Source organism: Anabrus simplex, chromosome 2 (assembly GCF_040414725.1).
Source record: "Anabrus simplex isolate iqAnaSimp1 chromosome 2, ASM4041472v1, whole genome shotgun sequence".
NCBI lineage: Eukaryota > Metazoa > Arthropoda > Insecta > Orthoptera > Tettigoniidae > Anabrus > Anabrus simplex.
In genome coordinates, this window is record NC_090266.1 from 763,328,263 (window position 1) to 763,400,351 (window position 72,089).

Sequence of the window (72,089 nt, forward strand, 5' to 3'; positions counted from 1 at the left end):
TGGCGTTCGTAGATGTAGAAAAGGCATTCGATAATGTTGATTGGACCAAGTTGTTTGAGATTCTGAAGGTGATCGGAATCAGATACGGAGAAAGGAGAATTATCTACAATCTATACAACAATCAGTCTGCAGCGATAAGAATCAAGGCCTTTGAAAAAGTGGCAGCAATACAGAAAGGTGTGAGGCATGGCTGCAGTTTGTCCCCTCTCCTTTGAAATGTTTACAAAGAACAGGCGATAAAGGAAATCAAATAGGAATTTGGAAATTGTATCAAAGTTCACGGGGAGGAAATCAAAATTCTGAGATTTGCCGATGATATAGTTATTTTATCTGACTCTGCAAAACATCTGGAGAAATTGCTTTATGGTATGGATGGAGTCTTGAGGGAGGAATACAAGATGAAAATATATAAGTGCAAAACAAACGTAATGGAGTGCGGTCGAACAAAGTCCGGTGATGCAAGAAATATTAGATTAGGAAATGAAGTCCTAAAGGAAGTAGATATCTATTGTTACTTGGGTAGTAAAATAACTATTGACGGTAGAAGTAAGGAGGACATAAAATACAGACTAGCACAAGCAAGGAATGCCTTTCTTTAGAACAGAAATTTGTTCACTCGAACATTGGTATAGGAATTATAAAGATGTTTTTGAAGACTTTCGTCTGGAGCGTGGTATTGTATGGAAGTGAGACATGGACGACAACTAGCTCAGAAGAAAGACAAGAGAAGCTTTTGAAATGTTGTGTTACAGAAGAATTCTGAAGGTGAGATGGGTAGATCGAATCACGAATGAAGGTATACTGAAACGAATTGGTGAGCGGAGATCGATTTGGCTCAATTTGACGAGACCAAGGGATAGAATCATAGGACACATCTTAAGACACCCAGGACTTGTACGGTTGGTTTTCTAGGTAAGCATAGGCGGTATGAACGGTAGGGGTAGCCCAAGGTATGCTTATGACAAGCAGATTAGAACAGATGTAGGATGTGGTACTTATGCAGAAATGGAAAGCTTAGCACAGGATAGGGTGGCATGGAGAACTTTATCAAACCAGTCTGTGGACTGATGACTCAAACAAAAACAACGGTTCACTAAATGACAATCTTTATAGAAATTTCACTATTAAATCTCTATAATGTGTCCTTCTGGCCAATCACGTACACTATGACAATTGCATTAATCCTGACACGGATTTTCTGCATGTAATATTGTGAAATTTTTGGATATAACGATTCTACGCATATGTCTCATGTACGTAGATTTCACTAATGGAGCTCAAATCCGTAAATCTGGTATTTATTTAGAAATGAAATACCATACAAATTTAGGGTCTCACTTCGATTGTACCGTTACGAAAATGATTCCTTTGTTTATCGGAATTCCTACATCGTATTTAGAGTATGTTGATGCATGTTAATTAAGTTATGAATTTTGTATGTCGTTGTTCTAAGGTGCTACTTATCTTTATTAGTCCGATAATTAGGTAACACATTCCATTTTTAACCCATTAATATTTATTGGAGTTTCGGAAAATGCATCGGTGAACAGTGTTCTAGTCTTTGTCTGGCTAATATAGTACAAGAGACATTTTTAGGATGCACACGATGTAATAATGAAGTGATGTATTAATCGCTTACTGTGACGGTGGGATAGGAAAACCCTAGGAGTGGGAAGGAAGCGTCCGTGGCCTTAATTAAGGTACATCTCCAGCATTTGCCTAGTGTGATAATGGGAAACATGGAATATCATCTTTAGGGCTGCCGACAGTGTAGTTCGAGCCCACTATCTCCTGGATGCAAGCTAACATCTGCGCGCCCATGACGGCACGGCCAACTCGCGCGGCCCTTATAATGTCATACCGGTATTCAGCTGAAGTTGAACCGTGGAAAGTCATTTCAAAGAAGCTAAATTCAACCCACCTTCATTCATAATTACTATTCCTAGACTGAGCGCACTCTATCCCCTCTATCCCCAAAATCAGTCTACAATTAATGAAAGAGCCAGGTGTCGAGCCAGGATTATTTTGGAAGGAATTTCATATTCTAATCTCTACTCCTTGTTGAAGACTAGCTGAAGTATTCTCGCTAGAAAATTGTTCTCAGACAGCAAGATAATTAAAAATTAATATCAGATATTGAATACAAATTAACAGAATGGAAGGCGGGGTAGGCACAGCTACATCTAGTAAATGATTAGGTACGGTGTTATTTTCCTAGTTATTAAATAAAGCCACTGAAGCAATAGATTCTCATATCTCGCAGTTACGACAGGGAATGTATGTAATTAATCAAGAAATAGTGCTATTATGAGCTCTGTGTTAACGAACATATTCAGGTGATGTTAAAGCTCAGATGTGACAGTTATACAAAGGGATTATAATGGCAGATGATTATCGAACATGAATAATGACCTAACAGATATGTTTCAATAGTTACGGCATATTACAGCGTGTAATAATCGCGTGACTTATTGCTCAACCTCAAAAGGTTTTTATGTATTGTAAATAAACCAGCAGAAATTTCATTTAAGCAAAAAAAGTTCAGTGAAATATATTTATATCTCTAATGCGCATTTCGTGAAACCATAAATTCCCATTATTACCTTACTAAAAGTACGGATATACGTGCATACAGAACTAATGACAATTACATGCCCTCTGTAATGCATATAGAGGACTGTATGCACATTTTTCATTCTCTTGGTAACAACTAATTTCGCAAAAATTACCTCGTTACGTGGGTTTCGTAGAAACATGTGTTCCATGAATGTAGTTATTATATAATACGAGTGTAGAGAGCCATAATTTTATTATTTTTCTCTTTTTTTAAACCATATCGGAATTAATTTTAAGTTGTTAAAACATTACTGAAACCTCCAGTCTATTATTGCATATTCAACTGAAATCTGCACAGAGAGCGGTGGTTAAATGGCCGAGAAGGAAAGCTTATAACTCCCGTTCCGAAGATTATTGACGAAGGCGTACATAGAGTGAGACAATACGGACTCCATGGCATCCTTTGTACAAGTAGGAAACAGCGGGTGTAGCTTTTAAGTACTCCATAATTTCTGTAACTTAGGAAGATCAACAGAAAAAAGTGAACAGTAACAACAATTGGATATGTTTTCTTCCACTTCATTCTAAAATACATTTTTCAGTGTTTGAATATAAATGCTCTATGCATAAGAATTATTGACTAAGTTCGGTATAAAATTGAATTTTTATACACGCAACGATACGTTGTACCTGTAAATTATTCAATAAATCACGAAATATGTACCGTATTATATACGGAAATATACAGTTAATATCTGTCTGAGAAACGTACTTGGCTGTGTGATAGCTTCTTCTTCTACGCGAATGGGTCACTTAGTATCACGCGGAAACAATATTTGTTGAGCTTTCCTCCTTTCCCTATAGTTCTTCATTTTCATCCATTGTTGTGATTTCGGTTCCACCGACCAAGTACGTCGTGTTGGTTTTTACTCGTCTTCCTCAAATCACCTTGTGTGAACAATTTTCCTGATTATATTCCTGTCTTGCAGATTTCGTGATTCCAATTCAGTGAGGTCTTTCTCTACTTGCTTATACCATTTTGATCTCGTACGTTTGATTTCAAAAATTTGTTTCTTCGATAAATAAGTCTGTTGTTATTCATTCTTTCCAAATGGTTTAAAAATTGAATTTGACGCGGTCTCATTGTATTAGTAAGTTTAAATATTTTGAAACATATTTTCGTGTTGGGATTGGAGTAATGTTTTCCATTTTTAATTCTAGGCCCAAAGATATCTCAGGATTTTGCTTTCTTTAACTCCAATTGTTCCTTTACATTTTTATGATGTAAATTGAGTGTTTCTGAAGCAAAAAGAGCTTCAGTTTTTGATCGCTGTTAAGTAATGACGAATTTTACAGTATGAGAGCTTATTCTTTGGTAGAAGGATATAAGACAATGGAACTTGAGGGACTAGAACAGAATGTGCTAAGTCTCCCTTAATAAAACGAGTCTAAGCTTTTCACTCCCAGTAAACTTTGAAATGGATTTCCGTGATTTTCCCCTTTCATCTACAGATGAATACCTGCATAACAGCTAATTTTTTGATCATGGCCACATTACATTGGACCAATGCCTCGTTCTTTAAATCCTTCGATAAACACATGTAATGCTACAACAAGTTGGTTAAGTTTCTATGCAGACATAACCTTCCACTTTTATAGGCCAAAATAATCAAATAATGTACACTGGTACACCTGATATTTTTTGTTACAAATGTGTTCACTAATCAAATGTCTGTAGCATTTTCTTAGCAGAAATATGCCAGGGGTACTAAAATTATAACCACGGTCAGTACCTTCCCAGTATTTGACCTCTCCTGTCACTGAGTCACTGAGACCATTTCATGGATATCATGAAATTACAAAGCTGCAAGAAAAATGTAAAAAAAAGGAAATGAGAAAGAGTTCGCTTCCGCATATTTTTCATATTATTTCCTGGATTTAAGAGCCACATATTGAAATGAATCTTAAAATGGGATAACTTTTACAAAGTAAAAATAGTCTATCATTAACGTACTGCTACAGTGTTCTGTCAATGGCTTCAAATGAAGCCATTGCGTGGTTTAACCTTCAGCACCTACCAATAAGTAGCATACCTATTGGGATCTACTCAGACTTAAAGGTAGATACGATGCAGGATGCTCCATATTTCCATCACGTTGAGTTGCATTACAATGGTTTCCAATGTGTTATTGATCAATTTTAATTAGGATATCGTTATAATAGTAGGAGTTCCTCTTTCCATAACGGTTAAACCGACAATTTATTACAGGCAGAGAGAATAATTTTGTGTGATGAACGCCGAATATGGACACCAGATTTTTATTTGCATGCCAATATAAACGATACGGTGAACTGCGCATTCCCTGTCTTCAAACATCAGCCGTTCTGTATTAGGATCAAACTCCCCCATCTTGGGTACGGAGCAGCTTACTCACTAACTTCCCCACCAGTGCTGCCGACTGTAAAGAGGTGAATATTATCAACGCTTGTAATTTAACTCACAAATTCCCACGCTCATGGGAAATATACTTCTCGACTGGTACGATTGAGGTGGATTTAGTCATCTTGCGTTGCACCTTAGACATGGCAATTCTTAAAATATTAAGTTCACAAGCTGATGTTTGCATTCTTCGTGGTATCAAGCAAACAATTAAATACGATAAGTGAGATATAGGGTGATTGGCTGAAGTACTGATTGAGTAACTAGGTGAAATATTGATTGAATGATTGACATTCCAATCTTAAGTGCGAAAAGAAAATGAGCTACAAATTCTGGAGTTGAGATGATTATGGGTGCAGGAAATATAATTTCATGAATCTCAGAAGGTAAACGGAAGTCGCGTTAGTGTTCATAAAGGGTACAATGTTATGGCAAGAAGAAATCAGGAATTGCGCAAGGGACGTCTCCTTCGGGAGACGGAAAGTATCAATACTGTGTTAGTAAATAGAATCTCCGCTAGAAGTATGTCGGGTCTTACCAGTTAACGTGATAGTGAAAATTCACAGCCTGTTTCCAGTCATTCGACCGGGTCAGGAATGGACGAATGAAGCCCCCATTTAGCGGCAAGGTATTAATTGTGCCGTCTTCCGAAGCCTGTCGCATTTCTACAGGGCAATGCTTAATGACTGACAGATGAAATTAAATGATATTAGAGACTGTTGCTGGAATGAAAGATGAGAGGAAAAACCGCAGTACCCGGAGAAAAATCTGTCCCGCCTCCGCATTTTTAGCACAAATCACACATAGAGTGACCGGAATTTGAACCATGGAACCAAGCGATCAGATGACGGCGAGCTGCTGCCTGAGCCACGGAGGCTCTACCCAGTCAATGTACCATTTCAGTATTAGATATTAATGTTTGTTCCTTCACTTTAAGTGTTTCAGACTTCGTGGTGTACAGTTCCTTCAATTCAGCGCGTGTATCATTTATAAAAATGGACTGTATGACTTCTTCTTATTTTTCTTCTTCTTCTTCTTTTTCTACTACTTCCTGATACGTCTCTGCTTATGCAGATGTTGATCCTAATAAAAATATATATCCTATACTGTTCATCTATATGAACTACAACTGGGAAGAAATTGATCCGGTACGTGGCGTTGAAGTAAGCAACAGCTAAAAAAAGAAGTCTTCCTTGACAGGGCTGAGATTTCACCTGTGATCAATAGGGTAAAGGGCTACCGCGCTTACACATATATCGCAATTTTTTTAAATTTCGTGTGGCTATTTCTAGCCGAGTGCAGCCCTTGTAAGACAGGCCCTCCGATGAGGGTGGGCGGCATCTGCCATGCGTACGTAACTGCGTGTTATAGTGGTGGAGGATAGTGTTATGTGTGGTGTGTGATTTGCAGGGATGTTGGGGACAGCACAAACACCCAGCCCCCGGGCCACTGGAATTAACCAACGAAGGTTAAAATCCCCGACCCGGCCGGGAATCGAACCCGGGACCCTCTGAACCGAAGGCCAGTACGCTGACCATTCGGCCAACGAGTCGGACACTTTCTCAGATAAGACAGTAACATTCAAGCAGGAATTCAAAAACTAGAAATAGGAACCCAAATAACGTGGACTGTTCCACTGCCAACCAATTCAACTTGACGAGTTGAATTATCTATCATGAAAAGCGTTAGTTTAGAACCAAGCTAGACTGCCAAGTGACGCCGATTTCCAACATAACCCCGTTAAGCGTTAGTATGAAAACTGTTACCGGAACAGCGCCTGAAGCTATCTACCTGCACAACCTCCACAAACTTCTCCAAGCAGACTACCTCTACAGCAGTGTGCATGTGCATTTGTTGTTTACTTATAGCGCGTTAAAGTACATAGAGTTCTCGGTTCGTTTCCCAATTAGATTCTTTAATATATCCTAGTTTGAGGTTGGAAGCAGTTTTCGCATCCTCTTATGACCTGCTGCCAAGCAGAGAGTTAGACTTTAATAATGGGTCCCTACTGAAAGAAGAACTGAGATTCGATCCTGATTTCATACTCGTTCAAGAGCTGTTTACAATTTTCACGCATAAAATTCGGAGTTCCCGAGCTGAATGCAGTGTTGTTTATATGCTATAATATTTGTATATGTAGAGAAAAAGTTTGTATGCCAGCTTCCTCCTAATGAGCAGGTCAGCTGAAGCTGTCGTACAGCGTGTTAACGAATTGCTACTGCTGTGTATGAGGGACCATTAATTCGATTTCGATAGCTTGTGTAGTAATAATGGGGTGCTCGTCAAATGGATGGCCTAGCGGTTCGACACAACAACAACAACAACGACGACGAAAACAACAACAACAAAAACTATAATAATAATAATAATAATATTAATAATAATAATAATAATAATAATAATAATAATAATATGTGCTCAACGTCCAAATACTGACTGTTAGAAACACACAGATGTGACGGAATTTACTCAGAAATATTGGGTTATCAGATTGAATTATTTTTATATGCTGCTCTACTACACTGGGATTCGATACCAGATAACCTGAGGTACTTTGTTGTTTATGGTAGTGAAGGCAGTTTTCTTATTATCGATTTGCAGCAATGTTAGGACAGTAGGATCACACAGATTTGTCATTTAAGTATTTTGACCCGACAAGAACCGAACCCAATGTCCCGAAGACCGAACATAAACAGGCATCATTATTGCAATATAACTATGGTGTTAGTTTCATGACGCACTAATTACGTTTATGCTTTCGGGATGCTGAAGTACCGAAAAATTATTCTTCAGATGTGCCGGTAATTCCATCAACACGAGACTGACTCGTAGGGGAACGACATACAACAACATAACGCAAAATACAGAATATTAAAGAAATAGAGGCGTGAAGGGATTCTGAAATTTATAATAATAATAATAATAATAATAATAATAATAATAATAATAATAATAATAATAATTATTATTATTATTATTATTATTATTATTATTATTTCGTGTGGCTATTTCTAACCGAGTGCAGCCCTTGTAAGGCTGACCCTCCGATGAGGGTGGGCGGCATCTGCCATTTGTAGGTAACTGCGTGTTATTGTGGTGGATAGTGTTATGTGTGGTGTGTGAGTTGCAGGGATGTTGGGGACAGCACAAACACCCAGCCTCCGGGCCATTGGAATTAACCAATGCAGATTAAAATCCCCGACCCGGCCGGGAATCGAGCCCTGGGCCCTCTGAACCGAAGGCCAGTACGCTGACCATTCAGCCAACGAGTCGGACATAATAATAATAATAATAATAATAATAATAATAATAATAATAATAATAATATAGGCTTTACTTCCCACTAACCACTCTTTTACACTTTTCGGAGACACGACCAACGTGCCGGAGTCTTGTCCCGCAGGAGTTCTTATACGTACCAATAAATCTACCGAAGAGAGGCTGACGTATTTGAGCACATTCAAATAACGCCGAACAGAGCCAAGATCGAATCTGCCTTGGTGGAGCCAGAAGGCCAGCGCCTCAACCGTCTGACCGGCTCAGCCGGGCGATTAAGAAGAGTAAGGGAGGTAGTTGAAGAATATATTAGAGCAATAAACACTGTTTATTAATAGCGGGGGAAGTACGGCACATGCGAAATACAGGAATGATTGAAAATGTACATTAAGATGAGATTCAACAATCAGTCAAACTCCATAAATCTAAAGCAATACAACATTAGCAGAAGTAAGCTTGGAGATGTCGTGACCAACGTGTAACAAGGATTAGGCGACAGTACTTAGAAAATAACATTGCTGAGTGAGAGCAAACGTAAAAATAGAATACCGGAAAGTACTAAGAAGCCAGAAGAGCGTAAAATACTAATTATTACAGAACCTAGATAGGAATAGAATATTCTAACGACGCAGGGGCTAATCCCAAATTAACGGAGCAATAAATAAAGGAAGAACGTACACTGTATAATGTTATTAAGGTGAAGAAAATTTAGCTCCTTGAAAAGATAATGATAAGAGAATTACGGATGAACTTTACATTTAACTCCATGAAATTGTCTTAAAATCGAAAACTGTATTTCCTTTAAATCAAAATTTGGAATGCATATAAAATACATATCATCTGATTATGTTGCTTAATACTGTATATATTCTAGATGCTTCTCTGACGCTATCCTTCGAGCTTTCCTGAGTAGATGAGCAATGCACATTCTCAAACAATGGGTGCAGTCAGCTTTTTCCCACGAGGTCATTGATCCCTAGTTGAGTAGTAAGGCTATGTCTATTCTGAAGCAAGGTCATTGACCCTAGTTGAATAGTAAGGCGATGTATGTTTTAGACCTTTGAACGCGGAGTAAGGTCATAAACTTGCGTACGAGAGCAATCCTAACTTCACAGACTCATTTCGAGGGACCTAACTGGTCAGGAAAAGATCCGGGGTACTTTTGACCACCCTAGGCGAGGCTATGGCGTAATATGTACGAGGGCAATGCTAACATCACTGACCAACCTTGAGTGTTTTGACCGCTAGGTGAGGTTATGACGTCATTCCCTTGCATGCGAGCCAATTTGGAGAGCCAAATCCGACGGCCCCATGGAGGAGCCGATTCGGAAGCGTCATGGACCACTTTGGAGGAGCTGAATAGATCGGGCGTCCAGGGTCGAGCCGCAAATCGGTTAGGTGTCCTGAAAATGAGGTTAAGACGTCATTATGACGTGTTTACCTAACCTTGCACACGAACGCTAAACTAACCTCATACACAGGCTCCCATTGGAGGAGCCCAATCGGTTATGTGAATGGTAGTTGAGGTTATGACGCGTTAACCTAGCCTTGCTACAAGGAACGCCAACCTAACATCAGACGGGTTCCCTTGGAGGAGCCGAACTAGTGAAGTGACTTGTAGGTGTGGTTAACACGTGTGGTAAACCAACCTTGGCCACGAACGTCAACCTAAACTCACACACGCTCTTTGTCGCCTACCCCTTGGAGTAGTGACGGGGCTGTGACGTAATAAGCGTGGGCGATTTAAAATTCATGATTATCTTTACATAACCGAACGCGCAGGTCTTCTCCTGACAGAGCTGTGACGTCAACGCGTGGGAAATGACTATCAGATCCCGCGGCGACTTCGTGAGTTACTGTGATCAAAATATTATCAGATCCCGCTAGAGACATAACAGTGCATTCTCGTCGCAGCTCCGTGAGTTACTCTAAACAAATGACTATTATATCCCACTAGAGACAAAAACAGGGGAGGAATAGCTAGTGCGCATGTACATCAGCTTGGGGTACACTCTGATGGCGAGTTTGGAAGTTCATGTGTAACGGATTGCGCACGCAATCGCAGGCTCTTTGCCCGTCTCCGCGTTGGTGCCGTGACGGAGCTGTTACGTAATAAGCGCGGGCGATTTAAAGATGCATGGTTATGTTTATGTAACCGAACGCGCAGGCCTTCTGGTGACAGAGATGTGACGTCTCAGCCTTGGTGATTTGAAATGCGGGCTGCTGGTAAGGGTGCATGACGTTATAACCTAACGTGTGTCCATTCCTTGTCCCGTTTCTCTACGGTGTCACGTTTGTGGTGAGATGAATATTTTAAGATGGATTTTTATAACTTGTCAGGATCGATATTTTATAACCGTATGCCCTTCCTGACGTCAAATTCATCAGGGAATATAGTAATATGAAGTAAATGACAAGATATATGTTAGTAGTAAGAAGAGAAGGTAAAACCCAGTAGTGGCACATAGCCTTCTCCTGTCGAATAGCATCGAGATGTCCACTCACGGCTTACGTCTCCTTCCGACGGGCAGATAAACATAAACACTCCTCCTCGTCATCCTCTCTCTCCTCCTCCTCCTAAAAGGTAAAGGTAAGTGTTATTCTGCCCGAAGGCAGGTCCGAACCTCCGCAGAGGTGTTCCTGAGCCGGAGTTTACGTGCGGTAGGGTGGCCAGTTCCTTTCCGCTCCTCCATTTCCTTACCCCCCACCAACAGCGCGTGGTAAACCATCCAACTCCTGACCACGCCCAATGTTGCTTAACTTCGCAGATCTCACGGGATCCGGTGTTTCAATACGGCTACGGCCGTGGGCCTAACAATTCGAAAAATATTTTAATAAATACAGTGTTTCAGTGAATCACATCTGAAACAACAAATGGAAATAAAATTGACCATATATATTCCATTCTTTTGCGTCATATTATCATCACATTCGAGGAAATCACGACTACTTATCACAATGAATGAAATCGCAACATCTGACAGTAAGAGTGCTCGTTCACCTGTAATGGCTTACCCATCCATGATCAGGATCTTCTCTAATTGATATCTGCGCACAATTAAGCAATGAGAAAGCCAGTAGTACTGTTTTAAACAACACAATAAATCATTTCACGTAAGTTAAATTAACCATTACATGAGTAGAAATTCTGCAGCAATTATTTGCCTCTGTGGATCAGCGGTAGAGTGTCGGCCTCCGAATTCCAAGATAGCGGGTTCAAAACCGGCAGAGGTAGTCGGATTTTTGAAGGGCGGAAAAAAGTCCATTCGACAATCCATGTCGTACGATGTTGGCATGTAAAAGATCTCTGGTGACACATTTGGTGTTTACCCGACAAAATTCATTAAATCTCAGCCACAGAATTGCAAGAGAGTTTCGGTTTACTCGGTCTGCCATCTAGTGGGCCTAGAGTAAAACGGAACGTCAAAATTGACGAGCAGACAGCCAGATGGCGTCAAATTGAAATGTCTGCACACGGTAGCTGAGGCCATACGATTATTATTATTATTATTTATTAGTAATTATTTATTGTACAATTGACACACATAATTTGAGCCTTTGAACCTTAAGTTTCTTTGTAGGGAGTTAGAGGAAGGTGGCTTATCAGCCATCGAACAATGGTTACGGTTACAGCCTGATATATATCAGTGCAACGCATGCACAAGTAAACAAATAAATAAATAAATACGTACAAGTATAGTCATATGTATTACTTTTCTATTATGTAAACACAAGGTTATTAGGATTGTGATGAATGTATGGAATATTTTCCCTTGACAGAGGTTTTTCTTCTTTTTTGCTAGTTGCTTTGCGTCGCACCGACACAGATAGGTCTTATGGCGACGATGGGATAGGAAAGGGCTAGGAGTGGGAAGGAAGCGGCCGTGGCCTTAACTAAGGTACATCCCCAGCATTTGCCTGGTGTGAAAATGGGAAACCACGGAAAACCATTTTCAGGGCTGCCGATAGTGGGGTTTGAACCTACTATCTCCCGAATACTGGATACTGGTCGCATTTAAGCGACTGCAGCTATCGAGCTCGGTGACAGAGGTTTAGATCAGTGTCTAATATCGATAAGTTTTTGTTCAAATGTACCAGCGAACTATTCTTGCCATACATATCACTGGGAGAGTACAATGTTAAATTGCGGCATCCGGAGAGGAGAAAGTGTTCTGTCTTTTGAAAATTATGTCGACGGGCCGCCCTTGACCAGTCTATTAAAATCGTAAGACTCCAATGGAGAACGAATTGACATAAAGAGACACAAAATTAGAAATTAATTCGTAAGTAGTACAGACATTTCATGGCTACTGGTTATATGTGCAAGAGGAAATTCAGAAATCGACCGTCAGAAATGAAGGAGACGACAGATTAGGTCATTGAAAGTTTTCAAGGAAGCCTACAGCAGTCAAGAACTCGACAAATAAACAGCTTCAGTTTTCAAATGCAAATGTCTAGATAATCTACCGAAAGCGTGTACAGGTGAAGCCATACAACATGGAGTATTTGCATGCGCTGACTCCCGGCGATCACATTCCGCTGGATTGTATTTCACTGTGATTTCAAGAAACGAATGGAACAAGAAGACTTTATAAACAAGCAAGTGTTTAGTGACGAGTGTGCCGTTTACCTCATTGTTCCAGTCAATCTATTTAACGTTAGAATTTTGGGCACCAAAATTCTCGAAGAAGTACGTGACTCGACGGAGTTAAACTTATTCTTTACAGTCTCATATGCTAAGTTGAGTGGTCCCATCTTCTTCATAGAAGCTCAGTTAGACCCATCGCGTATTGGTTCGTAACTTAGTTACAGGACGACAGCAATGACTCATTTGTCAGTAGGAAGGAACACCTTCTCGCTGCCATTACCCATTCTGAGCGTTTCTCAGCGAAATCCTCCCGCTGAGTATAGTCGGGCACATTAAGAAGTATAATGTGCTGATGGCATGGCCTCTCATATCTCCAGACTTATCGCCCCGTAATTTCCTTAGTGGGGCTATGTGAAAGATTACGTCTACGTGACGTCTTCACCACCCACGTTGAATTTTGATGACAGTTCGATCATTTATCATTGATAATCGATGGATTGTATCTTAATGTAGGTTTATCAGTAGAAAATACCGTTGTCATATGAATCTAGAGCGTTGTTCTTCAATCAAAAGTGTTAAATATTTGTATAAATACGTATAAAAAAGGACATGACTGCGCAGCATTACGATTGCGTACAGATTCTCAAGGTCAACAACAACTCACCGTTGACGAACTGAAAATTTATTTGAACTGTGTTCTTACTGTCGTGATGTAAGCCCACCAGAGGCTATATGGCGATTACTTGAACGCCGACTTTTCCAACTATCACGTACAGTCGAGCGACTCCCTGTCCACTTACCGGGAGAACAAATGGTGTACTTTCAGGCTGGATACGCTTTTTTTTTTTGCTAGTTGCTTTACGTCGCTCCGACACATATAGGTCTTATGGCGACGATGGGACAGGAAATGGCTAGGAGTGGGAAGGAAGCAGCCGTGGACGTTATTAAGGTACAGCCCCAGCATTTGCCTGGTGTGAAAATGGGAAACCACGGAAAACCATTTTCACGGCTGCCGACAGTGGGGTTCGAACCTGCTATCTCCGAATACTGGATACTGGCCGCACTTAAGCGACTGCAGCTATCGAGCTCGGTGGCTGGATACGAAGGTAATGCTAACCTTGATAGGGACTCCAAACTCATGTCATTTTTTTAAATTGTGCAATGAGAATATTTCTGCCCGCAGGTACCTTTACCACGAACTTGAAGAATTTTTTTTTTTTTTTTTTTTTTTTGCAAGTTGCTTTACTTCGCACCGACACAGAAAGGTCTTATGGCGACGATGCGACAGGAAGGAGCTAGGAGTGGAAAGGAAGCGGCCGTGGCCTTAATTAGGTACAGCCCCAGCATTTGCCTGGTGTGAAAATGGGAAACCACGGAAAACCATCTTCAGGGCTGCCGACAGTGGGGCTCGAACCCACTATCTCCCGAATACTGGATACTGGCCGCAATTAAGCGACTGCAGCTATCGAGCTCGGTCAAGAATATTTTGTGCGGTCAAAATGACAATGGAATATTCGTAAAAAAATAATAAAAAGCTTTGGACGGATCTACACTGTCAATCCGGCCGACATCGAAAGATACTACCTCCGGGTACTACTGCTACACGTAAAAGGACCACAGTCGTTTGAGGATCTATGTACAGTTGATGGAATACTGTGCAACATATTTCAACAAGCTGCAGATAGATTACAATTAGTCATTAACTATGCCGAATGGAAGGAATGTTCTAGGAAGTTGCCAGACACAAAATGCCAACGCAGTTGAGATGGCTTTTCGCTATCATCTGCATATTCTGTTCTCCTGTCAATATACGTGAGTTGTGGGCGACAATTCAGGGTTCACTTGAAGATTTTCAGAGACAGTACACACTACCTGAAGCCTACAACCTCACACTGCTAGAATTGGAGAATTATTTTAAAAATCGTGGAAAATCTTGCCAAAAATTCGAACTACCAACCCTTGTTGTGACCATCGCACAACATACAACAGAAGCCTACAGTATAGAAGAAGAACGTATGAACGGCAAGACAGCTTATGTAATGCTAAACATAGAACAGAAGGTAATAGCTGAGAAAGTCTTACATGCAGTAAGAAATACAATTCCCAATTGTTACTTCATGGACGGACCGGTGGGGGACTCCGGTAAAACATTTCTCTACCAAACATTGAGCCACATCTTCCGAGGGGAAAACAAGATAGTTTAACCAGTTGCATTTACAGGTATTGCCGCCAATCTCAAACCAGGAGACGCACATCACGTTCGATTTTCAAACTACCTGTACCCATCTTGAATACATCGGCCTCATCGACTCGCTCTCACACCAGGGATGCACAACTTCTTCGTGACTCAGACCTCGTCATTTGGGACGAGATTTCAATGGTTAAGAAAGACGCGCTAAACGTTGTCGATCGACTTTTAAAGAACATCATGAATAATAATCTCCCTTATGGAGGCAAAATGCTTCTGTTTGGTGGAGATTTCAGTCAGATGTTACCCATTGTTAGAGGTGCCAGCAGAACAGGCATCGTTGGAAATACACTTAAAGGTTCGCCCTTTATTTCTCATGCTACAATTCAAAAGCTGACTCAAAATATGAGGCCAAATAACGATCCCGTCTTCACTGAATGGTTACCTAAACTGGGTAACGGTGATTTAGAAGTTCCAACAGATTACTACAATGAAGCGATCAAAATTCCGAAACATTGTTTTTGTCATTAAAATTTTGTAAATAAAAGTTGTGCATCCACCATATTCAATGCTACAGAAACAAATGACCAAAATGTCCCGCGATTCAATTCAACGGCAATCTCACGTCCAAAAAACGACGATTATACAGCAGTTAAAGAATACATCATTTCCAAATTGTTACCTGGAGAGGAAAACTTTTACCTCAGTTCTGATTCTTTCCAACATAAAGAAGTAAATAACGTTCAATTGTGCCCAATGAAATTCTTGAGCTCTTTAAATCCGTCCGGTTTACCACCACATCAGTTGCTTTCAAATATAAATGCTATTGGTACGTTAATTAGAAAACCCAACGCAAATCAGGAACTAGTTAATGGTGCAAGAATAGTGGTGACTCACTTAGGGGAGTACATCATCACTGGTAAATGCATTCACTCCGATGAAACTGTGCTCATACTCCTCATTAACCTCACACCGTCTGATCCAAACGCGCCTTTCCAAATGATAGGAAAACAGTTCCCAATAAAGTAGCCTTCGACTTCGCTATGTCCATTAATAAATCACAAGGTCAGACTCTTCCAAAAGTAAATGGATTTTATTTACCAGAACCTGTTTTATTCAGGAGGACTGTTACACGTGGCTTTTTCGCGAGTTTGTAGAGTTTGATATTTATGTTCTTATTACAGACACATGCGGCATGAATGTAAACGATGATCACATTACAACTGCTAACATTGTTTTTGAGAAAATTGTTTAAAGTAAGGAACTTTGAAAACAAAATTCACATATTACAAAGAGAATTTATGTTTATAACGTATATTTTCTAAATGTTTTGCAATTTAACATATATATATATAATTATAACGAATTTTTACAATGAGACTGATATTTATTAATACATTTCAAAATAAAATACCTGTCATTAATAAATACTTGCATTTAATTATTTCCATATATTACCATTCGGTGATTGATCACGATTCTCCGCTAAATATTCGTACGGATCAGCTAATAATAATAATAATAATAATAATAATAATAATAATAATAATAATAATAATAATATTTTTACTATAGTTATTATTATAAATCACAATTAGACATGCAATCCTAGTTTCACGAATTTTCGGCATCCTTCTAAACGAAATAACTTCACAGCATACCTAAATGACCGAGTATTCAATTCATAAGGCGTGGCTGTGTTGAATATTTTTATTATGGTCAATTTACACCAAGAAGAACTTTCATGAATACAACCTCTGCACTTCCATGTTGACACAAGTGTTCTACCTTAATTTATGACTGAACAATTAAATATTCAGGCATTATTTATTCACGTTAGAACTTCAAAATTGGGCCGATGAGCTTAGATGTTAGGCCGCTTTAAACAACAAGCACAAGCAAAACTTCAAAACGCTAAGGAAAGGAAATAAACCTGCCTCTGTCTTTGTAAATTATCCCTCTAATCTCAAATTTGACTTGACATTCCATGAATCACAAGATTGTTGAGACATTGCCTAAATAATGCACTTGGATATTCTCTATACGATTTTAATTGAGCATTCTCAAACGCTGTTCCTATATTCTGCTCCTCCTATGAGTTCACAGCATTACATTGGCGCTAAACAAATCTTCACTTCACAAATATTCAGGGATACTAAAATGTCTGAAACAAGACACCATTAAAAACTCTGACGGAGAATTAACTTTAAACGAACATCGGACATCACTGCCGTGTTCCAAAACGTCCCTAAAAATATATACGTCATCAACTTATGATACCACGTCTTAACTTCACCTAATTCTCACAGTGAAAGACACAAATCGGTTATCCGTCCTCAGATTTATTACCCTGTCAAAGCATAATCCGGTGCTATATAGTTTCACAAACGAGAAGGGACAACATATCACTTCGTAAATATTTCTCAAAATCTGCCGGATTATATTCTACCGTGCTGTCTCGGAAATGTAGTTAATGGCTCCTAAATCAAATGATTTTATTATATTGAGATGAGTCAGCTATAATGTAATTGACAACAAATGTTATTGCCTTTGTATGTAACTGCATTCATTGTATGCTGATAAACTGACGTTTATCTGATAACTTTTGCGTACGTGATGTCTACATTTCAAAATTAACAGGAGCTACGACTGAGAAGTAAAACAAGAATTTTCACTCACTTCGAATTCGGATAATTTGTTACCAGTGTCTACATGAAATTTAGTCCCTCAAACTATTCTTAAAATTGGTGGATGAGCAGAAATTGAACACGGGCCCCGAAGGTGGGGAGATGCTATGCTAATTTACTGTGGCGGAATGCACAAACATTTTCAATCCCAAATATTTGAAAGCAATGTTTGTGGTTGTTGTTATTGTAGTTGCAGATGAGAGTCACGTCCTAGTGTGTAATAAATACGCAGGGCAAAATTTAACGATTGCATTCCTGAAATTGGTAAGAATGATAAGTTGTCTAAACATGGATTCCGAAATTCCTGTTTTCCGAGCTTTTTGGCCTTCACATAAGGTGTTAATATATGGTAATTCTCTTAGATTATGATTCGTCCTCTTAAAGTTCCTTAAACTGAATATTTAGTAAGTCTACTCCTTCACTGTATAGTTGTACCATACTTAGGAGTAGGAACCCTCTAGGACGATGCCTCCATTTCCTGAATAAACATCCGTCTAACCTCAAGTGGGCAGAGAGTTGGTTAGGGTGTCGCGGGTAGTCTAAAAGTCGAAGTTTAAAATTTATCTCCAAGTATCATCGCAGGAAGAATGGAGGTTTATATCGAATGAGAAATACTGATATGGGGAGAGATAGGTTTATTGCACAAATAATCCGAACCATGCAATATGCAGAAAGCAAAAATTAAATTATAAAGAGCCTCAAACCGGCACCGAAACGACATTAAATCCAACAAATGATTAGTCTATATTAAAATACAGAACAAACAATAAACGGAAAACAATATAAAAATATGTGAATGTAAATTCAAATTACAAAATTAATTACCGAAAAGTTTCATTAAGAATCAAAGTGATAATCCAAAGTTCCTGTTTACATGGAGTAACATCGTCTTAAAATCACAAATTATCGGATTTATAGAATTTGGGATAGTTCGTAGTGTGGGTTACTGTAGTCACGTCCTAGTTCGTGAACCATGGGCAACGGCTGAGTTTCCTAGTAAGTGGTCCTGAGAGTCGGTATACCAGTTGCTATGGAATGGGCGTGAGCATCTCGGACATATTCTGAGTCATGTCCTTGTGCTCAGGTGGGTAGGACTATACAATTCACCGGTGGTCCATAACCCGTTAGAGGAGAGATCCTCACTTGGACTATGCGCAAGTAGGGTAGCATCCTGCTTCATGAATTTACCGAGCTCAGAACATTTTAAGTAAGCCTCGGTATGGGAGTAACGGAGTCCCACTCCCATTTGACAGGTGAGGGATTCCTTGGAAACAACTTGGCGAACGAAATGGAATTCGATGGGGAGCTATCATTATTAATGGGGTTTATGGAAGGAAGGAAGAAAGTAGAACTGGCTGAGTCAGCAAAGATGATGCATCTGGATGTGCTAGGAGTAAGTCATATTCGGGTAAGGGGAGATAACGAGGAAGAGACAGGGGATTATAAAGTGTACTTGACGGGTGTTAGAAAGAGAAGGGCAGAGTCTGGGGTAGGGCTATTTATCAGGAATACCATTTACGCAACATAGTTTCTGTTAGGCACGTAAATGAGCGAAATATGTGGGTAGGTTTGTCAGTTGGAGGAATTAGGACTAGAATTGTCTCCGTGTATTCACCATGTGAGGATGCAGATGGGGATGAAGTTGACAAGTTCTATGAAGCATTGAGTGGCATCGTGGTCAGGGTCAACAGCAAGGATAGAATAGTGCTAATGGGCGATTTCAATGCCAGAGTTGGGAATAGAACTGAAGGATACGAAAGGGTGATTGGTAAATGAGGGGAAGGTATGGAAGCTAATGGGAATGGGAAGCGATTGCTGGACTACTGTGCTAGTATGGGTTTAACAGTTACGAATATATTCTTCAAGCATAAGGCTATTCATCGCCACACATGGGAGGCTAGGGGTACCAGATCCATAATAGGCTATATCTTAACAGACTTTGAATTCAGAAAATCTGTTAGGAATGTACGAGGTTTTCGCGGATTTTTCGATGATACAGACCACTATCTGATCTGTAGTGAACTAAGTATCTCTAGGCCTAGGGTAGAGAAAGTGAAATCTGTCTGCAAACGAATAAGGGTAGAAAATCTCCAGGACGCGGAAATTAGACAGAAGTACATGCATATGATTAGTGAGAATTTCGAACAGTAGACAGTAAGCAGATTCAGGATATAGAAAGTGAATGGGTGGCATACAGGGTTACTGTAGTAGAAACAGCAAGGGAATGCCTAGAATCAACTGTGCGTAAAGATGGGAAAAGGCCAACATCTTTGGTGGAATCATGAAGTAAGAGCAGCCTGTGAACTTAAAAAGAAGGCTAATCACAAATGGCTCCAAACAAGGGCCGAGGCAGACAGGGATTTGTACGTAAATAAAAGAAACAGAGCGAAACATATAGTTGTTGAATCCAAAAAGAAGTCATGGAAAGATTTTGGTAATAACCTGGGAAGGCTAGGTCAAGCAGCAGGGAAACTTTTCTGGACAGTAATTAAGAATCTTAGGAAGGGAGGGAAAGAGGACATGACCAGTGTTTTGAGTAATTCAGGTGAACTCATAAGAGATCCCAGGGAATCACGGGAGAGGTGGAGGGAATATTTTGAATATCTTCTCAATGTAAAAGGAAATCATCCTGGTGGTGTTGCAAACAACCAAGCTCATGGGGAGGAGGAAAATGATGTTGGTGAAATTATGCTTAAGGAAGTGGAAAGATTGGTAAATAAACTCCATTGTCATAAGGCAGCAGGAATAGATGAAATTAGACCTGAAATGTTGAAGTATAGTGGGAAGGCAGGGATGAAATGGCTTCATACAGTGGTAAAATTAGCGTGGTGTGTTGGTAAGGTACCTTCAGATTGGACAAAAGCAGTAATTGCACCTATCTCTCAGCAAGGGAACGGGAAGGATTGCAACAACTATCGAGGTATCTCATTGATAAGCATCCCAGGCAAAGTATTCACTGGCATCTTGGAAGGGAGGGTGCTATCTGTCTTTGAGAGGATGTTGGATGAAAACCAGTGTGGTTTCAGACCACAGAGAGGCTGTCAGGATCAGACTTTCTGTATGCGCCAGGTAATTGAAAAATGCTACGAGAGGAATAGGCAGTTGTGTTTACGATTCGTAGATCTAGAGAAAGCATATGACAGGGTACAGAGGAAAAGGATGTTCGCTATACTGAGGGACTATGGAATTAAGTGTAGATTGTTAAAATCAATCAAAGGCATTTATGTTGACAATTGGGCTTCAGTGAGAATCGATGGTAGAATGCGTTCTTGGTTCAGGGTACTTACAGGGGTTAGACAAGGCTGTAATATTTCACCTTTGCTGTTCGTAGTTTACATGGATCATCTGCTGAAAGGTATAAAATGGCAGGGAGGATTTCAATTAGGTGGAAATGTAGTAAGCAGTCTGGCCTATGCTGACGACTTGGTCTTAATGGCAGACTGGGCCGAAAGCCTGCAGTCTAATATCTTGCAACTTGAAAATAGGTTCAATGAGTATGGTATGAAAATTAGCTTCTCGAAAACTAAATTGATGTAAGTAGGATAAGAAATTCAACAGAATTGAATGTCAGATTGATGATACAAATCTAGAACTGGCCGATAATTTCAAGTATTTAGGTTGTGTGTTCTCCCAAGATGGTAATATAGTAAGTGAGATTGAATCAAGGTGTAGTAAAGCTAATGCAGTGAACTCGCAGTTGCGATCAGCAGTATTCTGTAAGAAGGAAGTCAGCTCCCAGACGAAACTATCTTTACATCGGTCTGTTTTCAGACCAACATTGCTTTACGGGAGTGAAAGCTGGGTGGACTCAGTATATCTTACTCATAAGTTAGAAGTAACAGACATGAAAGTAGCAAGAATGATTGCTGGTACAAACAGGTGGGAACAATGGCAGGAGGGTACTAGGAATTAAGAGATAAAGGCTAATTTAGGAGTGAACGCGATGGATGAAGCTGTACGCATAAACCGGCTTCGTAGATGGGGTCATGTGAGGCGAATGGAGGAGGGTAGGTTAGCTAGGAGAATAATGGACTCTGTTATGGAAGGTAAGAGAAGTAGAAGTAGACCAAGACGACGATGGTTAGACACAGTTTTCAACTATTTAAAGATAAGATGTATAGAACTAAATGAGGCCACAACACTAGTTACAAATAGAGGATTGTGGCTTCGTTTAGTAAATTTACAGAAGCTTGCAGACTGAACGCTGAAAGGCATAACAGTCTATATTGATAATGTATGCATGTATAGAATTTGGGAGCGTTACCTAGATTAGTGCATCCACACGTGTTCTGATTTCGTAAGTAATGTGACATGACTTTACGATACACGGTTAAATACTAGTGGCATCTTCCTACTCTATATTTACAACAGTCAATCAAGTATTTACACTGGATCATTTATTTTGCAAGTTGGTTTACGTCGCACAGACACAGATAGGTCTTATGGAGACGATGGGACAGGAAAGGGCTAGGAGTGGGAAGGAAGCGACCGTGGTCTTAATTAAGGTACAGCCCCAGCTTTTGCCGGGTGTGAAAATGGGAAATCACGGAAAACCATCTTCAGGGCTGCCGACAGTGGGGTTCGAACCCACTGTCTCTCAAATAGTGGATACTGGCAGCACTTAAGCGACTCTAGCTATGGAACTCGGTAATTACATTGGATCAGGTGGGTGGGAAACTTACATACTACACTGACTCGACGTATGAAATGCGGTTCACCAAAGATCTAGTCGGAACTAGAATTACCTTCATCATCAACTCAGCATTCGGGCTGTTCCCCCTTAACAAGACATCACTCAAAAATCACAATGAAACACACAAATACACGATCCTTTAAAAGAAACAAACAACATAATTCAGTATACACAAGGAAAGCAACGGGCAACACTCCCGTTCACCTTACTGCATCAGAGCCCAGGCTAGCGTCCTTCGTCAACTCTAGATTTCCTGCTAGGCAGTCAGCTGTAAAGAATATTAAAACACAAGACTAATCTCGGAACGTGGTAACTGTTTTGACAAGGTTAGATTGCGGAAGCTACTCTTCGCTTCACAACAAGACAATAATTCTGGCTGGTAACCTGACCTACATAGCGAGCTAATATTTCAACAACCTCTCGTAAACTCGCATTCAGACGTACACACTGCCGTTATGCTACCACATTTCCCAGCACAAAAGTAATAATCTCTTGGGCTGACATTCCCTTCGCGGCGTCTCAAATTCTCAAAAATATAAATCCATAACAAAATCACAGACCGATTCTCACTTCACATATTTCTCATAATAATTCCAGGCATGCACACTACCCGCACCATTGACTTCGCATGCACAAAATTCACATCTATATCCTGTGTTTTCATCAGCCCTTCTCATTATAAATCAGGGTTCGATTCCCTGCCTAACCGTTGTCCGGAACAGTTTCCAATCCATTTTGAAAGATGCTTTTGTAATTCAACGGTGTCCACACGTCTTACAACAGCTGAAATTCACGCACGCAAGCAGCCTATCTATCGCTGATCTCTCTATAAAAATTTAAATAAAACTTTAGTCTCGTCGCTGCGATTGTGTGACTCTGGATGTTGATGATTTCAGCTTTCTAATCCTTCTAACTATACCAAAAACACAGAAATAGCCTTAAAATAAGTAACATGCATAATTCACACAAAAAAATCAAAATGAAACCTGTCTTCTCCCTCGGATTACCATCTAGCTAATTATAAAGTAATAGAAAGAAACAGAAAATATGCCACCCAGTCCTGACAATATTTACAATAACACACATATATAACATGAACACATGCCCTCTGACTGAAATTAAAACTAAAGAAAATTCCTAATCTAATCCTCACTAGTATTTATCGTACGGTATTTCACAAAGCATGCCACTTAAATATTAACTTGGCAACTCCCGGTACATCTTTAGCGAGTTACATCTTCGCTGGCATGGCTAGCACACTTTGCACACGATGGTCCAATCTTCTCTCTTCAATGGATGATACAATCTTCCTGAAGCTGGTTCCTGTACAACAGCAACACATAAATATCTGGTCAGGCTCTCTTCAGCGCTATTTGTGATCGTTGCACCGGAATAAACCGACTATCCACTGTAATGGAAGGCCAACGTGAATAAATTTGTACACACAACCTATTCACCATCGAAAGTAAGTGTTAGGGGTTCAGTCACTGTCTTTAGGAGCAGCTCGAATAGTCTCTAGCAAAACGCGACCGGCCCGATGGTAATGTACGGAAAGGCGTCTCTCGCCCAATTACCAGACTGCGGCAGAAATTGCAGTTTGTCTCATTAATGCACGAGTTTGTGCCATAGCGCACTTGACTAAATATCATACACAGCTTAAATAACATTGTTCACAATAAAAATTGCACTGTCTTTGGTCGGTACGGCCGTACAAAGTTAAACTTCTGCGGACTTGGCAACAACTACGCGTGCCGCGTACACTGAAGTATCACACTGATGCTCACTTCTCAACAATACACAACCAAAGGAGGTGCTCACTGCTCAACGACACACAGACAATGGAGGTAGGCTCCACCATGTGGTGCGCTTAAGTATCTTTGCAGACGCCGTTATGGCTAGGGGATTCCCTGAAGATTCAAACGCTCAGGCAATTAGAGCAATTGTTACTCACAATGTCTCTGTAATTCACTGAGATTAATATCAAACGCGCTCCTAATAAACAGATTACGGCTCAGACAACTTTTCTAATTTATTCCTGTATTCGGGAGATATTAGGTTCGAACCCCACTATCGGCAGCCCTGAAAATGGTTTTCCGTGGTTTCCCATTTTCACACCAGCAAATGCTGGGGCTCTCCCTTAATTAAGGCCACGGCCTCTTCCTTCCCACTCCTAGCCCTTTCCAGTCCCATCGTCGCCATAAGACCTATCTGTGTCGGTGCGACGTAAAGCAACTAGCAAAAAAAAAAAAAAAAAACATTTATTCCTGAATATTTCTTGTCCTCAGACCTGTGGAAAAGCCTCAAATAACAGAACTTACCACTCTCTCTTGCTTAACACACCACACGTAGAACAATGTTGTTCATCCTGAAGTTTCAACTCTGCGTGGTCCAGTATTAAAAGTCGCCACGCCCGTACTTTCTAATTGGCTCAGCTCACCTCGCGGCTTAACGTACTCTGCACTTGCGCTCTATGCTGACTATGAATAAAATTGGAAGCTCCTCACGGTCACTGGAAAGGCTCAAGCAAGTGTCCCACGACATTATGTCTCTTAGACTTTCGGTCACAACCATAATCTACCTCTCTTGTAATGTCCAACTGCAGTCCACGTTTATAATACGATTTAATGTGCCAAATAGTATAATTTAATATTCCACATGAGCCGTCATGATTCGACGCATAATGAACTCATATTCCTGACTAATGAAGTTATGTAAACGCCCCAATATTCATACAATAGTACATAATTTCTGAAAGGCTTCTCAAATTCACAAGCTCATTTGCTGCAAGTATTGTCCAGTTCTCAAAGGACAAATAGACGTTATAGCGTATTAGTGTCTCGCATTTCATTGGTGAACTCTGAGATCATATTTGACAGGCTGAAAATTCAGACATTAAGCGTTTCCTGGCAAATATTGATATACAGTAACTTGCTTTGCATATCTACGTACTAGTATGTGAGGAATCCATTCTTAAAAATGTTTCCCTCCACTTTTATTAAATTCTGTATATATTGCAGTGTGAAAAATATTCATAAAATACATTTTTTGTGAAATATGATCAAAACATCTGCTCGATAAAAATTATGCAGACACTTTTCGTTAATTTAAGAGATGAAAGGCCAGAATGTAATCAACTACCAGGCGACTGTAAATTGTAATACGTGCGTTGGTTTACAACATTCCTCTTTGAGGGTAACATATCCATCCGTTGCTCAGTGTCGCACCTAGGGGTTAAAGTAAATATTTTTGTAAACTAATCTGTAATTTGTTTGATTAAATTTAACTTTAATATTCGCGGCTTGTTTCTCGAGAAGTAATTCCAGAGTTAGGCGTTTATCAACAGATCTGATGGAATGACTTTCTGCTCTCCTCTTTGAAGTTGTAGAGCATCCGTCTGAGCCTCATATTAGACACGGAATACTTGCTCAGTAAAGATAACTCCTTCTCCTCACCCACATACAGGTTTCATGAAACGAGACAAGTTATTAAAGAGGTATTATCGAAAATCTTGCCGGTCGGTACTGTTGATATTGCCCGGCATACTTTGAGCTAGCGTTATTCTTACATGGCATTAACGCACTTTTAATCTCACGGGTGGGAAGTTCGAGTTTCGCATGTATTTTAATTAAAACATCTGATATTATTATTATTATTATTAATATTATTATTATTATTATTATTATTATTATTATTATTATTATTATTATTATTATTAAGGAATTAACACATGAAATACCTCATTATGTGTTTTATGAAGCGTCCTAGGCACTGACATCCAACTTGTGGTTATATATCATGTCACTTTCTCCATCGTATTCATATTACATAACTTCATACGAGTCATCAACTCACTTAAATATCCTACCCTACTGAAATAAAGTAAATTAACCAAAATTGAACGCATAGATACATATTTGCTTGACTTGAGGTATTAATAATGATCGATAATATTATTGGTTTTACGTAACTATGTTTACGGCTTCCGGTGACCCCGTGGGGCTGAAATGTTTTCATTCACGTTTACATGCCAAGTTCCCTGACACTAAGCTGGCCTATCTGAGAACCTTCAATTGCCATCGAATTGAGCCGGAATTAAACCCGCCAAACTGAACCCTGAACGCCAGCGCTTCTACCGTCTGAACCACTCGGCCCTAGATTTTACATATTCAATAGTTTCATACACTAATGAACATGAGTTTCTGAAAACATCAAAATACCTGCAAATATTCGAGAGATTATCCTGAAATATAACAATTACATAACTTATTAGTAAGTGTTGTGAACGGTGTGAGGGAAGTTTGATTATGTGAGAACAGTTGTTTGCAATTGATATGTATTCCACGACCAAGGCACAGTTTACTTTTGAATTATTGATACTCCTACAAGTCGTGGATAAATCATAAGAAAATAGGCAAATTAAACACGCACTATTGCAACAAACTCACATTTCGTAATTCAATTTTCACACCCGGAAAATCAACCTTAATCAAGGCCACGGTCGATTCCCTCCCACTCCTAGCGCTTTCCTATCCATTGTTGCCATAAAACCTATTTGTGTCAGTATGACGTTCTCAGGTATTTTACGAATTTTTGTAATTCCCATATTACGTATATTTTTTTAAAATCACAATAGGCCTATCCCTTAAAGTAAAGCAATGTGGGCAAGTTTGCACACCTCCGAAAGCAACGTTTCATTTCTTAGAACATGCATACATAGGTATTCAATATAGGCCGTCATAACCTTCAGCGTTCAGTCTGCAAGCTTCTGTGAATTTACTATACATCGCCACAATCCCCTATTTGCAACTAGTGCTGTGGGCTCATTTATTTCTATACCTCTTATCTTTATATAATTAGAAAGTGAGTCTAACCATCGTCGTTTTGGCCTCCCTCTATTTCTCTTGCCCACCATAACAGAGTCCATTATCCTCCTATGTAACCTATCCTCCTCCATTCATTTCACATGACCCCACCACCGAAGCCGGTTTATGCGTACAGCTTCATCCATCGAGGTAATTCCTAACTTAGCCTTTATCACCTCATTCCGCGTACCTCCCTGCCATTGTTCCCAATGGTTTCTACCAGCAATCATTCTCGCTATTCTAATGGCTGTTAGTTCTCACTTATGAATAGATATACTGAGTCCATCCAGACTTCGCTCCCTTAAAGCAAAAGTTTTTCTGAAACAGACCGATGAAAAGATAGTCTCGTCCGGGTGCTGACTTCCTTCTTACAGAACACGGTTGATCACAACTGCGAGCTCACTGCATTAGCTTTACTGCACCTTGGTTCAATCTCACTTACTATGTTATCATCCTGAGAGAACACACAACCTAAATACTTAAAATTGTCTACGTTTTTCAGCTTTGTATCATCAATCTGACATTCAATTCTTTTGAATTTCTTACCTACTGACATCAATTTAGTCTTCAAAAGGCTAATTTTCATACCATAGTAATTGCACCTATTTTCATGTTCCAAAATATTAGACTGCAGGCTTTTGGCACTATCTGCCATTAACAACAAGTCGTCAGCTTAGACCAGACTGTTTACTATACTTCCATTCAACTGAATCCTCCAAGACACTTTATAACTTTCAGCAGATGATCAATGAGAACTACGAACAACAAAGGTGTCTAACCCTTGTAAGTAACCTCATCCAGGAACTCATTCTACCATCAATTATCACTGCAGCCCAATTGTCAACATAAAATGCTTTGATTGACTTTAATAGTCTACACTTAATTCCATAGCCCCCCAGTATGGCAAACATCCTTTCCCTCGGTACCCTGTCATATGCTTTCTCTAGATATGCGAAACATAAACACAGTTGCCTATTCCTCTCGTAGCATTTTTTAGTTACCTAGCGCATACTGAAAATCTGATTTTGACAGTACCTCTATGGCCTGAAACCACACTGATTTTCATCCAACTTCCTATCAACCACTGATCGCACACTCCCTTCCAAGACGCCAATGAATACTTTGCCTGGTATACTATCCAATGAGATATCTCGAAAGTTGTTGCAATCCTTCCTGTTCCTTGCTCATAGATAGGTGCAATTACTGCTTTTTTCCAATGTGAAGGTACCTTACCAAAACTCCATGTTAATCTTTCTACTCCATGAAGCCATACATCCCTGCCTTCCCACTATACTTCAACATTTCAGGTCTAATCTCATCTATTCCTGCTGCTTTATGATAATGTAGTTTATTAATCAATCAATGAATATTCAAGATAAACTTAAATATTATAATTAAGCGGTCCGCCTATTCAATACAATATCTAATTTATTAATATCTAGGATGCACTCTTACCTCGGTAGAAGTAAGTCCTTCTCCGCACATCGGGGGCCAATAATAAGGAATAAAATTATATCCATTACCACACAGAACTTTACCATCACGGCCCCGATCTGACTTTAAATTCTGAAGCATTTAAATTTTAGTATACCATCTAAGGAATGCTTATTAAGTTTCAACAAATCTTTCACCAAGGAATACAAATCAAGTGTGCTATTTACAACAAATGATATTTTAAGATTTTATAAGCAAAACTGGTATTTTCTAAGAACATAAACAAGAGAAATATGGACAATTTAACTGTTTTACCTGTCTTATGACTTACAATTTTAACAACATTTGAAGATCTTATTTTAAATTGTCAAAAATTTTAATGTGTCTTTCCAATTTTAATATTTATTTCTGATATATTTAATATTAATTTATTATCAGCTGACGATGTCCCTTAGGGGACGAAACATGTCCTAGATATTAATAAATTATGTATTGTATTGAATAGGTGGACCGCTTAATTATAATATTTAAGTTTATCTTGAATATTCATTGTATGATTATAGTCAATACGGGATTAGTATTACTTGAAATGAAGCTGTTAAAGCTTATCACTTGTCATGTAGTTTATTTACCATCCTTTCCACTTCTTCAAGCGTAATTTCACCAACACAATTTTTCTCCTCCCCATGAGCTAGGTTGTTCGCGACACCACCAGCAATATATCCTTTTACGTTGCGAAGATCTTCTGTATAATCCCTCCACTAGTCCAGTGATTCCCTGGGATCTATTATGAGTTCACCTGAATTACCCAAAACACTCTTAATTTCTTTAATCCCCTCCCTTCCTAAGATTCTTTATTACTGTCCAGAAAGGTTTCCCTCCTGCTTGACCTAGCCTTTCCAGATTATTACCACATCTTCCAAGGAATTCTTTTTGGATTCAACAACTATTTGTTCCGCTCTGTTTCTTTCATCTACATAAATTTCCCTGCTATATCGGCCCTTGTTTGGAGCCATTTCTGATAAGCCTTCCTATTACGTTTACATGGTTCTCTCACATCATAATTCCACCAAGATGTTTGCTCTTTCCCATCTTTACACACAATTGCTCCTAGTCATTCCCTACCTCTTTCTACCAAGGCAAATCTGTACGCCACCCATTCTCTTTCTATATCCAGAAACTGTTTAATGTTCACTCTTCGAAACTTCTCACTAATCATATCCATGTACCCCTGTCTAATTTCCTCCTCCTGGAGATTTTCTACCCTTATTCGTTTGCAGACAGATATCACTTCCTCTATCCTAGGCCTAGGGGTTCACTATAGATCAGATAGTTGCCTTTATCATATAAAAATCCCGGAGAAACCCGTACATTCCTGACAGACTTCCTGAATTCGAAGTCGGTTGAGATATAGTCTATTATGGATGTGGTACCCCTAGCCTCGCATATATAGCGGTGAATACTGTTATGATTGAAGAATGTATTCGTAAATTCTAAACTCATACTAGCACAAATGCCCAGCAAACTGTTCCCACTACTATTAGATTCCTTGTCTTCCGCACATTTATCAATCATCCTTTCGTATCCTTCAGTTCTATTTTCAACTCTCGCATTGAAGTCGCCCATTAGCACTATCCTATACTTGATGTTGACCCTGACTACTATGCCACTCTATGCTTCATAAAACTTGTCAACTTCATCCCCATCTGCACTCTCACATGGTGAATACACTGAGGCAATTCTCGTCCAAATTCTCCCAACTGCCAAATCTGTAGATCATTCGCTCATTTATGTGCCTAGCAGAAACCATGTTTTGTGTAATAAGATTCTTGATAAACAGCCCTACCCCACACTCTGCCCTTCCCTTTTTAACACCCGTCAAGTGCACTATATAATCTCTTATCTCTTCTTCATTATCTCCCTTTACCCGAAAATAACTTACTCCTAGCACATCCAGATACATCCTTTTTGCTGACATCCAGTTCTACATTCTTTCTTCCATAAGCCCCATTAATATTGATAGCTCCCCATCGAATTACACTTCGTTTGCCAAGTTGTTTCTAAGGAGTCCCTCGCCTGTCAAATGGAAGTTCGACTCCGTTACTCCCATAGGTCCGAGGCTTGCTTCAATTGTTCTGAGCTTGGTAAATTCATGAAGCAGGATGCTACCGTATTTACTACATAGTCCAAATGAGGATCTCTCCTCTAACGAGTTATGGATCGCCGGTGGATTGTATAGTCCTAGCCACCTGAGCACAATGAAAGCCATGACTCAGAAAATGTCCGAGATGGCCACTCCCATTCCATAGCAACTGGTGTCCGACTCTTAGGACCACTTATTAGACCACTCAGCCGTTGCCCATGGTTCACAAAATGGGACGTGACTATAGTAACCCACACCATGAACCAGCCTTTCTTAGAAGATGAGTAAATTTTAAATTTCAATTAATAAACATTTCTAAATTTCAATGTTTTGTTCTGGTCGCTTTTCACTTATAAGCTCTTAAGGTTTTAGTTAAATGAGGGATTCTTTGTTCTTGTTGGAACATAAATTCGTTTAAAGAACTCTTCAAATTTTTAAATGATTTATCCAATTGAATTATGAAATATGAGTTTGTTTAAATACGTGCATTTTTAATTTGCATATTTTTAATGATATATACATGACTTATAATGGTATCAATAATTCTAAAGTAAACAACTTCTATGTCATGGAAGACATATAATTTCCGTATTCACCGTTTTGCCTCTACATTAATCACCTGCCGGTAACTACTTTGTCCAAGCATATGGCTGCGCGGTTATCATCACGTAGCTATCAGCTTTCATTCGGGAGATTGTGAGTTCGAACCCCACTGCCCGCACCTCTCAAGATGTTTCTTCGTGGTTTCACGTTTTCACACCCGGAAAATCAAACTTAATCATGGTCACGGTCGATTCCTTCCCATTCCTAGTGCTTTCCTATACTATCATCACCATGAAATATATCTGTGACGATGCGACGTAAAAGTACTGTAAATTGTTCTTAGTAACCAAGTTACTCCTTGTCATCAAATTAGGCAATATTGTACTCTATTGAATGGACGTGGGTGGAGAACAATTAAGAAATAAAAACAACACAACAAATGACAATAATGCATTGAACATTTTTTAAGAAATTAACAAATAAGATGGTCTCTATCAATATATCTGGCATGAAATCTAATAACTCTTCCTCGTGGAGAAGTTATAGTAAGTTCAGATTCTTGCAGTTTATTTTCCTGCCTCCAGAAGGAACTACGATGAGTTTGCACAGGTGCTGGCACTGAGGTCGAAACAGTTTCTTCATCTGCTAGGTGATATGCAGGCTTGAGTCTGTCGATAGAGACATATTTATCTTAGATACTGATAGTGCAATCACTCTCTGCCACTCAAAATGTTCCCTCGTATGGGACCTCCAGGAACCTTTTTGCTCTGAATTTCCTTAGAAATACATGTCAGGAGGAATAGAGGTCTTTGTGGATCAACACAGGTCTTAAAGTTGGTTCCCGGGTGGTCCCAGGTTTCATCTGTTCCATTTTCTTTCGTAGTTGAGACACGTTACTATCCTCTTTTATTTGCGCTGTTGTTCATTGGTCAAATAATTTGCAGGAAGTCTGACGGGCTTCCCATATACCATCTCAGAGACTAAACACATGGAGTCTTCTTGCAGAGTTGCTCGCAGGCCTAGTAGTATTGTCTGCAGAGTGTCAGATCATTTCGCGTTGTGGTGAGCTCTCATCGCTATCGTGAGAGTTCAGCATAATAGCTCTATTTTCCCGTTTGGCTGTGGATGATAAGGAATGGTATGTTGAAAATTACCACCACAAAGTTTTGCCAAACTACTGAATAATTTAGATTCAAATTGTTTTCATTGATCTGTTATGACTGAAAGTTGTGTTCCTAGTTTAGCAGTATAACTACAGAATTGTATAAATTTCTTGCTACTGTTTCAGCTGTTATATTGGCTATAGGTATTACTTCCATCTAGCCACTACAACAGTCCATGCAGGTAAGAAAATTACAATTTATCGTATGGCTTTTATTGCCGAGAATGTCCGAGGACATGTTCGGCTCGCCTGGTGCAGCCTTTGTAAGGCAGACCCTCTAAGGAGAGTGGGAGGCATCTGGCGTATATGGGAACAGTGTGCTTCCGTAGTGGAATATATTGTAGTGTGTGCTGTGTGAGTTGCAAAAATGTTAGGAAAAGCGAAAACTCAGTCCCCGAGTCGTGTGAAATCACCGACGGGGCCGGAATTCAAATCCGGACCACTCTGAACTAAAGGCGACTACACCTCCTTTCAGCCTACTAGCCGACAGGTAAGACAATAAATTTTAACATCTGATGGTAACAATGGTTCAATTATATCAACATGCAAGTAGTAGGTCTATGTGCGTCCCATACCACCTCGTCAGCATGTCTTTTTTCTGAATCAGCACCCGAGGTCATTGACCCCTAGTAGTATACCTACGAGGGTTCCGACCCCGAGGTCATTGGCCCCTAGTGTAGTAGAAGGGCTAGGCCGATTTTTGGATTTTGCGTAAGAGAGCGAGCCTAACCTCACAGTCGTCATCTTGAGGGGCGTAACCTAACTTTAACGGCTAGTTGTCCTTCCCGACGCCAAAGAGAGCACGCCTAACCTTACATCCGTAATTTTGAAGGGAGTTTTACGGCAAGATGTCCTTCTATACGCCAATTGCACAAGATGGCGGCTGTACATTGGCTATTATGGAACTGCTTAAGGGCGCTTGCGCAAGTAGGCTGCTATACATAGGCTCTTATGAGACCCCTAGTGGTGCTTGCGCAAGATGGTGGCTATTTAATTGTACAAGTTGGCGGCTATACACGGTCTCTTATGGAACTGCTTAACGGTGCTTGCGCAAGATGGCTGCTATACATAGGTTCTTATGGAGAAAGCTAGCTTAGAGGCCACTGCGCGAGATGGTGACATGTTTATTATGAGGCGGTTTAAGGGCGCTTGCCCAAGATAGCGGCTGCTAAAGCTGGCTGTGAGGGTTACTGCACAAAATGGTGGCTATACACATGCTCTTATGAAAAAAACTAGCTTAGAGGATACTGCACAAGATAGCGGGTATACATTACCCCTTCCTCCTCCTCCTCCTAGAGGCTACTGCACAAGATTGCGGCTATACCTAGGCTGTTATAACCTCCTCCTCCTTCTATCGAACAAGTTTTAACAAGCATCGCGAAGGCAAGAGTGTGCACCTGTTGCAGCGATGACATCATCAGAGATGTGCATGTTTAGACTTGCAGCTGTCAGTCGCTATCTTTAACTACATGCACATGGCTTACTGCTACCTTGACGGAAGTAAACTTTATAGCGCGGAATTTAAATTGATCTTAACGGGACTTAGCCACGCCGCAAGATAAAACAAGAAAGCATCGTGCTGCTATTATGACGGGGCTAAATCCTCATGGGTGCTACCTTAGGCACGTGGTGGCGGGCAATTTGAAATTATACGTGCTCTTGTTTGCAAACAAAGCTATGTGCTTATGAAGAAAGCAAGCTTAGAGGCCACTGTACAAGATGGCGGTTATACATCGGCTGGTATGACCTCCTCCTCCTGCTCCTCCTCCTTCTGTGTCAAGGCAGAGCTTTATATCTCTATCGAACAAGTTTGAACATGCATTGTACTGTGCAAGATGGCAGCTATACACAGGCTCTTATGAAGAAAGCTAGCTTAGAGGCTAATGCACAAGATGGTGGTTATACGAAGGCTGTTAAGGCCCCCTCCTCCTTCACCCCCTCCTACCCCTTAACCATATAGCAAAAGGGTTAAAGCGCATGGTACTCTGCTGCCCTCCTCCTCCTCATCCGTACAGCAAAATGCAAAAGCGCTCCCCCTCTTGGCTATACATAGACTTTATAGCCTCCTCCTCCTCCTGGCTAAAGGTCACCTCTTCCTAGCTAAAGCGCTCTTCCTTGATGTATTCAGATCACTAAATAAGTAAACAAGACTATAATCGAACACTGTACTCGATGTAGTTAACTACAACATGTGTTCAGAACACTGATTGATGTGTTCAGATCACTAAATAAGTGATTAAAACATAAGAAGACTAGAATGGAACACAATATACGATGTTATTATTTACAACATGAGGTGAGAACATGCTTACTGGTTAGCATGGGATACCTTTGTTTGTTCAATCTAGTTACAGAATACAATTGTCAAAATATACTGTAGAATTGACATGCTGTATGTATGACAAAACATGTTGATTATTAAACAGAACTCTTTTAACGCTACTGTTTCTATTCATCAAGACAAGTTAGACAAGTTACAATTAGGACACACTAGAATTGATTGTAAAACAAGACGAACCACGTTTACAATTAGTGTCAAACCATTATGAGATTAGTCTCTCTGTTGATACTGTAACGGTTCAAATCCCGTTACAAGATGATATCTGTATTTTTATTATTGTATGATTTTATCTGTATTATTATTATTATTATTATTATTATTATTATTATTATTATTATTATTATTATTTTGTCAGTATTATTATTATCTTATCTGTGATATTGTACTATTATTGTAATTATCCGTTTTATTCAATTTTGCAATTGCCTGTTGCTTGCAAGATTGCACTTAGATGTATGCATATATACGTATGTGTAGTATAACACTCAATACCTGTACAGTGAGAATTGTTGTATATATCAGAGATTGGAAGTGACGTTGTTATATTGCTATACCAGTGGCGATTCTGCCAAGTCATCGCCGCGCCTTGGCTACGTCATTGTATTTATTTAGAATATGCGCGCACGGACTCGTCGCCGCGGGCTATTTCACCACTGTATGTAATATCTGTCGCGTAGGTGGGAGTATGTCATTGTTATTTTTGGAGATTACGTAGCTGTGTCAACCAAGTCTATATAAGGTGGATGCACATTGTAGCGTCAGTCATTACTTATACGGATGCAGTACAGTGAAGTAGTCTACTAGATCAAGAGGCCTTAAGTGGCCAGTCAACCAGTGTGAACGAGAGATGGAGAAGACTCAGTGAGCCATTATTGGTCATTGAGAGAGTGAGACCAAATGGTTGGTCCGTCACTTAGTGGAAGACGCGGACGCAAGGCTTACCAAGGAGTCAGAGAGGGCAACCCTGGACCTACCAAGAGGTCATACCATATTGACTTACAAAGAAGTCAGATGATATGGAGAAGAAGCAGTCTCAAGGATGTATCACCACGTTAGGCGTGACACATCTACAGTAAACACCAGAGCAATGGATTACGTCGTAATTACACTCAAAGTGTTGAAGGTACAGTCAAGTGAATCAGTGAGGGAAATATTTCGTATAAATTGTTAAATGTCCGGTCAAGAAGAATTCAAATTCATGCCTAGTTTCTGTCAGTTGCAATGTCATAATTTCATATTCTCATCTGTTTTATCGCAACAAGACTCACTATTTTTTGATATATTATTTAAAGAATATATATTGTTCTATCAAACGAATTCAGAGTTTCATTTCATTGACAGTAAAATATCTTAACCTCAAAATTAATGGGGAAACCGAACGCCAATCTCCTTTTCCCAGAACTTATATGGTATGTTGTCAAAAGTAAGCTTATTACCCCACACCTTAGAGATAGTCAAGAGTCTCATTCTATTATTGCTGTACTGAGTGACAGCTGGCGCCCTTCAAATAACGTATGTGTAAGTAAGCAGGTAACAAGTAAGTGTGAGTACAAGGTCCAACAAGTGTGTATTTTATTTAATGAATGTTAATTTTCAGATTTTCCATTATAAATGCAGATATTCAGATTTTTCAATTTTAAATGCAATTTAAATAATATTTGTAAAGTTACTCAGCAAGTAAGGAACGCTACAATGTGTCAACGCAACGTGGGACTCGAATAAATTCAGAATTTGTTCTGAATGACAGCATATCATAGGTTCATTTCGGGAGGAGTGTGCGCATTTAAGCCAACGGAAATTATTACCGGTAAATGTCAGGACTATAATTTTGTGATATATATTTGTATTTTGGGGATATGTCAAGGGATTTGAAGAGGGAAATTAATTTGAGATCGCGTACTATCACTAGTGAACCAAAGATGGACAAGGAAGACAATAACAAGTCATGTGACGACGAGGTCATTGCTTCTGCGGACATCCAAGGTGAAATTCAGAGTAGGGAGCAGGTGAATACGATGGAACTTTCTGAGGAAATTCAGGAAAGTGCAGAAATTGAGAAGCACACTGAAACTCAAAAAGAAATCGCGGGGGAAATGAACCAAGATATTCTAAGTTTGCTGCTGGCCAGATTTACAGCGATGGAAGAAAAGATTGATACTAGTAGTGAAAATAGTAAGAAAGATATAAGTAATAAAATGGAACAAATAATTAGTAATAATAATGAAAATTGTAATAAACAGATTAACTCTCTAAGTAGTAAAATGGAAGAATTAATTGGTAGTAATAAAGATAATTTTGATGGGATTAATAAGAAAATAGATGGGTTAAGGGAGTCACTAAATTCTAAAATAGATACTAAGATAATCGAGGTAACTAGTCAAATATGCAAGTTAGAAAATAAGTTAAACAAAGAGTGTGTTGACCTTAGGGAAGAAATGGAGTCGAGTCGGAGCGAGCTTCATACTCAAATTGAGCATGTCAAAGGAACTTGTACAGAGAACATCTTAGAGTTAAGTAATAAGATTGCGAGTAATCGGGAAGAAATTCATGAGGTAGTCGAGAAAAGATTGGACAAAATTTACAATGCAGTTAGGGAAGATACGAGGGAACAGATTAGTAGAATTGAACAAATTGAAAGCAAACTTGTGGAAGTCAGTGAACTACGGAACGAACAGGAAATGCTATCACAGCAGGTGAGAGAGAGAGGAAGAATTGCAGGAAGACGTGAGAATAGTGGAAGAGAATTCTGAGAGAGCAGCGGAAGAAGAAGAAGAAGAAGAAGAAGAAGAAGAAGAAGAAGAAGAAGAAGAAGTTGTGAACTGCCAGGGATTGATTCGGCAGGAATTTGAATTTGCAGGTGAGATGACGGGAGAAATGATAGTGGTGAGTGGTTTGTTCAGTAGGGATCGTGATTTAACCAAGTTTTCTGGAGAACAGTTCAGTTCTGTAGAATTTGTAAAAGTAGTTGAGAAAAGATTTGCAAGTAAGTCGAGGAATAATATTAATGAATGGGAATACGTGGTGGAAATCTTGTCTAATGCTTTTGTCGGTGAAAGTAGAATATGGTTTCGAGTATACTGGAATAATATGTCTAATTTAGGAGAGTTTAAAGTGTTCATTGATAGGCTTTGGAAAGAATGTGTGCAAGGGCGCGCGCGCGAGAGAGAGCGCATGATGTCTGGGGAAAGTGGTATTGTAGAGAGAAGGGGAAAATGTTAGCAGTGTATCAGAGGAGAGGGATTGATTATGATCCGCAGAGGATTAATAGTTGTGTTGAAGGTGATAGTGGTCGGAAGAGTAATCAGAGAGAATCGGAAGATGGGAGGCGTATGTATTTGAGTTATGAGAGAGAAAGTCAGAAGAGTAATCAGAGAGAATCGGAAGATGGGAAGCGTATGTATTTGAGTTATGAGAGAGGGTATCAGATGAGTAATCAGAAAGAATCGGAAGATGGGAGGCGTACGGATTTGTGTTATGAGAGAGAAGGTCAGACGAGTAATCAGAGAGAATCGGAAGATGGGAGGCGTACGGATTTGAGTTATCAGAGAGACTATGATAGTCTTAATATGAATGTTATCAAGGTGTCGTTATCGAGCCAGAGTATTTCAGATTCACAGGGAATCGGGTAAGTTAAGTAGACAGGCTGAAGGTAGTAGATGAACTGGTATTTAGTATAAGTAGTTAGGTAGTGAAAGTAGATTTAAGAGTATAGTGTGATTGTGACCTAAGTAATGTTAAGTGAGATATTTAAGTAGTGCCGTAGTCGTACATCATGCAGTAATTAATGGTAGCAGTAAGTTAGACGTAAGAAGTGTTCTGTTAAGTGATGAAAGTACTTGTGATACCGAGAATATGATGTAAGTAGTGAGATAGTAACTCCAATGATGGAAATTGTGATGTGAAGAAGGTACTATTTTATAACAGCCGTTGGGTAAGTCATAGTGAGTAAATAATATAGCGGTACCAGTCAATTGAAGATAATTGTAAGTTTCAACTATGTCTTGTTGTACCCGAACTTGTGTATTCAGTTGTTTTAGGAGCTAACTTGGTTGCAAATCATTGAAGTAGAGTAGACTTTAATTTAGGTAGAGTGTGTTTGTTCTGGGAGGAAAACTAGCAAAGAAGTACGTGTTAATTATGATGGTCTGAGGTAAGTGTGTCGGTAACGTGTGTTCTTTGAAATATATGAGAGGTAAGTGAAGTTGTTCCTAGTGAGAGGAAATGTGTTGAAGTGTGTCAGGTGTCTATAACGACCAGGATCTGAGGGATCGTCGGTATGAGGCAGTGACGTGAGGTAATTTGGGTGAATTACAGGAGGAGTAATTGGGTTCGATGTTAGGTAAGCATCGAGATGTATTTAGTGGTTAGTGAGGAAGAACACGTATTTGAACATAAATTTGTAGTACATGACCATTCATCGTTTGTGGGAGGTAAGTACCCCAGTCAACTTAAAAATGCTAGTGACGTTTAAGAACAAATAAACATTATGCTGGATTACGGAATAATTGAACCATCTTGTAGCCATAGTATTGATTCTTTAATTATTGTTGCCAAGGAGGATGTGGTTTTTTGATATATGTAAGTCAATGAGGGCAAAAATTGATTCAGTTTGAGTGACAGAGTGCTACTCAGAGTTCCATTTCATCATCTGCAGAGGCGGGAAAATATGTTGAAGTTATTATTTTGTATCAGGGGTATTTCACTATTGTGAACCGTATCGGGAAGTGTGCATATTCCTTAAAAAATTCAGGAAGAGGATATTGTCGGTATTTATAGTATTATATATTTAAAGAAGTACTTCACGTGAGATTTGTTGAGATAATAATATGATTAATTTTGTGAGAAACGGGCAAAATAAAACTAACATCTGCGATATGCGTGTGAACCAAGTGTCGTATTGGTGTATTGGAAGAATAAGTGCTACATTGTCATGTACTGTGTGACAAATAAACGGAGAACAGGACATTGGACAGTTATCTGCGATAACAATATGCGAGAACAGTTCTCATATAAGTGATATTTCACAAAAAGTTTTGATATGTAAAAAAAAAAAAAAGAAGAATGTAGTGTAATCATTTAAAATTATTTGTATGTGTTAAATTGAGTGCTGTACTCTTGTGATTTGTATGAGAGAAAGAGAGAGAATGGGACACTGGACAGTTATCTACGATGGCAATGTGCGAGAAGAATTCTCATATTTGTGATATTTTATAAAATGTATGGATGTTGAAAAAGAAAATTATTGTTGTATACTCATTTAAAGTGTTTATATGTGTCAGTGTTATATTTATATTATGTTGTTCATAAATCAATCGATTCTTTGTTCTTCGATTTATTTATGAGGGAGGCGAATTGTAACGGTTCAAATCCCGTTACAAGATGATATCTGTATTTTTATTATTGTATGATTTTATCTGTATTATTATTATTATTATTATTATTATTATTATTATTATTATGTCAGTATTATTATTATCTTATCTGTGATATTGTACTATTATTGTAATTATCCGTTTTATTCAATTTTGCAATTGCCTGTTGCTTGCAAGATTGCACTTAGATGTATGCATATATACGTATGTGTAGTATAACACTCAATACCTGTACAGTGAGAATTGTTGTATATATCAGAGATTGGAAGTGACGTTGTTATATTGCTATACCAGTGGCGATTCTGCCAAGTCATCGCCGCGCCTTGGCTACGTCATTGTATTTATTTAGAATATGCGCGCACGGACTCGTCGCCGCGGGGCTATTTCACCACTGTATGTAATATCTGTCGCGTAGGTGGGAGTATGTCATTGTTATTTTTGGAGATTACGTAGCTGTGTCAACCAAGTCTATATAAGGTGGATGCACATTGTAGCGTCAGTCATTACTTATACGGATGCAGTACAGTGAAGTAGTCTACTAGATCAAGAGGCCTTAAGTGGTCAGTCAACCAGTGTGAACGGGAGATGGAGAAGACTCAGTGAGCCATTATTGGTCATTGAGAGAGTGAGACCAAATGGTTGGTCCGTCACTTAGTGGAAGACGCGGACGCAAGGCTTACCAAGGAGTCAGAGAGGGCAACCCTGGACCTACCAAGAGGTCATACCATATTGACTTACAAAGAAGTCAGATGATATGGAGAAGAAGCAGTCTCAAGGATGTATCACCACGTTAGGCGTGACACATCTACAGTAAACACCAGAGCAATGGATTACGTCGTAATTACACTCAAAGTGTTGAAGGTACAGTCAAGTGAATCAGTGAGGGAAATATTTCGTATAAATTGTTAAATGTCCGGTCAAGAAGAATTCAAATTCATGCCTAGTTTCTGTCAGTTGCAATGTCATAATTTCATATTCTCATCTGTTTTATCGCAACAAGACTCACTATTTTTTGATATATTATTTAAAGAATATATATTGTTCTATCAAACGGATTCAGAGTTTCATTTCATTGACAGTAAAATATCTTAACCTCAAAATTAATGGGGAAACCGAACGCCAATCTCCTTTTCCCAGAACTTATATGGTATGTTGTCAAAAGTAAGCTTATTACCCCACACCTTAGAGATAGTCAAGAGTCTCATTCTATTATTGCTGTACTGAGTGACAGCTGGCGCCCTTCAAATAACGTATGTGTAAGTAAGCAGGTAACAAGTAAGTGTGAGTACAAGGTCCAACAAGTGTGTATTTTATTTAATGAATGTTAATTTTCAGATTTTCCATTATAAATGCAGATATTCAGATTTTTCAATTTTAAATGCAATTTAAATAATATTTGTAAAGTTACTCAGCAAGTAAGGAAATCTACAATACAAACGCACTTTTATGCAATTAGCGCGCACACATAGAATTGCAAATGTTGTATCTCCATCCGACATACGTCTTCTTAATCACTGAAGATAAAATAATTACTACATAGCAGAGGATAGTTTAGAAATACGGAGATGGATTTTGCGAAATTCGAAATTATGCAACAGAAAAACATCTGTATAGATTTTGAACTTTGGTTTAGTTACAATAGATTCAATCCCTGTTCTCTTATCGCAAACACCATAAAGAAAGAAAAAATTATAGGATTTGAACTTAGATCCTAGGGGGAGACAAATTGATGTACTTCCTCTTAAATCAATAATCACTACTATACGGATAAAATAACGCAAGGCAATACGATTTTCTGCAACTATATCTTCTGTCATTATTCATATTTGAAATTTAAAACATCACAACAGCCTATCTTCTTTTAATCCTGGGAATCGAACACGTGATTACTTAATTGTGCAACTATAACGCTGTAATCATTGACAGAATGGCAACTCCAAGTCAGTGGAACGATAGAAATGGAGAGTAGATGCACTTCCTTATAAAACAATAATCACTACTATTGATATGATAACTGGTGCTATATTTTGAATTGGTTAAAACTTGGGTGCGGTATGGTTTCGGGATAATAGGTGAATTATTGTTGGTGGACACGTCACACCACAACCGTTTGTCTGTTTCTAACTGGCACTGTTTAAACATCAAGGATGTGCTTTGCTATCGCAGCTCCTTCAGTTCTTCATTGTCATCTTGGTGTCTCGCAATAACTTCATTATCGACCACAGTGCTTTCATAAGTCTCGGCAATGTATCAGCTATCACATTGTCCTGGCAACGTATATGCCTGATGTCAGTTGTGAGCTGTGAGTAAAATTGCAGCTGTCTTAACTGACAAGGTGATGCTTGCTCCTTTGTTTGCCGAAGGGCGTAGGTAATAGACTTGTAATGTGTAAAGATCATGAAGTGTCTTATTTCAAGAATGTGTCTGAATTATTTTACAGTCTAATAAATCGCAAGCAATTCCTTGCCGTAAGCACTATATTCCTTCTGGGTGTCGTTCAGTTTAAAATAATAAAAAGCGATGGGCTCCCAAAGTCATATTTATGTTGCTGCAACACTGTTAAATCTGAGGCAGCCGTAAAGAGTGCCATGGAGATATCTGAGTTTGGAATTGATAGGAGTTCAGACTCGGCATAACTTATTTCAATGTATCGAATTGGTTCCAGGCTTCATCATTCCGTAGATGCTTTCTTCTATCATTCTTCATAGATCCCTTTAAGTACTCATAAAGAGCACCTTGGTCATGGGCAGCATTCTTGAGGGTACGATGATAGAAGTTATTTTTTTTTTGCTAGCGGCTTTACGTCGCACCGACACAGATAGGTCTTATGGCGACGATGGGATAGGAAAGGCCTAGGAGTTGGAAGGAAGCGGCCGTGGCCTTAATTAAGGTACAGCCCCAGCATTTGCCTGGTGTGAAAATGGGAAACCACGGAAAACCATTTTCAGGGCTGCCGATAGTGGGATTCGAACCTACTATCTCCCGGATGCAAGCTCACAGCCGCGCGCACGATAGAAGTTAAATAGACTTATAAAGTTCCTTAGCTGTCTCAGAAAACTGTCAGACTTTGATTATTATCTCAGGAAATTGTCTTTTGCTATTTGGTGTGATCAGGTATTCAAGGAATTCCAGTATTTCTTCACCTATGGCAGATTTAACCATGATAATGTGAAGAGCATATTTTGTCAATCTTTTAAGGACCAGCTGTAGATGTTTCGGATGTTCTTCTGATACTGAAGCTATCGGTAAGTCATCTAGGTATGATAATACACATTTCAACCCATACAAGACATCATTGATAAAGCAGTGAAATGTTGATGGTGCGTTACTCAATCCAAAACTCATACCATTGAACTCGAACAACCCAAAATGTGTGATTGTATCCCTTTCCTTATCCTCTTCTGTTAAGGGAATATGAAAATATGATTTGAAATACATTTTGGAAAATACTCTAGTACCTTTCAATATGTGATGAAAGTAATCGATTACTGGAATCGGGTTCCTGTCAGAAATAGTACGGTCGTTAATTCTCCGGTGTCTCCACATGGACGAAGAGAACTGTCCTTCATGTTCACAAAGTTAATTTGACCTGCCCACTCGGACTGTGATGGTCTGATGATCCTACAGTCCAACATGTATTCGAACTCTTGTTAAGCCTGTTCAAATATACGAGGATCAAACGGTCTAGCTTTATAATATAAACTGTGGAACATTGTGTGCCGATGTGGGTGGTTTTATCTTGAACTATGTTTGATGTCGTGATTTCTGGAGACAGTTTGAATAAATCGCAGAACTGAATGTTGTTCTTTAGAGTACCTAAAACTTATTTGTCTGAGATGGACTTAACTTCACCTTTACTGCTGAGTTTGGTACACCATCAATTAATCGCTTCTTGTTAACGTCAAACCATAAATTAAATTAATCCAGAAAGTCTGCTCCAAATATTCAATTTTCACTCTTGGCGACAACAAATGGCCACTGCATTTCTCTGTGCAATCCTAAATCTAGTGACAAGATTTTAACATGTATGTTGGTATCTCAGTTTCATTTGTAACATACTATCGACTAGAAACCGCAGTCTTTATTTTTATCCCTCATAAATAATCCGTGTTTGCGGCTTTGTCATTGCTATCATTGGCAGCTTAACTCACCACCACTTAGACTGCCGGTTGGAGTTTCCCGCTGTCTTTCAGGCATATGGCTGCTTATCCTTACCTGGAATGCATCTATCACTGAATCTGAAATTTAGTAGCACTACTAGTCATCTGGATGTAATCATCAAATCTCCGACTGCTACGACTGGAACCGCGGCTATGAGTGCGCCGTGGGCTTTTGCGGTAAGTACTTCAACTTCGGTTGTAGCATTGGTCTACCTGAAGGGCTACAATTTTTTGTTCTAAGTGGGAAATATTCAGAGACAAGCTAATCAAACGAAGCACCTTTTGAAACCTGACCTTTAACATCACACAACTCACTGCAAGGTTTCATTTGCAACATTTTGTCTGCCATGAGTGAAACCTGGTCGACGTACTTATCACTTAAAATTATGATATTTTAATGAAATTTGGAAGTTTTAAAGTCAAAGTGTTTGTATGGCCTTATAATTTTTTACAAGTTGCTTTAAGTCTCACCGACACACATAGGTAGTTTTGTGACGATGGGAGAGAAAGAGGCTAGGGTGAGAGCGGGAAGCCACGAAACCATCTTCATGTCTGCCGACAGTGGGGTTCGAACCCAACTATCTCAAGATAGCACCTTATTAGATATTCCCTTACCAGCTGATGACATAATTTTCGTTAACAGATGACTAGGCTCGTAGTCACCTTTCTCGATGTCTGTTACAAATCTCTTGATTCTCTTGTCCTCACCTTCCTTTAAATATGTCGATGAGTCGTGATTTAGCGGTGGAATATTTGTTTACTCCATGTGTGGTTATGATATTCGAAATATTATGGATGTATTTCGGCTCGAGATGTGCAATGAGATAGCTGAAATGTGTTTCTTCTGAATTTATTCGGAATTTTTTCCTTTAATCTAATTCGAGTATTGAGAGCAATACAAGTAACATTGATTTAATGATGTTCACTCATAATTAATTAAGTGACGAGCTAAATATCGAGTTTCGTCCTGAAGTATAGGAAGTGTGTTAACTAGTATTCGTTATCAAATTGTTTGTTGGAGTGACATATATGTAAAAGTGGTATATTCGAGTATGAAAACCAGTCACCCATCCTTCAGTGACATTTTATTTCGCAACAAGAACGGCTTCATCGCCCACAAACCTACACAACGCTCAATACACATTATTATTATTATTATTATATAACTGAGTTGATATTACCAACGCAGCTTGCTTACGAATGAGAATTAGGTTGCTCTAATTAAATTTACTTTTTCTACGGCAATCTATTGTCGTCCCAACCTACAACGTACTGTATATCTACTGTTGTTGGTGTTCAAGAGTTCATGAAAAAAGAAACCGTCTACATCATCTGATGAGACAGCTGATCATACTGATTATAAACTCTTTAGGAAGACCTTTACCAGGAATGGTATAAACATACACTTGACTATAAGTCATGTAACGTGGCCACAAACACCAAAACAGAGTGAAGAAACAAATACTGTGATGCCCAACCCTATATGTTCCCATTGTGGAAAATCTGTCTATCCGCACATGGTGTCAACATACATATTGGTACAGCTCATCCAAAAGTCCATCATGCGAACTGTCACCAAAAGCACAAGCGTGATATTTCGCTTCACTCAGATCAATCTACCTCAACGCCCAAAATCCAGATTAGTGATCCAGTCCATGCTAATCAAGTCTCTGTTCTCTGATTACGGCGATAATGTCGAGATATGCCCTATGACTGACGAAAGATATCACTGTAATATCATGACCAATAACTTGAGCCTTACAGCATCCCTGTATTCACAAAGAAGTTGGGATATGGTCACCAGCGGTCGAATTTTCCATTCTTTGATTCTGTCATATGCAATAGAAATTGATTGAGCATGACATCTCGCCCTTCAGGAAAATGAAGCAGGCTCATAGCTTAAGGCTTTCCTGTCGCCCAATGTGGGCGCACTTGTGGATAACATGTTTATAATCCCAATCTGATTACGTCTTGATGGAAACATATGCCAGTTACATAAGAGCTTTTACATCGATGTCCCTTCTCTCATAGAACCGACTTGAATTTGTCGCACAGACGGAAAACGCCCCTATGGCCTGACTTTATTCCCATGGAATAATGGCAGATATCTCCTGTGGGATGCCACGTGTTTCTCACACTTTCAAGGCTGCTGGTTCTGCTGAGGAATTGGCCGTGCGCAATGAAAGGGCGAAATACAGAGCAGTAACGGACAACTACATCTTCGGTGTATTCGCAGTCGAAACGATGGAGAAGTGATCTCAAGGGGCTAAAAGTCTGATTTCAGATATTGGCAAACAACTATCTGCAACCACGAGAGACTCCTCTTGAACAGAATTCCTGAGGCATCGGATAGGAATTGCTATCCAGCGAAGAAATGCTGGCAGCGTTATAGGCACGTTTCCGGATAACGCTCCACTGGACGAAGTCTTCTATCTTAAACCTTAGACTTTCGAGCTGGGGCGAAGCATTAGAAAAATGATAGTTGAAATATTATTTCTTACTTATATAATTTTTAGTTTACAACCATGTCACGACCATCTTTTACAATGGACTCCACAATGGAAAATGGGCAGTGGACAATGACTCCACATTCAGGTTTATAGCGAATTGAGTTTCTATCCGATAAAGCCAGATGTCAGTATTTTCGAATGAGAATGTAGGAATTTTGATGCTGACTTTGTAAACTTCATGTGCACTGATGTTTATTTCTTTGACAGCGTTCGTTTACTTGTATATATTGTCTGTTTTGTTGTAAATGGACGCTATTTTAAATGCGATTTATATGTTGATATTGGCGAATTAATTCAATCGTTTAAAGTGCAATACAGTGCTATATCAAACTGATAAACTGATGGCTATGTATAGATAGTGCGAAATGTCTGTGAACAGCCTATAGGTATTCACATTAATATTTTGATTAACTACAGCAGCAGCGCTAATGCATATTTACCATTCATGTAGATCAATTGAATAAATGTTCACTTCACTTCGAGACCACGACCGGCATTGCACAACGCTGTACCATTCCTTGGCCACAAGAAAAATTACCGCCAAATCACATTGGTTTCTTATCCACATCGGCTTCTAAATCACGTTGCTTTCTGAATCACTTCGGCTTCTTATTCAGGTCGGAGTCACCAAATATTGCAATGCGTGTACTTTTCAATTGCATCTTTTAGTATGTATTTGTACATGACTTGTAGCAGAATCAATACTTCAAAATAAACAACGTCTGAGTCACGGAAGACATATAATATTCACAGTCATTTATTTTCTCTTTGCTTTTACAATGTCAACAAATAACTTCATTATTTGTTCGTTCATTGACTTTGAGAGTCAATAATGCTACTCAAACAACAAACATAAAGCGAAGTAGAGAGCAATGTTGTACTCGTATGACCGGAGCATGCACCTATTCATAACAATGCAAATATCTAAACAGAAATTATGGGAATCTTTACATGAATACTGCTATAGAAGTAAAGCTAGATGTGATATATCAGATGTACCCAACAACTGAAAGTGAAGATAATTTTAGTGTATAAAACCTCTTAATATCATAAGATTTGGCTGTAATTTGAGGCTGTTTCGTGAGTATTTTCGTTAACAAAATCCACATTCACAGAGAGGAATACGACCCACTCATAAATTGCAGGGCTTTAACATCACTGAAGTGTAACAAATTAATACCCTGTGGTACAGTCACTTGTAATGTAATTGTGATTACGAAGTAAAAATTAATATAAAAAAGGAACTGATACGATAATGGCGACACTTTCGTAATTTATAGATAGTTTGTTTGCCTTGGAGGTAGTCGCAGAGACTGTTATTTACCTGAATTACTATTTATTATATAAGATAATTACGGCAGGCAATGGAGTCCAAACAGTAGGCTTCATATTATTTGATTTCTACTGAAATTTTCATTTTGCGTCCAGAAAGTTATAGGAGAGTTACGGAACCTGGTAAATGTGGAGAACGCAGTGGGCTAGAATGCTAAACACAGCATATTCTATCATGTTTGTGCCTTTCATTCATTAAATATTATTTCATGTCTGTACTTTTCGGAGTAATGTCGACTTGGGAACGTATATAAGAATCTACATTTAAGTCCCCGAAAGAAAGTATCATGTGCTTCTTTGTAAGTGGAGTGTTTCTGCCTATATTTATTATTTCCTAACGGGGAATATAATTTTAATCATAGACAAAATAACAGATTTCCAATGGGAGTTATCCTACAATGGGAGTTCATGAGTCTAAATTTCAATGAACGGAACAGGGTATGCAGAAGTATGAAAGAATACAGATCTTTTAAAAACGATAAATGTATAAGCTTCTTCTTGTGTAAAATACAGGTAATGTGCAATTACAAGAAGATAAGCTAAGTTTGAGATGTAATGGTGAAGTATTGTGGCAAGAGGTACACAATGTCGTAGTGTTTGGCCAATAAGTACAAGCAGAGATTGTAGAAATAGTGTTAAAAATTGATCTCATCAACACAATTCCGAACATACTTCACGCACCAGAGTGGTAAGGACTAGGACTAGTGGATTAAACAGCACGATGTTTAAACCTAACGCATTGCTACACTCAGCATAATTGAGTATAATTTAAACTATCGACCGATGAGCACTCTTTGAAACATCACGTGGCGACATATTCACTTTATTCTACAGCCATGTGTCCCCAATTAACCCTGCGTGCACTTTCTTCTCTGGGGAAGTTGAACAATTCGGATCTCAATACTCAAATTTCGGGAAAATAACCAGGGAACCTGAGAAAATATCGTCTCGACTATGACAAAATAGCGAAAGTGACGAATAAGGGAACCTGTAGTTCTAAAGTTCTGGTCTAGATTTTAATATTTAAATAATGTCTACCCTCTGACAATATCTCACATATGCAGCTCGTTCTGTATGGATAACACACAAAATCAATCAATAAATATAAAAATTGATGTCATATTAGTAATCACAATTTCTTTCAGCACTCCGAAATGTTTGACAGTTTGCAGATTCGTTAGTTTGCCAGAGGAGGGACGATATTCTATTCAGCTAACTGCTTATTGGAAGCTATGAGATTGCCTACCTCATTTATATGGGTATTTTAGAATGGTGGCCACAACAAACATAACATTTAAAAGCTATCCTAGATGCGAATGTGTTGCATGTCTCACGTCAAAGGTCTCATAGTGCTTCTAAAATTATTCATTATTCTGCATACTCCTCACTGTGAAAGTAATGACGAGAAGACACAAAAGAGTAATGTAATTGCATGTTAGGAACCGGTATTGTTCCACAACTCAGATATTACTGCACATATACTGGTGGAACGAAAAGCAGTGTGGATCAATTCCTCTTTGGAATTTTTTGTAAGTTATTTCTGAGAACAATATTTCGTGATCAGTTCTCACACGTATAAAGTTATGCCTACTGTTTAGAGTACTTACTTAGAACAGTTGGTGCGTATTAAGGGGCAACATTCATGTAAATATGGTGGTCCCGGCAGGCGAACGAAACACTTTCTAAGATGTTCCGTTTTCTCTAGGAGTATTCGTTGGATTTTGAAAATAACCGTACCCTAATATTTGCATGTTTCTAACTGTAATTTTAGGTCTAGAAAACTGTCTTTGTTCCATTAAAGAAAGAGAGTTAGTACCATTATCTATGCAGATACTAACGCACTGCAAAAGGACTGCAAGTTTGATTAGGAACCCCTTGGTAAAATTACTTGAAGTGAAAACAGATTTTCGATAACTTTAATGGTTTACAGAAAAATTCGTTTGAATATTTTTACGTGGTATTACATCCCACTGAGTTTGTACAAGTTTTATCATGAGCTCGTGAGATCGAATTACTTTCATTTCCTAATATGGGTAATTATCATTCAAAATGACTAGGGAAATGAATATACTATCATTTATGCATTATTGAAAAAAATAATTCACTTAAATAAAGAGCTACGTTAACATATGTTAGGGCAGAAAGGCCATTATATGTAATTTATTTTACATCTGCTTTACGTCACATCGACACAGATAGCCTTTATGGGGATGATGGGATATGAAAGGCTAGGAATGGGAAGGAAGCGACCGTGGCCTTAATTAAGGTACGGCCCCAGCATTTTGCCTGGCCATTATAAGCAGCGGAAATTCTTGTAAGAATTTTCTTAAAACAGCTACATTTAGATGGCGGCATTTTTAGGGGGGATGACCGGGAATAATTCTAAGTAGCAAATAACGAAGGTTTATGAACAATTACAGAAAATGCAGGAAGTAATTCGGAAACATAAATTAATGCCAGACTACCATGAAGTACATGAGCAGTTTGGTTATCGAAACGATCCACTACCTCGAGTGTGCAGTTATCTGACCCAGAGGAAACTGTTGCTTCCCTTTGAGGAGTTAAAATTAGTTAAACAACATGAGTGATTAACAAGATTATGGGTCACATCATAGGCTCAGCATCTTCCCAAAGTTTGCTCAACCCTATGTATAGAGCGGGAGAGAACTTCCTTGAATCTCCTCTACTAGAGCAAGGGGAAACTTAGTCGCACGTGTACAGTTTTAATTAGCATCCCTTGTGCTTGTCTGTAACACTGACTGTCACCAAGGTACTTCTAAATACGTCTGTCAAATATTAGACTTGTAACTGGTAATCAGTGTCCATTGTGCTTTACGAGTTTTCGTATGTTTCTCTTCCCAAGTTTAATCTAATCTTCGGTGAATACATCATCACAACACGGAAGGAAGGCTTTACAAATCCGTACTCATATGTATACTCCTCACTGTGAAAGTAATGACGAGCAGACACAAAAGAGGATGTCTATAGAAAGCTTGCAATAACCTTAGTTTTAGAGTATCAGTGTACTTCAACGATAGTGCTCTACTTGCTTTCACAAGCAACGACAATTACATAATATCCACTACTATCCCTTTCCCATATGTTGTGTTAATTAAGGTGGTACATATATATTTTACAGAAGATTACACCATGGATATACCTGGTGATATACCAGGATGGTTTTTATTAGACGGAGTAGGTGGAAATTAAAGTTCAAGTTGAATGAATGCAGTAGTAACAGGGAAATGAATAATGTCAGACAGTGTCCCTGAAGTTCTCGCGAGTAAATTCCTCTGTGGCGCTGTCCTTATCCTCACGACCAACGCTGGGTCTGAGTTTGGACCACCTGAGGTTTTGACTCGGATTTGGAGACCAATATCATGCAAATACTTGACACTCGGTAAGTGTCAGTTTGAACCCAATGGACTTTCAAGCATAACCCTCCACTAATTTTGACGTGACGCGGAACTGCACACTGTGGTCTAGAGGACCCATTTACTTCTCGTTAAAATATGTTACAAGTCACCCGCAATTATGTGTTATGTAGTAATGGCGGCGGGAGTGACGGTTGTTGCTTTAATGAAAGCACTACCATTAAACATTCCCTTTCAACACTACTCAGACGGGAAAAAAACAATAAGTCTGACCTTCCATAGAATGAAGGCATCGATAAAGGAAAGGAAGAGGTTACGAAGGATAGGAAAGTGGAAGTCGCCGCAGGTCTCACAAATGTAATACCGTGTGGGTCGCAAGAGTACAGAAGTCGACCATAGGGGTTCGAAAGAGAATCAATTGTGAAAGTGAGGTACATGGCCGAGTTTGAAGCAATGCCAGATTCCGCTCAATATTCTGTACTCCCAAGGATATTATATTATTAATAACAGAACTTGGCGTTACATTTTGAATAGACTCAAATAATCCTTTATTATTATTATTTGTAAACACTCGCTCAATATTCGAATTAAGAATAATTGACAAAAACAATTATTTAATGATTGCATTCTCAAAATTATTATTATTATTACAATTATATATATAATTCGCTGGGACCATCAAGGACCACGTTAAGTCTTGTTGCATTTGACACTGAACTTGGCCTTTTTAGAGTCCAAATTTCCCTCATTTTTGGTGAGTGGGCCTGCTTACGCTCCTCTGTCCAAGGAGCACCGTGTCTTCTCTTCGGTTGCTCGTCTCGGTTTAGCCCGTTCGTCAATATTTTCTTGCGGAAGCGATCTCTGTTAAGGTCTTCTTTGGTATTATTACAATTATTATTATTATTATTATTATTATTATTATTATTATTATTATTATTATTATTATTATTATTATTATTATTATTATTAGGATGCTAACTCGACGGTACATAAAATCAATTGTTATGCTTCAACACACAAGTCAGATCTTGAATATTATCCGCATACACCAACATTTTACATGGAAAATCCATACCTGCAATAATAATCAGAAGGGAAAGAGCAATAAGTGTGACCTTCCATAGAATTAAGTCATCGATGAAGGAAAGGTAGAGGTTAAGAAGGAATAATAATAATAAAAATAATAATAATAATAATAATAATAATAATAATAATAATAATAATAATAATAATAATAATAATAATAATAATAATAATAATAATAATGATAATTGTACCCTTTCAAAATAAGCGCCTTAATGATCTCCTCTATCGACCAAAACGTGAAATTGCTACTACATAAAGTTGAGACTTTAATCAGAAGATGTCACTACTGCAACATTACGTAATTGTGTTATTGTGAAATTTCCTAAACTGATTGGATTTCTATTGGTTTTGTTTTTGCTGTACATCAAGAAGTTTGGACGTTTTTCCATAGATGGCACTACCAAAAACTATAGTAATGCACTCTGGTGCAAGGTAAAGGAAGTTGTTATTGAAAGAAATTTTGTGTTTATAGGTTTTTTCAAATTTCATTCGTTTTCTTTACGTAATTCTAGGTTTACAACACTTCTGTCTCATTCCGCCAGTTTTGAATCTGGCCAATGAAAATTTTCTGTAATTAATTTTCAGCCTATCACAGGCTTCTTGTTCGGTTTTGAATGTAACTTTTGGGTTCAGCCAATAAAAATGAGAGGGTGTGTCCGAATTAGCCCAGAATCCTCTCGAACCTTCCCTGAGGGTATATAAGTTGCGGCTTTTCAAGTTTCCTTGTCTTTTGATCTTTCTGAGTATGTGTGTTAAGCCAGGAGGTGGAACGCTTCACTCTTCGGCAGGCAGTACCTCTGCCAGGTAATGGCCACATAAATTCTCTTTTCTGTAGCTACCTCCGCAGACTTGTCCGAGGGGAAGGTCCGAATGCTTAACTATGTAACAAAACTTTTCTAAAATGTATATTTTCTTTCGGATAATGTAAAATTTCATTAAGTCTTTAGCTGTAAATCGGGGATAGAGAGTGAGTTACCCTCTCGAGTTCCCCTTCATCTTGGTTTGAGGTGACTAAGATTTCGTAACTGCTTTCTTCCTGGAATGTGTTAAATTTATTTCCATGCGAGTCACCTCAGTAGCTTGGGACTATCCCCTGTTTCGTCGGGCCCAGAGCCTGTTAGGGTGTTAATATTTCATTATCTGGGAGCGCAAGTGTACGCCTACATTCAGTTTTTGTTCGGGCCATTTATTCAATCTGTTCTTTTTCCTTAAAGGCCCATTAGGTTGTGTACTAGATACCCCTGTGTAAAACTACTTCCATTTGTAATTCGTGAATTGTGAGGCCAGAGAGTGTAAGATTGTGATGTAATGTTGCCTTGAGTGGGCTGTAAGAAATCGAAGGCATATAAACTCTTTTCAAAGTTTTGTAATAGTGAAGGGTGCCTCTAGAAGGCAAAACATTGTAACATTGGAGCAAGTGCCCTTAAATAGGGATATTTCTGTCCCTGTCTAACCATTGAGATTTCGTATGTTTTGTTAACTGGATCCGGTATCTCAGAAAATGTAAACTAAGGGCTTGAAGCCCCAAAGCTGTAAAATTTACTAAGTTGGGATTTTCTAAGTCTGGTTTCAAGATTGCTAATTGTACCTGTTATGATGTTGTGTTCACTAAGTGAAGAAATTTGTTAATTTGGAATTTTTGAAAGAAATATAACTTTTAAAGTTTTAATTCAAATCTTGATATTGTATTTAGACCCATTCACCCCAGTACCCTCTTTCACCTCTTCCTGTTCCACGGATATCCCCGTAACAAGTGGTAGCAGAGCGTGGTTGAATGGGTATAAATTAAGCCCTTTTGACGGCTAAAAGTAGGATCTGTTTCGAACTCTAAGAATTTTCTCGGTTGCTGTAAATTTTCCAAATTATTAATTTTCTGTCAACATGTCTGGTCCTCGCTAAGTTCTCGCTCCCGGGTACTTGCGCAAGGAGGAATTAATTTACTAGTTACTCATCAGAAAGGTCCAATCTGGAGGCACGGTTGAGGCAGATATTGCCAAACTTAAAGAGTCATTAGAACTGCCTATTTGTATCCCACCTTTTGCGGTAAAGGATACTGATGAGGCTCTATCCACCAACACTGACAACACCACCGTGTTATCATCTGTAGTGAGTTTTTTTGAAGTCAGTGATCCATCTGCCAATCAGCTTAAGAGAGTACAGGATGGACTGTTTCATTTTTAAAACAGGGCCAGGGACCTATTGTCTCTAAAATTAAAAGAGGATCATGCTAAGGAGGCTAGTAATCTTGTTGAATATCTTTCAGAAATGTCAAATAGAGTTAATCAATAGTTGACTGGGGCAGCTGCTCCCAAAACCGACCAAGCCCCTGTGATAAACATAGCAAGTGAGGAGGATTCTTCCAAAGTAATAGAAAGTAGAAAATCCGTGGCGACCCAACAAACATCAGCCCGATTGGAAACTGAGTCGGGCCATCCGAGACAAATTCCACCCTTCGTTTTGAACAATGCTGTGTTAGAGACCTCTCAGCCCTCTATGCCGCCACCAATTGTGTCACCCGGTTTCAGTAGTTTGCCTCACCCGTTGGCAATGTTGCATACGGGAATTTCTAAATTTTCAGTAAACTCCACTAAAGATGTCATTTAATTTGTTAGGTTCTTAGTTGAATTTCAATATCATGATTTAGTCTTTTCCCTCTCTCATTCTCAAATTTTTCAAATCATATATCTATAATCCGCAGGCGTCCTCTCGGACAAAATAGTTAAGGACATTGCTGATCGCTCATCCATAGAAGACTTCCACGCCCACCTTTTGGCAAATTTAATTCCGGCTAGAGCAATGTCATATTTGATCCAGAAGTTCTATTTTAGAGTAGAGCGACTGGATGAGAAACTTGCCGATTTCATACAAGACAATAAATTCTACACTAGGGTGTTCGCACTCCACTTTTTGGAAGACCAAATAGTGCAAACTATTGTGGAAGGTATCTCTCCACCTTATAGGTCTTACTTATTTTTCGCGTCTCGTCCACAAATGTTAGCAGAGCTAGAGGCTATGGCGGTGTCAGCAGAAGGAATGAGGTATGCCGACACCTTAAGAGTTGCAAAGGAGCCCCCTCCATCATCTAGTAGTTTGCGGCCTCCACTTCGCCGAACTTTCACCACCTGCAAATGCTATGCTTGTGGGTCAGCAGAACATCTGCGTAACAAGTGCCCATTGATAAAATCCGGTGAGACAAAGAACGGAGCAGGGTCATCTCAAGGATGTTTCAAATGTGGCTCGTTTATTCACCTCGCCAAGAATTGCCCTAATGCCAATAGCACCCCCTCCTGCTCAACTTCTTTTGCAACCTCCGCGAACCCAAATAATAGGAAGTGACTATTGTCATCGGCTGAGTTGGTATGTTCATCTTCCCAAGACACAGCCCCGGTTAAACCCAGCGAACGCTCTGGTAAGGGTAAAGGTGCTTCTAATTTATCGTTTGAGGGCCCTAAAAATGCCTCAGAATTGCGGCGGAGACCCGCGCACTTGTACTATTTTTTTAAAATTGAAGTGAAAAGTGAACCCGATACTGCTCCAGTGGACTCAGGGAGTGTGGTTCTATCATTTCGGCTGAATGGTATTCTAAATTAAGGACTTTTTGTAAGCTTCTTGAATATGGTTCGTCTCCCGTCCGATGTGCTTCGGCTAACTCTTCTCGTTTAGAAATTTTGGGTTTCATCTTTGCAAAAATTCGTATTTACAAATTCACCTGGAAAATAAAATTGTTTGTGGCTAAACTCCCGCCTTGCCCTGTAATATTGGGGGCTGATTTCATGGCTTCTACTAGTCTGGTGCTCGACATTCAGAGCAAGTCGTGCACCTTCAAATTTGCTAGTAATTGTAAAATTCCTTTGCTAAAATGTAACTCTGTGTCATGTTCATCTGTTTCGCCTACCCAGGATGAGATGTTGTCAGACCATAGAGATCTACCTGAAGAGCAGGCTGAAAGTATTCGTAAATTGTGTCAGTCGTTTCCTGACGCGTTTTCTAATACTTTTGGCTATACTGACCTTATCGAATACAAGATTGAGGTTACGGATTCGATTCCAGTTAAACTTCCACCTTATAGATTGTCCCCACCTAAAATGAAGGCTCTTAAAGAGATCATCCATCAAATGATAAAAGATGGTATTATTCGACCTTCTAAGTCGGCGTTTTCTTAGCCCATTTTTCTGGTGCCTAAATTCCAAGGTGGCTTCAGGCCTGTAATTGACTATAGGGCTTTAAATCGTAAGGTGGTGTTACAATCAGTGACCCTTCCTGACCTTCACTCTTGTTTTTCATGGTTTCGGAAATCCAGGTTCTTTACCATCCTAGACCTTAATCAGGCGTACAACCAGATCCCTCTAGCTGAAGATTCAAAACTTCTAACAGCTTTTGCCACGGATTGGAACTTGTATGAGCACAACCGCGTGCCTTTCGGGCTCCCCACGGGAGCAGCTGTCCCCACTAAACTGCTAGATAGGGTCTTCTCCAACATCAAAACTGAATACTTGTATCACTATCTTGATGATGTCGTTGGATTTCCCGAGACCTTTGAAGACCACCTAGTTCATCTAACGGAGGTACTCAATCGCCTTCATAAAGCAGGGTTGACTGTTAAATTATCCAAGGCAGCATTTGCTAAGCCTTCCATGTAATTCCTAGGGCATATTGTGAGAATCTTTACGGTTCACCACTTTCAGTATGTTAAAATGAGCAGCTCGGTAAGTATTTTGAGAAGGGCAGCAAGCATTATAACTGTGAACATAGTAAGTTGGGAAGGGCAGCTTGCTTTCTTGCGGCATAGCTAAGACCCGCGCTATAAAGTTTACTTCCGTCAATATAGCAGTAAGCCATGTTCATGTATTTAAAGATAGTGACTAACAGCTATCAAAAAGCTCGTGGAATCTTTCAAATTGCCCGCCAGTACATGCCTAAGGTAGCAAGCACGAGGTTTAGTGCTGTAATGATAGCAGCACGATGCGTTGTTGTTCAAAGTTTGCGGATGACAGCTGTCAAAAACCACGTGGAATTTCAAATTGACCGCCACCACTTTCCTTAGGATGATGTTTAGTGCCTTAAGGATGGCAGCACGGTGCTCCGTTGATTAAAGATGGCAGCTGTCAGCTTGTCACTTGTCAAAAAGCACGTGCTTTGTTTACAAACAAGAGCACGTGGAATTTCAAATTGCCGGCCACCATATGCCTAAGGTAGTAGCCGTAAAGATGGCATCGGGATGCTCTGTTGATTAAAGATGGCCGCTGATAGCTGTCAAAAAGCACGCGGAATTTTTCAAATTGTTCGCCACCACATGCCAATGGTGGTAGCTATAAAGGTTTGTGGCGAAAAGATGGCAACACTGAAGTTAGCGATGCGTTCTTATATAAAGATGGCAGCTGTCAAAAGCACATGGCTTTGTTTACAAACATGAGCGCGTATAATTTTTCAAATTGCCCGGGACCACATGCCAATGGTGGCACCCATGAGGTTTAGTGAAGTTAATTTGGCAGCACTGAGGTTAGCGATGCAAGATGGCGGATAACAGCTGTCAAAAAGCGCGTGGAATTTTTCAAATTGCCCGCCACCACGTGCATAAGGATGAGCTTCAGCTCCGTCAAGATGGCGGCACTGAGGTTAGCAGTGCATTGTTTTTGAGGTTTAGTGCCGTTAAGATGGCAGCTATGAGGTTAGCGATGCGTTGTTGTTTAAATATGGCCCATGACAGCTGTCAAAAAGCACGTGGCTTTGTTAACAAATTCAAATCTCGCCCTATTGCAGTCATTACGTAACAGTTCTTTCCTTTCGCTAGAGTCTCTGGTGTGCACAGTAATGCTTTGCCCAGTGTCCCCCTAGCTCTCCTTCAATTTATTTAATCGTGGTTTCGGAATCCTCAGTTGACACTTGCAGTTCACCAATTGCTTCCTCGTGAAGTTGCATTAGTCTCTTCTCCACTGTTTCGGTTTTCAGCGTTAACGTAATTTCCAATTCTCCATTAATTCACTCTAGCATAAAATCCAATAACTTAATAACAATTGATAAATCTTCACGCTTCTCCTCCACTTTCATTAAAGTTTTTTTTCCTTATCATGATCTATGGCCTTTTACATCTCTATAACCTGTTGATTAATGTCGGTTTTAAGTTCCACGAGGCTATAGGTCACCTGTTTATGTACTACCTGGCTATCAACTAAATGTTTCTCAAGTTATTTTTTTTATCTCCTGCTGACTATCACGTGATTTACCATACATATAATAGCTTTCATCAAACTGTTTGTCAATGTCTGTTTTTAAACTATGATGAATTTTGGAAAACTGCCTATCAAAATCATATTTTAGGTAGACATGATCTTTCGTAATATTTTTGTCCATTTCTTTCTTAATTTCAACCCGCCTATCATCTAAACGCTGATTTAGTTTACCTACCTCACTCTTTACTTCCTCCTTCAATTCTAAGTAATTAGCCTGTGTTTCTTGAATCATAACCTCAACTTTCACTAGTTGATCTACCGGGTTCTTTATTCCAAGTTTTAAATCGTCACTGGGCTCCTAACAACTAGTTTGTGTGTCATCAATCCTAATCTTTAAATCATCAATAGTGTCCTGAATCCTACACTTTAAGTAATACTAGCTTCAAACTTATCAGCCAAACGCTCACTCTGAGCTTTCATATCTTCCATTTTCTGCTTCAGAAGATACATCGTCACCTGACCTTCCCTCAAGAAAACAAAAAATAGAGAATCGAGTACGCTGGCTGTTCAATGCGGCCAAGATACCCCATACTACTATGTAAAGAATTCACTAATGCGTTTTCACATACAAACGCTATTCAGTTTTAATAACATGAAACTCACATCTTTGCAACAGTCACCTTATATAAATTTAATTAATGTGGCTTTTATGACAAATAATTTAATGAAAGAAAATTCTGAAATTATAGTAGAGTGATGTAGATAAATATCAAAAATTGTTTTGCTTCTATGTAATGAATTATTCAACATGCTGATGAATAAATCGCGAATGTAGTTCAAAAGTATCACTTCCAAACTTTATAAATGTAACACGGATTAAAATTTAACTAAGGCTAAAGTATCGGCTTCCTTAAATGAAATATTAAATAATTAGTTATGCTCCTCGTTAAACGTAATACATCTTTGCACTCTCACTGGGCTAATTTGCTTAACACTGGCTCAGCACTAGTTTTCATCTGGCTGGTATTATTTATAATGTGGATTAGGCCTCAATATTATTTCCCGTTATCGTTATTATTTTCGTGACATGTGCTCTCTCATCCTTATCGTCACATAGGCCCAAAGATTGAGGGCATTTTACTGGTGAACAATTTGTCAAAATCTCTTCGCCGAGTGACTTATGCCCCACGTTGTTGCGGTATCTTACTGAACCCTTGAACTTACCGTTCCATCGTTGGTCGTCCGCCTGTAATGCTTCGGTAGAGCGAAATCGTTTTTCTCTCACTTCATCGACCAAAGGATAGGGTTCAGAGGGGAGCATAACTACCTCGAATAAGGTTTTAAAATGTGCATACGAAAATATTCATTGGATGTAAATCACAATAATTTATTTATTAAATAGGCAGAAAAAGTCACTTAAAACTTTTCACAACATGTTTTAACGCAGACACAGTGCATAACGTGAGAGGTAAAGTTTTATTGAAATTGTATATTATTATTGTCTTTCAAAGAATGAAAATGTAGTGTAACATTCGTGGACAACAGTAACCAGAAAAGAACAAATAACCTGAAAATCGGGCAACATTTATCCAAATGATAACTGAGAGTTATCCAACACGACCCGTGGAAAATCTGACCTTCAACAAGTAGAATTGCAGATTTACTTTAAATGAAGGTTATCCGCCAGTCAACTATAATATTGCTCATTGGACCACCCACCGAATGGATCCTTAATTGAACCAAATCGACTATTACATGCTTTGGATGGGTTGGGAAATATTACTTGAAAGCATGGTGTTCATTACAAGTTAACAGCATTGTCGCAATCAAAAATAAAATTCCACCATGTATTGTAATTTCGTGACACCCTTAGGTTACAGAGGAATCCCGATGTTGAATATGCTTCACCCAAACAGATGTTCAGAAGAAACCAACTACACTTGATCCGATGGGATCTTACCTTATATCGTTCTAAAGGATCAAAACTGCGAAATGCAGGAAAACATTAATTCATTATGCATTTGTAAGGAATGCCAAACACTGATGTTAAAGAAAAGTGATAAATCACTTGAAAATGTTCTTACAAAACCAAATACCAGGTTATGAAACTGTTACTTCGTTAAATTCCTTAAAATATACGTCCACCATATAAAACAAACAAAAGCACACCTTTCGAATTTTCTATAACTACTCCTACAATTACAAATCTGTCTACATACAATTGTCCCATTAAACCAAACTACAAGTGATCGGTAGATCAACGTCTCACATAAATAATATGAATAACGCAAAATGAAAATAAAATATATTACCTACTGACGAATAGAAAACGCATTCGTAATTTAAATTCTACATAAATTAGCTAAGTGTCAACACACGGCATCATCATAACATTGGACACCCGAACAGTAAACCTTAAATAAAGACAAGCAAATAGAAAACGAAAGTTCATCGAAATTGAACACTCGCTGCTAAGCAGTAAGGATCAGTCTCTATTAGCCAGGTTTCCACGTCGGACAACCTTTACATTCATGCCACTACTGATACAAATCAATATATAGGAGCACCTTCTGGCTAGTAAGAATTATGCCGAAACATGGCCTAAATAGTACCTGTTAATTGCATTCACATTCATATCCACTACTGCAAACACTAACATCGTTCACGTCGATTCCCAAAAATGACTAACCTATGACATGGCTATGTACAGACGACGTTCTAATCCTGTCACTGGGTGAACGTTACTGAGTCTACTCATCCTTAATTTATAGGATACAGGCGGCATCCTAAATCTATCGTTGAGCCAACGTTATGGTATCTACACATCATTCATACTGCCAGACGAAATCGAAACTTTTAACACTAAGTCCAGATATTTAAATCCGATCCCCGTTAGCAGTGTAAAATCATGGGTTCTGACGCCCCCTCCACCTCTGGCCCCCTGGAAGGGGCCTACACCTCATTGACTGTGGTGACTTAGAGTACATGCTTATCCTCACATGACCTTTTACTAGAGTGGATGGCTAAGAGTGCGTACGTAACCTTATATGACGTTACGCTGGCTACGTGTCCTAGCTTAACTTCACAGACCTCGGGTTCGAACCTAGGCTTAAGGGCGTAAGGCCCAATTTCTATGCCTAAAACTGCCAGCTTACCCTAACAGCCAACGTGATTATGGTTAGGTTTTGGGGGATCTTAACGTAACAGGCATTACGTGTCTAAACTTAACCTCGCATATCCCGGGTTCGACTCCACGCATAAGGGCGTTAACCGTACAGACGCTATTTTAAGCCTATGAGTACAAGCTTTAATCTAAGAGACTCAAAGTTCAACACACGGGCAAAACGTATAAGAGTAGAAGCTGAATGTAACACATTTCAAGTTCGATACCATGGCTAATTGCAGGCCTGAAGTTACGCTGACAACATGTTAACCGGACTTAACCTCTCAGGACTCACAGTTGGACTTGGAACGACATGTCTGCTATAAGGCTTAATACGTATGCTTATAGACTTTAAGTTCGAAATCCAGAGCTAACTGCAGGCCTAACGTTACACTGACCACGCGTTACCTCCCAGAACATGGAGCTGAACTTGGAACAATGTTGCGGATACAAGGTTTAATACGTATGCTTTACTCATAGGGGCGTATCATAATACTAGAAGGCCGACGCAGGGGCTAATGTGCAAAATGGATGCTATACAAGGGCTATTATGGGTCTAAGTCAAGCAATTGCGCACTCTTAACATCACATAACATTATGCGCGCTCTTAACCTCATATAACCTTACGCTGGCCCATTGTCCATGCTTAACCTTACAGACCTCAAGTTCGAACCGACGATTCCTATTCGGGTCGACGATTTTTAAATTTCTTATTGCTCGATCGTCCCGGTCTAGAAAGCCAAGAATAGCGGCCGAGAGGATTCGTCGTGCTGACCACACGATACCTCGTATTCTGCAGGCCTTCGGGCTGAGCAGCGGTCGCTTGGGAGGCCAACGCACTTCAAGGGCTGTAGTGCAATGGGGTTTGGTTTCCCTTATTGCTCGAAAGTTAGGTGTTTTTGAATTTAACGTACGCTTTCAATGCGCAGTCATTTACTTAACATGAACTCATCAGTCCAAAGGGAAGTGCCCTGGTTCCCATCACCAGTCGTGTAATGCGCAAACTTTTTCGGTTCTGAATACAAAGTTTTAATCTCTAAGTGATGTCAACATGACAGTATACAATTGAAGGTCTCTAGAGTTCAAATCTATAAGCTCGAAATGTTACAATAAAATAGGGTATTAAATGCTTTGGCATATACCGGAAAATCTTACGTTTCTAAAAAGGCATCACTAGCCTCACTTACTAATGTCTTGTTTACTTGTTCAATGAAGTAGTCCGCACACTCACATGTGGAAGACCGGACATTAGGCAGACTTGCTGTGTTACTAAAGCTATGACTGTCTTCTTCCATAACAGTTCAATAAGAGCAGTTCATGTCTATTGAAAGACTGAGATCTGCATTGTCACTCTAAGTGATGTCAACATTACAGTAGACAATTGAAATTCTCTAGAGTTCGAATATATAAGTTCGAAGTATTACAAAAGAAATGAGTGTTCCAAACACCAAACAACCAATAGCGCGTTACGCATCAGCTCACCCGCTAGCATCTTTGGCTCCGCAGCCACTCAGCTTCAAGAACTAGAAGAAGCTATGTAAAGTTATGTCCCTATGAATAAAGCACATGTATTAAGACTTACACCATATCCCTAGTCCTATCAGTACAATGTGTAGAGGCCACCTTGTTTCAACTTCAGCTTCCACCAAGCTCAGCATTAAATCCCCTTGTGATGTTTAGCCTAGGGTCCAATCCAGAGCCTGTAAGATTAAGCTTAAAGTCGAATCCGTGCCTTTTAGTTTAAGCTTGCACTCAGGAGGAGGAGGGAGTTATACGCTTCAAAGTCTAAGAGGAGGAGCCCTTTTGCCAATTTGCCAGGCGAATAAGGATGAGGTGTGGGAGGAGGAAGAAGAGCAGGAGGACGCGGTCACTCAGCTCCATGACCTAAGGACGACTTTCAGCGTTACGCCTCTATGAATAAAGCATATGTATTCATTCTAACCCCATCCCCCTAGTACCATGTGTAGGCGCCATCTATATGGGTTCCCCTCTGCCCCTTTTCCCTTCTGCCCTTTTGTCCTTTAGAACTTTTGCCCCTCTGCCCTTTTGCTATTCTGCACTTTTTCCCTTTCTTCCCTTCTGCTCATTTGCCGTTCTTCCCCTCTGCCATTTGGCCCTATTGTTCTTTTGCCCTTCTGCCTTCTGCCCCTTTGTCCTTAATGCCCTGCTCATTTCTCTTCTGCCCGTCTGCCCTTTTGCCCTTCTGCCCTTTTGCTCTTACAGCATCAAGTCAAAAACCCGCAGCCTCCCACTACAGTTGCACCACGTACTTTTTTCGGTTCTGAAAATTAAGTTTCAATCTCAAAGTGATGTAAACATTACGGTAGGCAATTAGAAGTCTCTAAATTTTAAATCTATCTGCTCAAAAAGTTAACCCTAAAGCGGGCGCGCCTATGAATGTTACATTGCCGGGCGCATGGTGAATTTCATTCACCATTCATATTTCTTACCCTTAGCAACTGGCTAAAAAGTACTAACTATTAGACGACTGATATTGATATTCCTTATGTGCTTTGTAATCATTAGACATAATCATTACAACACAAATTACAAGCGCCAGTGCATACATATGATAATAAAACTAAAAATGTTCATGGGTTGAAGACCGAAAACGAAATTGAAACAGATGAGTACTTAACTCATGAGAACTTAAAATGAAACACTTCTAACAATCTTCATTAATCATTATCATTATTCTCACAGCTTACACTTCTAATGCACCTTTTAGAGTGTACTTTACACGCAAAGTCATGACACTGATTACACTTCATGTGGTCAATTGATTTTGTTTCCGCTCACAGTGAATGCATCGTCCTCTCTTCGATGGCACTTTTATTTCTTCTGATGTTCCTTCCTGATGATATGGGGATAATACTGCTCGGATATTCGTAGGCAGTGTTCCTATCTTAGCTCGTTCAATCAACCACTTATTTATGAGTTGAAACGAAAGATTCTTCTAAAACGCGTCTCTTTATTGGTTGGTTCTTCGGATTCCCTTTGTAAAGTACCTGACTATTGATTCCGGCAATGTTGAGTAGAGAGAAAAAGACACACATGGTCCATCGTGGGGTTGTCCGGGCTACTGAGTATTGTCCTCCATTTGGTCGGAAGTTTCGGCTCCGCCTTTAGTTAGATTATAATTCAGTATCGCATGGGGTTCTGAACTGTTCGGATCCACAGAGGGTTCGTCGTGCATAGAAGAAAGTATATAACTGCTTTATTCCTTTTAGGAAAATGCGAATTGAGCATGATTTCATACTGAAATCCAAACGTTGTTGAACCAACTGGCCTATCTTTATGAGGAAGAAATTGCTGTGGAATTTGTCTTTTATTCTTCCTGAGAGTGCCTATACACTTTATTTTATCTTCTAAAAGATCAAGGACTAGGTCATAGCTGGTATACCAGTTATCGATTGTTATATTACTTTTTTCACTTCACGTGGTCTATTAGACTTTTCACTATATCATATGGCCCATTAGAGAGTTCATAGGGGCCAGGAGGTTGCTTGCCACAGTATAACTCCAGGGGTAAAGTATAAAAAGTTTTGGCATAATTCAGGGCGTAGAATTTTAACCCATACTTTGCCGGCTTATTAGGCATAAACTGTGTAAATGCACATCTCCCCCAAAAAGGCACTAGCTTCTCATCTATCGTTACAAATTCACTTGGTGTGTAGCTCTTTTTACAGTTCACAACAAAGGAATCCATCAATGTGCGAACTGCTGCTAGTTTGTCTATTCGCAGACGATCGTTTCGAGTAGTTTTGTCGTCAAAACGAAGACTCCGTAACAAAAAGAGAAACGTCTTTGACGACATGCAGGCTCCTTCTATTCCCATTCCAGTTCCATCTTTCGCCCAGATTTCTTCCACAGATATGTACTGTTCACCTTTCAAACCAGTGAGAAACAATAAACCAATCAAAGCAATTATTTCTTCATGGCAAGTAGGTTTAACATCACACTCACGGCTGTAAGTCACTTCTTCGCAATGCCTTGCAATATAAATGTTAGTAAAAGAATTTATTTCATCAATTATTTCACAATCAATTATGTGTAAGAAAGCATCCATTTCACACGACACCGCATCTCCTTTTGGATAAGGGAATATTTTTATCACATTTTTTTATCCTAGAGGTAGCTCTAGAAAATCTATTGGTGCACTACATAGTTTCGTCTTTCCCAACGAAAAAATCCCTCTCTAGTTCATCGTGTTCATAGCTTTCAACTTCGCCTACATCACCTTCTTGTTCACTCTCACTGTCATGATCAATGTCTGAATAGTCTACCACTTGATATTCATGATCAGAGAAATCACAAACTTCAGCTCCCTCAGGTCCTTCCTCCTCATCAGATTATTCCTGTAACAGCCTTTACATGTGTTCATCCTTCACAAACTTCGCCCTGCAATAAAAATAAATAGTTACTTTCTTTCCTCTATAGTTTACATTTTAAAATAAGGAAACTCCAAGAAGTTTAAGGTACAATTTTACTCACATTTTCGGGAGCTTGGTGAAGAAAGTTCACCAAATGACGGCACGTGCGAGTCAAGATCGAAAAGCGTGACACGTACAACTTCCTGAACAGATACCGCTACATTGAGATTATAGATGAGACTTCGTCGGAAGGTACTAGCAGCGCGACGGCTGTAGCGGTTAGGAACCAAAAACTACAGGTGAAATACATAGGTTGGTGAACGAAATTCACCAGGGCCCGGTTTAGTGTTAAAACAAAAATTCAGTGATCCAGACAATAAAACAATACAGAGTTCCACAACAGCACAACGCGAGCACAGTTGACTCTGCAGTCGCTCAGTTCCGAGACCCTGAGATTACCCTCTAACGTTACATCCGTATAAGCAGTGCAAACCTATTAGGCTTTATATCACCTCCCTAGTCCCTTACAGTTTATTGTCACCATCTTTTTTCCGGATTCCAAGTTCAGCTCCAAGCCCCTGGGGTTGCATTCCCACGTTACGCGCCTATGAATAAATCAGATATATTAAGCCTTACGCCATCTCAATAGACGCGTGCTGCCATCTTGTTCTATAGATTGACACCTTGATACTGGGTGTAGCTGCAATTGTTTAGAAGTTAGCATTTTGTCACTTTAATGGCTGATAGCCTTACCGTTATTGTTCATAAAAGCAACTTGTTGATGTGTTTCTGATGAAATCGAGCCTCTTGCCTCGATTGACACCTTGATATAAGGTTTATAAGAAATGGTTTAGATGTTAACATTTTGGCAATTTGAAGGCTGATAGCCTTGCCATTATGGTTCTTATGCAAAATGTTTATGAATAATAGTCAACCTGTTTCGATAGAAATATCGAAGTAAAGGTTGATCCTTCTAATAACACCTTTATATTGATGATCTGATGATGGGAAATGGCTAACAAATATTTTTGATTGTAAATTTTCATTGCTTGCCGTCATGGTTTAAAATAGGTAATAAGTTGATATATTTTTGATGACATCGAGCCTCCTGCGTTGACACCTTGATATATAATGTTGCTGCAATTGCTCTGAGTTAGATCCATTGTAATAATATATAAAAAGAATATGATAAAATGATATTTGATCGAGGCGTCGACCTCTATAGATTCTTTGACACTACTTTCAACATTTGAGAGGAACCTGCATGTAAGTGGAAATGCGGAAGTGTACAGGGTTGAATGTGAGGATAGGTACGTTAAGAACGACTAAAACACTGAGTCCCCGGGCCAAGGATATTAACCATTTACAACTAAAAACCTCTAACTCGGCCGGGAATCGAACCAGGGCCAGCGGGTGACAGGCGTACGCGTTGCCCCCTACACCAAGAAGCCGGACGAGTTAGATTCATAAGAGCCGTTGTATAGCGGCCACCTTCCCCATTAGGCCCTGCTTCAGCCTTCTGTTATTATGTTACTCCCCTATGAATAAAGCTTACGTATTAACCTTTATAGCCGTCATCCTGCTCCAAGTTCAGCTCCAAGTCCTGGAAGGTAAAGCGTGGTAAGCGTAACGCCAGGCTTGCAGTTAGCTCGAGTGTCTATCTTGAAGTCTAAAAGCAAACTATTAAGCCTTACAGCAGTCAACTTCTTCCACGTTCAGTTCCAAGTCCTAGGAGATTAAATTTAGTTAACTTGTGGTCAGCGTAACGTTAGATCTGCTGTTAGCGCGGCTATCGAACTTGAAGTTTGTGAGGTTAAGCTTCTACTGTTATGCGGTTAGCCCGTGTGCTGAACTTTGAGTCTCTTAGGTTAAAGCTTGTAATTTTAGGCGTCGAATTAGGGTCTGTACGGTTAACGCCCTGAGACCTGGAGTCGAACCGGGATCTGCGATGTTAAGTCTAGACACGTCATGCCAGTTAGGGTAAGCTCCCCCCTCTTAACCACAATCACGTTGGCTGTAATGGTAAGCTTGTACTTTTTGACATCGAACAGGGGTTTTAAGCCTTTAAGCCTAGGTTCGAAACCAAGGTCTGTAAGGTTAAGCCTGCATACGTAGCCAGCGTATCGTCATATAAGGTTACGTGCCGTGCGCACTCTTAGCCAGCCGCTCTAGTAAAATGTCATGTGATGTTAAGCATGTACTCTAAGTCAGCACAGTCAATGAGGTGGAGGCCTCGTCCTGGGGGCCGGAGGTGTTGGTGGCGGCAGAATCAGTAATTTTACAATACTCCCGTCGAAACTCTAACCCACAAAGTCAAATTTGACTGCAAAAATTAACTCGATTCTCGTTTGATATTACGTAATATCACTGAAAACAATAATCACAACCATCACGATATTCACGGCATAATTCGAGTGTGAGGCTCCAACTGGCCTGCAATGTCACCACTCCAGACATGTATCATCGTAAAGTGTCCAGTTAAGTATCCTTCCATCGATCCACGCAAGCTAAACCTTCAATCTAATAAAGTTTATTTTTTTTAAACCCGCAATGTTTGCAGTCAGCAATATTTTCATCTCTTAAAGATACAGAATAGAATACTACTTACAATAATCAAGCATTATCTTGAACGTGTGTCAGAATGTATTTCGTTTGTGAGGTCGGCTATCACAAAATGCACTTCGCTGTTATCAAATAGAACCGTCACTTAGTCTGAACTGCCGTTACTTGGGGTCTTACATAAAATAGCAATCACGGGAGAACATCAACTCTTACTTGAAATAGGCGTCACAACGCGCTCACTTTTATTTGACAACCTTTACATTCATCAATCGTTCTGGATTGCAACAGGATATCGCTCCTCTCATAGAGCCTGCCTCAGAAGTATTACACCTCACGCTATACACCATGTCACAAAAAATCTCTCCGGCGAAATACAGGGCCTCTTATCCTCGTCGTCCTGCTCATTTTTTATCACTCATGAACTACACACTCACTCTGCCCGTAACATCTTCCTAATTATTCTCATAATTCTTCATTTCCATTACAATCAATTTTCTTCTTGCTTGTTTCTTTCTTTAAAATACAAGCGATCCCATGACCAAACAATTTCATAATGATCTCAAAATTAACTTACCGAAATTTTTCCTGACCTCAGGAGCAGAGTAGCACACCGTGATTTTCTGTATCTCAAATACATGGTGTCACAAATTTTAAGTTTCCCAAAAGTGCCAACCTTATCATACTTCACTGGATTTCAATATAAACCACAAATCTCGCTTACCTAACTGCTGAACGCATAATTACCATCATATCAAATTTTACCCCGACGTGGGTATTATTATTATTATTATTATTATTATTATTGTTGTTATTATTATTGGATACGTGGATATTTGACATTATCACACTCATAACGGTTATTTTATCGTTATCATTATTGTAACTCTCACCGGCGCGAACATTATTTCATTGATTTTCATTGCGATGTTTAACATCAATTTAATTTCTTTAAAGAAATTTAAACACATCTTAAAGTCTCACGCGCTGATATAAATAACAGGCAAATCATCTCCACACTAGAATACCGACAAGGGAATATCCTCGTCCTCGCAACACTTAAATTTTACACACGCCACATTTACAGCGCGATGTTCGTGAATAAAAGAATTGAAAGGGACAACCATTTGCATTTCTAAATAACAAATATGATATTTAAACTGGACAGACCCGTAATTGCGTCATTACCGAACTCGATAGCTGCAGTCGCTTAAGTGCGGCCAGTATCCAGTATTCGGGAGATAGTAGGTTCGAACCCCACTGTCGGCAGCCCTGAAAATGGTTTTCCGTGGTTTCCCATTTTCACACCAGGCAAATGCTGGGGCTGTACCTTAATTAAAGCCATGGCCGCTTCCTTTCCACTCCTAGCCCTTTCCTGTCCCTTCGTCGCCATAAGACCTATCTGTGTCGGTGCGACGTAAAGCAACTAGCAAAAAAAATTGCGTCATTGGCGTGGCGTTACCTCGGATTCATTTTAAGCCATCTACCTCGGATCTTAGCCTCTTATTATTGCAGAAGGCATTCTTCACTTAATTACTACCTCATAAATACTCTGATTCTGCACTCGGCTTGAAGCAACACGCATTAAATTTTTTATATAACACTTTACAATAAATTTCATTCTGTACACATATACTAAAGTTAAACGGCCCACTTCGTGTCGAGACCTAAAGTAGTACAGTTTGTGGAGACCTACAACTCCTTCCTCTCCAGGTGTTTAACAGGTGTGACTGACCGTGATACAAAAGCTTATCTCTGCCAGACTAACACAGTCCTCCCTTACCGATTACCAAAATAACATGGCCCGCAATAACTAACAAGAGCTATCTAGGAATCTGCTGTCTCCCTACTCAGAAGTTCAGGAATCGTACAATTATTTAAGTTATGATTATCATCCTCGACCGGGATGAATATCTTGAATACAATATTTCAACACCTCATTTGTCTCTATTCACCATTTACCACTTGGTAATATTCATCCCTCCAGCCAACTGGCTTAAGAGTTTCTGCAAGTCTACGTCGCACGCTTTAACTCTTCTTCTTACTGTCGCCTGTCGCAGATTCACCCTCTCGGACAATTGAATGATGACAGACGCTCTTGGTTGAGGAGGGGTATATTTATGTATTATCTAGGTACGCTCTGCTTAGCGTTATACACTGTTGTGCAATCATTCCATTTGATGACCACTAGGCCGATTTCTTCGAGACTCACCCCAGAGATTCCACCTCATTGCCAGTCATGGTGGTTACATTTGCTGATTTATTCTGTTGGTTTATCGGGCGTAATTAATTAATTTTATGCACGAGGTTTCCTGCATTTTGACTGTATGTGCTTGACACGTGTGTTCTTCACGGCCGAGATAGGTGATACCTTCTCTCTAGACCTAATTACATACATTTCTACCCTGTGGACTTAAGCTTCATGAATTATTTTCCTAAATTTTAATTACTTATTCCTTTGTTAATGGCAGTGCCGAAATTAATTACCCGGGGTGTTCCGAAATGTTCCGACCTCGTTCTATGTATGGTGGGCTGCTTCCCGCTGTGAGGTGTCACGCCACAAACCGCGAGATGATCTTCCAATAAAAATATGGATGCCCTCCATCTTGTAGTTGAAATTACAGCAAGGTAGAATTATGGGTTCAATACATCTTCGAATGCTGCCGACGTCAGGAAAGATTTAACTCTCTCTCCAGGGAAAGGAAGGAGAGTGGCTTATCGTAGAATCTAGTGGTCTTGTAAAGCGTAAATTTTGTAAATGTATTTTAATGCTTCATTCAGTCTTGCTTGATTACAACTCAGAAATCTTTTGGGTATACATCACTGAGGTTGAAAAATTGTGAAATAAAATACTATCGAATTCATCGAAAGGGTCTAGAGATGTAAAATATGCAATCGTCACTTAATTATACTAAAATATGGCTATCCTGTAAAGCTAAAATTTACCTGTAATGCTTAGTCCAGGGCTTGAATGTTGGCAAGTAGGAAATGAGTTGAATATGCGCACAGTGTGACCATCGGTTTACGAAAGAAATAATAAACTATGGGAATCATTTTCAAGGTTGACTACTATGGCA